The sequence below is a fragment of the Pleurodeles waltl genome, chromosome 5 (genome assembly GCF_031143425.1).
Source record: "Pleurodeles waltl isolate 20211129_DDA chromosome 5, aPleWal1.hap1.20221129, whole genome shotgun sequence".
Lineage (NCBI taxonomy): Eukaryota > Metazoa > Chordata > Amphibia > Caudata > Salamandridae > Pleurodeles > Pleurodeles waltl.
This window is the reverse complement of record NC_090444.1, coordinates 7681083-7753171: the sequence shown is the minus strand read 5'-3', so window position 1 is coordinate 7753171 and position 72089 is coordinate 7681083. Positions and strand designations below refer to the sequence as shown.

Sequence of the window (72089 nt, the reverse complement as noted above, 5' to 3'; positions counted from 1 at the left end):
GCACTGAAATGACGACTCCAGAAAAGAATCATGGAAACTCCATCTGAACCGGAAACACCTGCGAGCGAAGGAAGACTTGAAGCCAAGCACAGGAAACACCTTCGCAGTTCTATGTATAGACTAGAGATGAGCCATCAGACACATGCTGGTGATGAGTCATCAAACACTTCTGATGATTCATATGAAGGAATTCGATGTCTCCATAAACGACTTGGCACACAGTTCACAAATGGGACAACACTTGCTTTTATCAATATAAACAAACATGCAATGTAGTTTTCCTCACAAGTTACAGGGAAGTGCTGTGCTGTAAACACATTCATGACATGTTTCATCGTTCTTCATACATGCTAATTTATTTTGTGAGGGTGCAGCAAGAAGCGTGCGTGAGTGCGAGTCCTAATAGAAGAGCCAAGAAGGGTTTGCACACCAACAAGCGGCCGCTTCTCAATCCGCAATCAGCTGCGGCATTGGGAAGTGGTGGGGTCACTGCTGGTCCCCTCTGCCCCTGCCAGAGCAGCATGATGCTTGGAGGTTCCCTGCACTAGCCATGCTATAATTGAGTGCTGCCACAGCCTGACAGGACCCCGGAAGCCCCACTGTGACAGACACTGAGCTTGAGAGTGGGGCCACGGTGACACATTCAACTGGCTGCAATCTCTGGGGTTGCAGGCTGGCATTGCCGGCCCCCCAGTGCTGTATCTTTTTGCAGGCCACTTGCATCTGCTGCATCACAGCGGATGCAGTGGTTGTTGGGGCACCTGTCTTGGGCCGGCGCAATGGCGCTGTCTGCCCTCTGACTTTACCCAACGTGTTTGGTTGCCTCCTCTGCTCATTGGCACTTGGAGGGGGTTGCTGATTTGCCTTTGGCTTTGATTGCGGGGTCGCAGCCAAGGCAAGCTGACTACACTGACTGTCCCCGGGCCTGGGGAACAGCCTGGGCTGAACTATCCAACTGGCCATGAGGCACTTGTGGACCTCGAGTTGTGCCCTTCACACCAACACTATATGCATGAGTTTGCCTGCCCTACCGCTGGGACACATAGATGATCCATGGCCATGCCGTTGTTTCGCCTCCATTGGCCTACTGCTAGTCCACTGTGATATACAACAGGAGGCCCAGTGCACCTGAGTGTATGGAAGGACATCTCTAGCTCCCATCTTCTGTGGGTGCCACTAGTAGAGTGACCCTGCCACTCACTTGCTGCAGCTCTTCCTGAGCCTTCTGGGGGCTCCTGCCCTGGTGCCTTTCTGCCTCTGGGTCGTGGTCAAGACATATATACACTCCTCCCTTGCGGTTGGAACGACGTCAGTGCCTACAGCGCTATCCTGACTGTGTCCTCCTCCTCTCTGTCCCACTTTTGGGTATCCTGCTAAGTTTGCGTTTGACTCCATCCGGGCCCTGAGACAGCAGCACTGAAGCTCTGATGCTGAAGATCCATCTCCAACACCTTCTAACCCTAGGTCCATGGTCGGTGCCGCCACCATTTGGTAGAGCTTTGGGCTTGATTCCAGGTGATTGACACTCGCTTTAATACTGTTGATGTCCGTCTAAACTAAATGGGGAAAGAATACCTCGCCTTTCAACACACCTGGATGATTCAGAGCACCCACTGCCTGAAGTGGAAGATGGCTCGGCTGAGGTTCTGAAACATTCGGAAAGGGTGGAATGGTTGTTGAGGGGGCAGCGGATAAAAAAGAGGATCTTGAAGCTCAGTCACACAGGAATATTATCTGCATCACAGGAATTGCTGAAACCACCAACCTGGAGAGGCCGGATACATTGGTGGAGAAGGTTGTTACCAACTTTTTCGGATGCTCAACCTTCAAAGGCACCTTCACAGTGGAGCACACACATCGATCCTTGGGCCCCCGCCCTTGAGTGAGGGGGCTCCTGCGTCCAATTGTCATGCTCCTCCTCAGTTTCTGTGATAAGGACACTGACCTTCAACTGCCCAGAGAGCAGGCCAAACTGCAATACCAAAGATATGTGATTTCCATCTTCCTTTACTTCACGGTCACTGTACAAGATGCCAGGTGTAAATTTGCAGATGCTAATGCTGTCCTTCGTAAACATGACCTAAAGTACCCTATGTTGCACCCTGCTTGTCTCCAGGTAGCGGTGGATGGCCAGCACCAAATTTTCACTAATCCATCTGAAGTGGTCAAACTCTGTAAATGACGCAGAGGATGCGACTCCCCCTCCGGAACTCAATCTCCAGGATGCTCAGCCTCAACACAATCATCAGCATGTGAACCCCCTAATTGACTTAATTTCCACAAATGAGATTCCTGGTGGTTCAGGTGGCCTGACCCCCTAGCCTACTTGCGCCTCATTCACACTTCTGTTTCTCTTTGTCGATGCATGCCCTATTTGAACTCTACCACTTGTTGCCACAGGTATAACTGCTCTTTCAAAGGGCTTTCCTTTCTGGTAGTGTTGTCACCATCCCCAGGCGAATGCCTGATGTTTTATCTCTTTTTTTCTGTTTTTGTTTCCATGGATTTGCCAGTCCTGGGTTACTAGTGTGGGTGGGTCACGTTGTTCATTTGCTAATTTGTTCTAGTTTGTCATTGCTGCTCTACTTCCTTTTATGCCCAACCATCATATTGCACTGCACTTATGTAGGAGGCTGGCCTGGTTTGTTGTGGGTACCTTGGGCACTTACACCTTATACCAGGTCCAGTTATCCCTTGTTAGTGAATGTAGTAGTGTTCTAGCAGCTTAGGCTGATAGAAGTAGCTATAGCAGAGCAGCTTAGACTGAACTAGGAGACATGCAAAGATCATGCAATACCACTTATAGTTACACAGTACTTATCCACAAGTAAAGACAATACTCAGTGTTACCAAAAATAAAGGTATTTATTTGGGTGACACAGTACCAAAAATATCTTACTCCTTCTGGAGGTAAGTATTATACACAATATGTAAACTAGACACCAAAATTAGAAAAGTAAATAGTCATAGAACAATGCAAACAGTAGGAAATTCTATAGAATGCAATAGGAGAAAACAGGCCTAGGCGCAACACAAACCATATACTAAGAAAGTGGAATGCCAATCACAAATTCCCCCCTAGGCAAGTGTAGTGTGTGCAGAATCGCTGGGAGAGTAAGAATACAGTAAAGGTAAGTAAATTACCCCACCCCAGAGCCCAGAAAAGCAGGAGTAAAGTACTGCAAGTTTTAGGACACACACCTCTTAATTGGGATTTTGCAGCAGCCAACCAAGTCTGCAAAGAACAACTGCTGAATTATTGGACCTTAAGACCTGCAAAGGAAGGGGACCAAGTCCCGAAGTCAAAAGAAGTTCCAGGAAGGACAGGAGCCCCTACCAACCCAGAAGAGGGTACAATAGAAGAGTCCCCGGTTAGTCGAAGACTGCAGGAATGCACCCTAGGAAGATGCCAGAGATTCCTGTGTGATGCAAAAGATGTCCCACGGCATGAAGATTGTTGCAGATGAGATTTCGTATTTGAAGTCGCGAACAAGCCTTGGGTATGACAAAAGTGCATTTTGCATCAAAATGGCACTGGATGGATCCAGGAGGGAGGAGGAAGAGGGGGCTCTCAGCACTTTGGAGAGCCCTCAGGATGCCAGCCAGCACCCTCAGGAGTCACAGGATCAGGGTTCAAAGGAGGTGCAAAACGCGGTTGATGCAGCACAACAAAAGAAGGTCCCACGCCGACGGAGAACAATTCAGCGAGTTGAGCGTCGCATGATGGAGTGCTGGGGACCTGGGCCAGGCTGTGCATGAAGGAATTTTCCAAAGAGTGCACAGAGGCATCAGGAGGTGAAGAAGATGCAGTACACAGGGGTACCGTCGCTCTCGGGTAAGGCAAGGTCTTACCTCCTCCAAATTGCGTCAGAAGGACCTCAAGACAGTCTATGTCGATGATGCCCACCCTCAGTGTCCTTAGGAGCACGCTCGTGTCTGTGAGAGGAGTCCCAGGATACCAGTCGTCATCTTTGAAGGTGCCTGCCTGGAGCAGGGGAGTGACTTCGTCACTCCACTGGAGATTTTTTTCGGTCCTTCTGGTGCAGGGTGAAGACAGGGAGTCCCCAGAGCATGCACACTGTGGAAACGGTTGCATTTGCTGACTTGGAGCTGAGGTTGCTGAAGAAAAGTGTCTCTTGTAGACACTTTGTTGCAGTTACAGCGTTTCTTAGAGCAGGCTGTGGTTGATCCGAGGTCAGAAGAGTCTGAAGTTGTTTCCTGAAGGAAACTTGCAAGCATAATCTGAAGAGAACCCACAGAAGAGACCCTAAATATCCCTGAGAGGGGGATTGGCTACCTTATCAGGTATGAACCTATCAGGAGCGGTCACTGACGTCATCTGTTGGCACTGGCCACTCAGAGCCCTCCAGAGTGCCCCCACATCTTGCAAAGCAAGATGGCTGAAGTCTGGGACACACTGGAGGAGCTCTGGGCACCACCCCTGGGGTGGTGATGGACAGGAGAGTGGTACTCCCCTTTCTTTTGTCCAGTTTCACACCAGAACAGGGGAGAAGGGGTCCCTGAACCGGTGTAGACGGGTTTATGCAAGGAGTACACCATCTGTGCCCTTCAAAGGATTTCCAGAGACTGTGGGAGGCTACCCCCCCCAGCCTGTAACTCCTATTTCCCAAAGGGAGAGGGTGTAACACCCTGCTCTCAGAGGAAGTGCTTTGTTCTTCCTTCCTGGGACTGGGCTGCCCAGACCCCAGGAGGGAAGAACCCTGTCTGTGAGGTGGCAGCAGTAGCTGCAGTGCAAGCCTCAGATAGCTGGTTTGGCAGTACTGGGGGTCCATGGTGGAGCACCCAGGATGCATGGAATTGGCTCCCAAATACCAGTTTTGGAATGAGGGGACAATTCCATGATCTTAGACATGTTACATTGCCATATTCACAGTTACCATTGTGAAGCTACATATAGGTATTGACCGATATGTAGTGCACACATGTAATGGCGTCTCCGCACTCACAAAGTCTGGGGAAATGGCCCTGAACTATGTGGGGGCACCTTTGCTAGTGCAAGGGTGCCCTCACACTTAGTAACTTTGCACTTTACCTTCAGCAAGTGAAGGTTTGACATATAGGTGACTTATAAGTTACTTAGGTGCAGTGAAAATGGCTGTGAAATAGTGTGTGCACTATTTCACTCAGGCTGCAGTGGCAGACCTGTATAAGGGTTTGTCTGAGCTCCCTATGGGTGGCAAAAGAAATGCTGCAGCCCATATGGATCTCCTGGAACCCCAGTGCCCTGGGTACCTAGGTACCATATAATAGGGACTTATAAGGGGGGTCCAGTGTGCCAATTGAACTTGGAAAATGAAGTCCCTGGCTTACAGTGACAATTTTAAAAGCAGAGAGAGCATAGGCACTGAGGGCCTGATTAGCAGAGCCTCAGTGACACAGTTAGGCACTACACAGGCATACCCATTAGGCCATAAACTATGAGCACTGGGGTCCTGACCAGCAGGATCCCAGTGAGACAGGCAAAAACATACTGACATACATGTGAAAAATGGGGGTAACATGCCAAGGACGAGGGTATTTACCTACAATTTACATGCCTGTGGCGCATTATCGTAATGAAGGTCATCTCTACCTTCCATGTCCCCTAAGACCATACAGTTACAATGCCTTACATGGAACATTTGTTGTTTAAACAACCCCCGAAAAGGGAAACAGGTCATGGGGTATCTCACCAGACACTGGATTACACTAGCCTTTCAAACACAGCATATAAATCTCTCCTACCTTATTCACAATATAGAAGAATCAAAAATACTTATACCTTCATAGAAAAAATTACTTTATTCAACCTAATACATAGTTCAATGCATTGATTACCCTAGACTCACCAACACAGTCACAAACACTAGTGATACAAAAATATACCATCGAGAAACCAAACTACAACATAACTTTTTTTTAAGACACATACACACACACACACAAGACAATAATCAAAGAAAAATAAACATCACAAACATATCAAATATGACATTTTTAAATCGTGCTGTTTGATTCACTCTTATAGTGTGCAGATGATAGCACAAAAAGTTTCTAAACAATTTGTCTTTAGTTTGCACAATGTCAATGGTTAGGTGATTGTCTGTTTCAAACACTGTGGTTCTTTCTTTAGCCATTCATAAATCTTCAGGGTTCATATATTGGTTTCTGCCAGCCAATCAGTACACAAATGTAATTTGCCTTGACATTTGCCTTCTATTCCAAATAATAGGTGTTGAGTACTCCCTTGCCGACATTTGCCTTCTATTTCAAATAATAGGCGTTGAGTACTCTCCCGCCTCTCGCAGGGACTGCCAAGCATGCGTAGGGCTATAGTGTCAGATAATGTTATATATAACAACAAGTCAGTTGACCTGACTACTATGACTTATTGTAGATCTAAAAACGTTATCTACTTGATTCTATATCTGTGTAATTTAGGCTATGTAGGTGAGACATCTAGAGAATTTAGAATAATCTCTTATGAGCACAAGTCGGCTCTCAAGACATGCAAACCTACTCATAAACACAAGGAGCTTGAAATCAGATAGACAATTTTGGACAGACTCTGTAATCAGTCAGGAAAAAACGGGAAGTCTTCTGGATTTTCCATTTGGATACATGTGAGAATGAGTTAAATTAAGAAATACCTTGTCATAATGCCTTGTAGAGGAACTTTGGAATATTGTCATCTCTGGTATACTTTGTAGACTGTTTACATCCTAAACTAAGAGTTGATCATTGTTTTTCTGAATTGATCTACTACATAGTCTCAATTCTATACATTTTTTACACATTATTTACATATCACTAGGTTCTAATTTGTTTCTAGATGTGATATGTTATTTTATTACATGTTTTAGTGTTTTTTTATCATCTATTGAACCATTCAAAGATGGCCACCTTAGTTTGTGGCTTTAAGGCACAACTTTTCTTTTGTAGTCCTTTCTTGATTTGTTTCTAAATGTGCAGTCCTTCCGAGATAAGGGAGGAATCGAGCCTATAGAGACGAACATTACGTGTATTTCCGCATTTTCGTCAATATGGACGTAGAAGTTATCCCTACCTGCTTGCTTTCTGGTAAATAGAAAAATACTCTGGCGTTATTTTTTAACAAATGCCTTTGCTGGAGTAAGCTGTTGCCGCACTCTCTGCACTCTTCGTTTAGAAGCCCCGGACAATATGTTTTAGTTGGGCACGAAGATGAATGTGCAGTTTTGTGGTTTGGCTCGTTTTTGAACAAGCGGAGGCAATGCATGCACAATGTTTGTGTTTAGCTGTGTTTTTTCCTTGATAGATATTAAGAGTTTATCTGTCTTTTTTAGGTGATTATAATTCTGATGGAGAATTGGTTTAGAAATGATTGAATCGACCATGTCTCATTAGGTATGGTAAGGAATTCTTTAAACTTTTTTGGTTTTGCCAAGAAATAGACTATTTGCATTTTAATTTTCAGATGTTTTGTTAATTCATTTTTGGTGCCAGTATTTGGTGTATTATTTAGTGTATCACATTAGGAAGTGTTCGAATGGATGAGCTTGTATCACTCTTTCACTCTTGGTGTTATATTTTCATAAAGAAATATTCACATCCACTGGAACATTATTTTAGTGATTCCATATAGACGCAATGACTCCCTATGACTTTCAGTACATATCATTAAACAATGTATCCTTTTCATTTTTTTTGCTTAGATTCATGATGCACAATCTGGTACTCAAACTTTCTTTGCCCTGATGAAGGTGGCTTGAGAAATTGATATTTCATCTATATGCTGTGTCCACCGAAACACGCGTAGGTGGGAGGCAAGAGGTGAGAGAGAACTCAATGCCTATTATTTGAAATAGAAGGCAAATGTCGGCGAGGGAGTACTCAATACCTATTATTTGGAAAAGAAGGCAAATGTCAAGGTACATTTTTGTTCCAATTGGCCGTCAGAGACCAATATATGAACCCTGAAGATTTATGAATGGCTAAAGAGCCACGGTGTTTGAAACGGACAACCATCTAAACCATTAACATCGTGCTAACTTAGACAAATTGTTTAAAAAGTTTTTGTGCTATCATCTACATAATAAGAGTGAATCAAACTGCACAATTAAAGAATGTCATATTTGATATGTTTGTGATGTTTATTTTTCTTTGATTATTGTCTTGTGTGTGTGTGTATGTGTCTTAAAAAAAAGTTATGTTGTAGTTTGGTTTCTCAAAGGTAGATTTTTGTATCACTAGTGTTTGTGACTGTTGGTGAGTCTAGGGTAGTCAATGAATTGAATTATGTATTAGGTTGAATAAAGTAATTTTTTCTATGAAGGTATAAGTATTTTTGATTATTCTATATTCTGAATAAGATAGGAGAGATTTATATGCTGTGTTTGTGTGTTATTCCCAGGATTTCTCTCCTTATCTAGTCAGGGAACCCTTTTTAGTTTTGATTACAATAGCCTTTCTACAGGAAACTCATTTATCACCCTGAGACGACTGTCAGTTTGCTCACTCCTGGGGACAAAATAATTTATTTTCCTTCTATAGCTCCTACTGCCTAGTAGTCAGTATACTTGTCCACAAATCACTACCCTTTATTTATCAAACATGCATCACTGACAAGGACGGCAGATACTTCGTCTCCAGCTCCTCTGCAAGCAGGACAGTCCTGCTGATAAATGTTAATGTCCCTAACATACATTTCTGAGTTTTATCACAACCATACAGTCTTGATACTTCGCTTCCCAGCAGACCTCAAAATTCCTGGTGGTGATTCAAATATTACACATCACCCTCTACTAGACTTCTGCAGAACATCCATAACCACTAATACACGCTCACTGCATGCACTTCTAGAACTATTGGACACATACTATCTCTCTGACGTGTGGCGTACTCACTACCCATATACTAAAGGCTAAATCTTTTACACCGCTCTCCCAAGATTCATGGTCGCCCCTTGATTACTGGTTTGTCTCCCAGAACCTCATACTCTTCTGGTCAGGAGATGTGACGCACATGCCCTGTACCCTCTCAGATCATGCTCCTTTTAATCTCACTCTCATGATACCACACACTTGCTTTACTCCCAGATGCTGTGTTCCAATCGGACCTCCTTGCAGCTATTAACGAATAGTATTCATTGAACTCTGTCTCAGTTTCCAAACAGACTATCTTGTGGGAGGACTTTGAGGCCTACATTAGAGGAGTCTGCATCTCAACACACTCAGGCGTCTTAAAAAGCAGACGCAAAGACTTGGCTCAGGTAGAAAGGAAACTGCGGACTATTGATTCTATTTCTAAGGGAGTCTAAGAATCATCACTGAATAAGCGATCACGCCTACTGCAAAAAGTCCACGACTTGGCAGATCGAGAGGTGACATTTCTTTGCAAATATGCCCACACCCGATATTATGGTGAAGGAGACTGGTGGGATCATTCCCTGGCCCAAATTGTAGGACCTAATTACTAAGCCATGTACTTTACAAACCAACAATGGCACTACGATCACAGGTGATGAGAATATCGCCCCCCCACCTACTTGATTAGTACTGAACCTTATACATCTTACGTCATGTGGACACTGTGGGGGAGATTGATTCTTATCTGAGATTGCCATGGTCTGTGTTACAGATTACAGAAACCGTTTCTAGTGGCCCCCATCATGCAGGAAGAAATCTCACAAGACATTGATGCCGTAGGCGGATCTGAGGTCCCCAGGCTCGATGGCCTCACGGGTCACTTTTACAAGTCCTTTAAACCAACCTTAATCCCGCACGTCCCTGAGGTCTATGCAGAAGCCCTTGAGTACGGCATTCTTCCCCCCCACTTTACGAGAAGCTGTTGCTATTTGTCTCCTCAAACCTGGCAGACCCCCACACCTTTGTACCACATATAGGCCTCTGACACTCCTCAATTACAATAAAACAATTGTAGTGAAAGTCACAGCAACACGACTAGCACTTCTTAAGGAATGCATCATTTCCCCTCTTCAGACGGGCTTTGTACCACAGCGCTCCACCACCAATAACCTGCATACAATATTTGCAGTAATGAACCAAATTAACCCAACTCTCCCTGCGACTGTTGCCCTTCTCAGTGCGGAAAAGGCATTCAACTGCCTCGAATGGAAGCTACACTGCGAGTTACACTTGACAAAAAGGGCATTTCCCAGGGCTTCCGTGACCTGATCCTGCTCCTCTATGCCAACTCTGTGGCACGGCTACTAGTCAACAGTCATCTCACCAATGCTTTTCCCACATCCTGAGATACCCAACAGGGGTGCCCCCCCCCCTTCATTTTATCATCACCCTTGACCCACTAATTCAATACTTTAAGGAGCGATACCTACACAGAGGATTGCCCTTCAGAGGGGTCCTATCTTGGCTACTGTGTACACCGATAAAATACTGCTCTTTGTGAGAGATCCTGCCTTGCACCTTTCCCAGACATCTGGGAGGTTATCCAGTTCAGTGCACTTTCTGGCCTCCTGATAAATTGGCATAAATCTGAACTGAGTACCTCTAAAATTATGTGATGACTCCCCTAAATACTTGGGCATCTTTCTTCACCAACAAAAGAATGAAGTGGTTTGTTGTAACTATGGACCTTCCATCAACACCTTCTCCTCCCAAATTGACAGATGGCTCCATCTTCCATGCTCCATCGCGGGTCACATTGTGATTATTAAAATGGTAGTGCTTCCCCACTTCCATTACCTGTTCCTTAACATTCCAATTCTGCTGAACATTTCCTTCTTTTCCACAGGTGTACCCTTTTAACACGCTTAATATGGGCTGGACGCCACCCCGGAATTAAATAGGAAACACTCACTCTCCCTTATTCTAAAGGCAGTTTTGGGGAACCAGACTTTCATCACCTTTGCAAACTACTGGTATCACCCAGATGCCAGGCTTCCATACCTAAAACCAGAAATACACCAGGTGGATCATCTTCTCTTGTCATGCCTCCTCCTGAAGGGATTACCTGAGAACTCTGAAATAACCACACCCTTCCACGACCTGCTGCGCATGGTCTAAGCTTAAAAAATACCTAAGGCATAATGTTCCCTACTCGCCAGATATTCCTCTTGGTAATAACCCATGGCTTCCAATGACACGGGAAACATTGGTACATTCTCCACATATCAGATCCGTACCTTGGGTGATCTCTTCACCAGTGTTAAACTAGACCTCTGCTTCATTTTTGAGGTTGATGGGGCTACCTCCATGATGGACCACTTTGTCCATCTCCAACTGCACAGTGCACTAAGGAAAATATTGCCCACATTCACTGAAGAATCACCCCAACTCCCCCCCCACCCCACCATGGTTATTTCGTCATTGGAAAGCACTAGGCTTGTCTCCCGCCTTTATCACAGCAGCCTTGAGTTGCAACCATTGCGCCATACTGCAGCGCGAGTGGCTCAGGAGTGGGATTTGAACTCCCTTATTTCTGACAAGCTAAGGCAATTTTGTTGCATGCAAACTAAGCTGGTTTCAGTAAATATCCAACACAAACTCTTGCACCGTACGTATACAACCCCCCAAGACCTTTACCAAATTTGACCCATCACGTTCTCATAAATGTCCAAATGTGCAGCCAACTTTGCTCATCTAACTTGGAACTGCACCATTATACAGGATTACTGGCACGGTATATTCACACTTGTTTCCACTAGGTTAGAGCACGCTGTTGACCCTGACCCTCTCCTGGTACTCCTGGGGTATGTCAAGCCTCTGGCTCAGCAAAAAAAGATTTGCGGCAATGGCGCTTTTATTAGCTAAATGTGGCATTGCCGTATTCTGGCACAGTAGTAGTAGACCTAGCACTAAATCCTGGTCACGCGACTCATTTATTGTGATACCACGAGTGAACTCTACGCCTCACTTCTCCCTCTGCCGCCCAGTCCCAAGGATATCTGGGCCCTCTCTCTTCTTACTTATTGACTCTCAGTGTGAAAACCTCCTTCTGATGTTGTGTCTGATTCATTACCAAGGTTCAGTTTGTGACTACTGCCTAGCACTTATTCAGGTTTGTGCACTTTGGTTCGATTCAATTCATTTTTCTTTGTCACTACTATTCTGTATACTGCAGAATGTGGCTATGCATGTTATTCTTTGAAAAGCAATAAAAACTTTTTTTTTTTTTTAATTGCCCAGACTCATGTGATGCTCCGCAGTGCTAGATATAACAGTAGTATTAGAAGCATGTCCTTCTTCCGTATCAATGAGAGATGTAACTTATCTTGAGACTGTGGACAGTTATTTGTGGTTTAGTAACTGGTGAATAGTGGGCCGGGGAGACACACTGAATGCTTCCCTCTTTTACAATCTTTGAAGCACAAGATTAAGACTTGTAGACTGTGGATTTAACAACAGTTAGTCTTTCATAAATAAGTGAAGAGAGGCTTCCAGTTTTTTTATAGTCTCTAGCCACGAATAAAAGTCTTCAGGAAGGTGAAACAATGACCTGTCAATTGCCCCTTCTGTCTATTCATAGACTGAGAATTCATCTTCGTATTCTTCTCATTGTGGCACCTCAGTCACCAGATGGGCCCATTCAGTTCAGTAATATTTTGTTTTTATCATGGTTACTAGGTGGAAGCCCAGTCGGAGACCAGGTCGGACGGGAGTGTGGTCCAGCGCTGTCGCATTTGTCATGACAGTTTATTATAGTAGGCTCTGGAGCAGGAACCAGGAAAAGGGCTTTGTCAAGCTGCTTAGTGACCATTAGTCAACTTTAACAGGACACATCACTGGATGTGTTAGCCCATCACCACACCCAGCAGTGATATTGTAGACCACCTCAATCTAAGTATGTGGGCACAGAGTTCATACAATGTCTCTCTCGTGGTATGTTAATGGTTTAAAACTTGTATTGCATGTACATATGTAGGCAACACAATCATTTTCTATGTATAGTACTCCAATTCTTTTGGGTCGTGTTCTTGCTTTATAAAACCCTCTAAATAAAAACAATCATATATTTATAGAAAAGATCGAGACTGAAGTAATTTCTGCCACATCTGCATCATTGAAGGATGCCAAGGGGGGTACTAGACTATTTACTCACATTGGATTAAAGTAAGGGGGGGGGCAATCTGCAAGGTGCTCACAATTTATGAGGCTAGGGGTTGGGGTACACATTGCTGACACCCTGAGTCCCTGTCCATGGCATCTAAACATAAATCCTCTGTTTGAGTCTCCTCATTAACCCACTCCCATGTTTCCCCAATGCGGGCCACAGAGTTTATCTTTTTGGAACAAGGCTCATGCAGAGATGAAACCTTTGCTTAGTCTTTTCCTATTCAGGCAAACAGATTTATGTATTTTTTTCTAATGTGTGGGCACAGCTTGAATGGACATTTGAGCACTTTAGATAAGTAAATAACAATATATAATGTACGGTATAAGAAAGTTTACAGTGTTCAAACATCTAAGATTGCAGTCAGTACTTTCATCAAATGTTCATTTTATTACAGATCAGCAAGTTAAGAAAATACACTGTACGGAAGTAGAAAGAATACAATTGTTGTCTACATATGATATAGGAGATTGTAATCACTGCTCTAAGTAGAGGCCTCTTATTCACAGGTTGTCCAGCAAACTGTCCTGCAAAGTCTGTACAAATGGTGGCAGCTCCTGTCCCGCATGAAACCATAAACCTCATGCACACATACTTTGGGGACTACAATCCTCTAAGGCCATTGGCATCTGAGTTCCAAACAACCCCCAAAACTCAACTTGTCCTCTCCCAGGCAGAATAGTTAATGAAAGAAAGACACTGTCAACGATAAACAGCAAGAAGATAAGATCCTGGATAACAAACTCTCAATTTTACTATCATAAATGTCCCAAAACTGTGGATATGAGCCCTAGAAGACCTTGCAGGTCTCACGTAACTGAGTAAAGAGTCAGAGCCAGGTCTTAGCACGAGGTGGTCAAAATAGTTGTAATACCACAGTAAGCTGGGAACACTTGCATTCTGTCCAGGTTTGATGTTCTCTGGAGTTTGCATATTGTCACCTCTGTGGTAAGTTGGGACCTTTTCTTGACTAATTCTTACGCACCTACGATGACTGCCACTATTTCTGTTCCAGCTCTTGTTCAGGTATTTCACCTCCAGTATCTGTGAGCAGGTGTAGATCTTTTGACATAGCAACTGAGGACTGTTTCAAATGAAAGACCTAACAACCAGTACATCTTAAACCTGGTGGCCTTTTTGATGCCTAATCAGAAAACATTTGGTAGGAAATGCTCTTTCATGTTTATAATATTCAAATAGTTTCTCCCTGGTGTACAATTTCAGACCAAGAGTTAGCTATTCCTTTGTAATGAATGTCTTGTCACTCTGAAGACAGATACAGTTTCTCTCTGGAATGCATGATCACACATTAGGATCCTCCTGTGAAAAAAATGCTTTGCAAGAAATAGTTGTTTCTACCCATAATGACTATCTGATCAGCAACTGGTCACATTTATGGCTTCTGTACATGCATAGTGTGGGTTTTGGGATGCTGCATTAATAGTCCCTTTGTAATGATGGCTTGGCCACATTCAGTTATTCCAACGCAGGCCTCGATAAATCATAAAAATGTTAATAGACCTGCAAGCCTAATATTTTAGTTCATTGAGCCGTTGTTAACTATGAAACTACCTTCAGATACGCGAGTTCGGTATGCCTGCTATATAAAAAACAATTTTGTTTGATTTAATAAACTTTTGCTCCATATGCAATACAAATCTAGCCACATACAGGATATACCTGACCCCTGATGTGCCTCTTTGTTCGTTGACAGCAGGGCTGGCAGGAATGTTTCTCAAATCATATTTAAAAAATATCACTTTTAATCAGTGCTTTAAATGGAAAAATAGAAGTGCAGGTACTCTCTATCAGAGTACCTGCTTGTTTCTGAGAAGTGCCGGTACTCCCCAATTAAAAGTATTACGTTTTTCTTGAGATATGCCGGTACTCTCCCTCTGAAAATAAAAAAGTTCCGGTACTCAGTACCGGAGAGTACCGGCCCATTTAAAGCACTGCTTTTAATAAATACATAACTAAAGCAAGGAGTGGTAGCACACAGTTATTTGAGGTCAGCAGATTTTCCATTGTTACGGCCACAAAGTTTCTCTCTGACATGCAGTTTTAATGATAAAACTAAACAGTGTACAAACAATAATATTTGGAAATGGAGTTTTTGCAAATATTTGTCATTTACAAATCTCCAAGTAAAAGTGTTCTGATTTATTTTGCTCCTATTTAAATCTTTGTTTGCATCACACTTTTGATTTATTTATTTTTTAAACGTGCTTTCATAATTCCTAACATTTTGAATATTTTTACTTTCTATTTCCAAGCTATTTAAATGTTGTTAGAAAAAAAACTGACATCCCACAGCCTTTTGTTTCACAATGATTGTTCAACAACTCACTTAACAAAAAACTCTAAACGTAGTAAGAGAAAGAAAAGTGAACACCATTTTCCAAGACAAGCAACAATTAGTAAAAAGACAACCTGAAGTTTGCACTCGATCCTTGAACAGACACCAAATGCGTCAAGATAAAAACAAGATTTAAAGGCATCTTTATATCTCATTCAATTTCCGAATGGACAGAACACCAGTTCCTTTCCAGCTTGAGTTCACTCCCCAGAACGGACCAAGCCTTAAAACAGCACGACCTCATAAAATCTGACTCCCTATTTCGAGTGGGCGAGTAGATTTTGAAGCCTGCTATGGTGTCGTTCCTGTGTGAAGGTGAGTTGTCCCACAAGGGATGACTGTCTGATGTTGCATTAGTTTGGGTTTGGTATGGTTTCTCTCTTGTGTGGACTTTCTGATGTTGAATTATGTTTGCCTTGGTAATACATGCCTTGTCGCATTCAGTACATTTATAGGGTTTCTCACCAGAATGGATTTTTTTATGCTGTTTTAGAATCTTCTTTGTTCGGAACTCGTAATTACATTCTGTGCATATATAGGGTATCTCCCCGGTGTGGAGTTTCTGATGTTGCGTTAGATATGACTTTCTAATAAATGCCTTATCACATTCAGCACAAATGAATGGTGTTCCCGTTCCCCCAGTGTGGACTTTCTGATGCTGCCTCAGCTCTCCATTTGTTATAAATTCTTTGTCACATTCTGTGCATTTATACGATTTCTCCCCAGTGTGGATTTTCCGATGTTGTTTTAGCTGTCTATTAGTTTTAAATGCTTTGTCACAGTCATTGCATTTATACCGTTTCTCCCCAGTGTGGACATTTTGATGTTGTGTTAGGTGTCCATTAGTAATAAATGCTTTGTCACATTCTGTACATTTATACGGTTTCTCACCAGCGTGGATTTTTTGATGCTGCCTTAAACTTGTCGTCGTTCTGAACACTTTATCACATTCAGTACATTTATACGGTTTCTCCCCAGTATGGATTGTCTGATGTCGTTTTAGCTGTATATTAGTTTTAAGTGCTTTGTCACATTCATTGCATTTATACGGTTTCTTCTCAGTGTGGATTTGTTGATGCTGCTTTAGGTTTGTCTTGCTTCGGAATACTTTATTACATTCTGTACATTCATACAGGTTCTCCTCAGTGTGGACTTTGCGATGACGCTTTAGATTATATTTCCATCTGAACACTTTATTACATACAGTACATTTATATGGTTTCTCCTCAGTGTGGACATTTTGATGGTGCTTCAGCTCTCCATTTGTTATAAATGCCTTGTCACATTCTGTACATTGATATGGTTTCTCCCCAGTGTGGATTTTCTGATGTCGTTTTAGCAGTTTATTAGTTTTAAATGCTTTGTGACAGTCATTGCATTCATGTGGTTTCTCCCCAGTGTGGACGGTCTGATGTTGTGTTAGGTGTCCATTGGTAATAAATCCCTTGTCACATTCTGTAAATTCATACGGTTTCTCCCCAGTGTGGATCTTTTGATGCTGATTTAGATTAGTCTTCTGCCCACACACTTTATTACATTCTGTACTTTGATATGGTTTCTCCTCGACGTGGATACTCTGATGCTGCATTAGGTCGTTCATTGCAAAGAACACTTTGCCACAGTCAGTCCATCAATATGGTGTTTCTCCAGTATGAAGTTTCTGATGTCTCTCTTGCTCTTTCTCTGCCTAATAAATGTGTTGCCACATTCTAGATATTCATACGGTTTCTGTCCTGTGTGTTCTTTCTGATACCAGGTTAGCTCTTCCTTCGTAATGAGCACCTCATCAAACTTGCTTCAATATGTCAGTGTCATGCCTTCAATGTATATCATCTGATGTCTAAGAGCCAAGTACAGTCCTTATTTGGCAGTTTGGGTTTTCTGCTGTAGAAAAGGATTTTGGCGAGGCATTAGCCTTCAAGTGAACAGATTCTGAGGCATACTGTTTTTTACATCACTTTCTGCACAAGTGATGTTTAATTCCTTTGCCTTTTTCGTTCATCACTACATTTATGTCACCTGTTAAATTAAGAAAAAGAAACACTGAATACGTTTAAATACACAGTCTATAAAAAAAATATATTAGCAATTAATTGTCTATATAGACAAGTGCGCTGAAGAAATTCTCGATTGCACTTTCAATGTAAAGGTGCAGCAGGCAGAGTAAGAGCATACTATCCTTTCATGATCTCCTTCTAACGAGGAGTGTAGACTCAAGGAGTAACCAGGACACCAGAAAAGGTTTTTTGTTCAGTGAGTGAGACCCTCTCTCCATGACACACTACAATGTCCTCCCTGGCCCTCATAATATTTTGTCCACATAAGCTACCCACACCAAATTTGCATCCTTCCCAAATACCCCCGCCCCCCCCCCCCCAACACCCTAGGTGTTCTTGAGGTACCCAGAGTTTGTAGGTTCCCCAGGAAGAGACCAAGAAATTAGCCAAAATACAGCAAAAAAAATTCTTTTGTTAAATGGGTAAAAAAGGGCTGCAGAAGAAGGCTTGTGGTTTTCCCCCCTGGAAATGGCATCAACAAAGGGGTTGCGGTGCTAAAATCACCAACTTCCCAGCTTTCAGGAACAGGCAGACTTGAATCAGAAAACCCAATTTTTCAACACAAATTTGGCATTTTACTGGGACATACCCCATTTTTACGATGTTTTGTGCTTTCAGCCTCTTTACAGTCAGTGACTGAAATGGGTGTGAAACCAATGCTGGATCCCAGAAACCTAAACATTTCTGAAAAGTAGGCAATATTCTAAATTCAGCAAGGGGTAATTTGTGTAGATCCTACAAGGGTTTCCTACAGAAAATAACAACTGAAAAAAAAAATATTGAAATTGAGGTGACAAAAACAGCAATTTTTCTCTATGTTTTACTCTGTAACTTTTTCCTGCAATGTCAGATTTTTTTAAGCAATATACCGTTATGTCTGCTGAGCTCCTCTGGTTGCGGGGATATATAGAGCTTGTAGGTTCATCAAGAACCCTAGGTGCCCAGAGCCAATAAATGAGCTGCACCTTGCAATGGGTTTTCATTTTATACCGGGTATACAGCAATTCATCTGGTGAAATATAAATAGTGAAAATAGGTATCAAGAAAACCTTTGTATTTCCAAAATGGGCACAAGATAAGGTGTTGAGAAGCAGTGGATATTTGCACATCTCTGAATTCCGGGGAGCCCATACTAGCATGTGAATTACAGGGCATTTCTCAAATAGACGTATTTTGTACACTCTGTCTTACATTTGGAAGAAAAAAATGTAAAGAAAGACAAGGGACAATAACACTTGTTTTGCTATTCTGTGTTCCCCCAAGTCTCCCGATAAAAATGGTACCTCACTAGCGTGGGTAGGCCTAGTGCCCGCGACAGGAAATGCCCCAAAACACAATGTGGACACATCACACCTGCGTTTTTAGTCCTGGGCTCCCAGCCATCAAGGGAAACTGACCAAACACAAACATTTCTAAAAACTATAATGCAAGCATAAACACAAAATGGTAGCAATGGTATATACACAAGTTGCACCTTCCATAAGTGTCCAAACATACAGAGGTGTAAACCTCCTACTTCCGAGATCCACCCACGGTGCTAAATGATTGCCTACCCTACTATCAACAAGTAGATAAATAATAAATTCAAAGACAATACAACCATAGCACACTATAGGTTAAGAAACACGAAGAGAAAAATTAAAAAATTATGTCTCTTCGACTGATCCCAATGGTATTAGCAAGTCTTCTGTGTTTCAAAAAATACTATTTGTTCTTCAGTCCATGTATAATTATCTTCTTTTATTCAGAGGAAATAACAAATATATCTTCATTCCAGATGTTTATATGGACAGCCAACACATGTTTTGTCACCAATGTGACTTTGTCAAGGCTGTAAGATATACAAATCGTCAAATGTATAAGCAATAAATGTATAGAACATGACAAACTGGCTAAATGTGAAGAAAGTTGTTTATGATATTTAATAAGCCACCACCCAACGTGGAGGAGAAGAAAACAAACAAGCATTTGCAATGCAATAGGTCTCGCATTTGTGAGAGTTAGAGCTATTTGGATTGTAAATGGCAATGTCTTTTACCTACATGTTTTGGTTTGGAGTGTAGTGGATGAATGCCAGGTGCAACAGCAACCCTCCGAGGCCTGTCGCTGCACGAGAGAGGACACAACAAGGCCACCATCTTGGGAGTGTTTTTACCTCATTCCTACAGAGTGACTGTGATATTATACACAGTAGACCATTGGTTGATGGGGAAATGCTCTCCGCCTGTGACAGCGAATGTGGAGGGTATTTGAGGTGGGGCCTCTTCAAATAGGAATCAGTGCTATTTGAGCGCTCTTTTAGACAGCGCGGAAATGACATCTGCAAGGTTGCAGTAGCTTTGAGGGGACTGTCAAAAGCCATGACACCAATGAATGAAAAGAGGAGGAAGTCATGGCCTTTGCTCCACTTTTGTGACCTATGATACGCTGCTTCTCTCACTGTGGTACCCTTGTGTTAGCTTCTTTGCTCTACAGGGTCAGGAAAATGGCTGCCCCTACTAACTGAACTCTATTTGAAGAGGCCCAATTTACATCCAAAGGCTAGATACATTTTGCTATCTAGCTTGAGGCCGTGAAGTGCTTGGGTCTGGAGTCACAACTTCTTTTCCACCATTTTGGAGTTATTCCCAGACTGCCCCAATATGCACTAGACAAAGAAACCTACGGTAGAGAAAGTGGCTTAATGGCCAAAGCTCCTGACTTTGGAGCTGGGGAACACAGTTCGTGTCTCAGTGGTGCCTCAACATCGTGTGATTCTGGGCAAATCACTTAGGCCCTTATTACAACTCTGGTGGTCGGGGGAGAAGTGGCGGTAATACCGCCAACAGGCTGGCGGGAAAAAAAATGGAATTATGACCATGGCGGTTACCGCCATGGTCATCCGCCGCTTCTCCACTCTGACCGCTGTGCTGGATTCTTCGGTCTCCAACCCGGCGGCCGTCACCAGACCACCGGCGGTATCACGACCATGCATACCGCCATGGATTTCGGGTGGTTTGGAACCACCATGAAATCCATGGCGGTAGGCACTATCAGTGCCAGGGAATTCCTTCCCTGGCACTGATAGGGGTCTCAACCATCCCCCTCCCCGAGTCCCCCCCTCATACCCCCTGCCCCCAAAGGTGGCAGGAACCCCCTCCCCCAACATGCACAGACACACACCCCCTCCCCACCCTCACCCCAACATGCACAGACACACACCCCCTTGCCACCCCCACCATGCACAGACACACACCCCAACACACACACATACACTGCAACAATACATACTTACACACATACAACAGACATGCACGCTGACCGACCGCACACATTTCCCGTACACACAACCCCCCGCATGCATACACGCACTCACACACCCCCTCTACATACTTACACGCAGACCCCCATGCACGCACACAACACACAAACTCCCCCACCCCCTCCCCTAACGGGCGATCAACTTACCTTGTCCGTTGATCCTCCGGGAGGGGACGGGATACATGGGGACTGCTCTGCCGCCAGCTCCCCGTCACCAGAACACCGCCACACCGAATCATGGAATGTGATTCGGTGGGCGGTGTTCTGATGACGGGCAGTGGAGGTGGATCAGCCTCCACTTCCCCGCCGACCGCCAGTATGGCTGCTGGCGGCTCTCTGTCCGAAAAAGGATGGAGGGCTGCCAGCAGTCATAATACGCTGTGCAGCAAACCGCCTGCAATGGCGGTCTTCAGCACGGCGGTTCCTCAGCAGTCTTTGAAAAAGACCGCCGAGGTCGTAATGAGGCCCTCTATCTCTCCTAGCTACCAAAAATGAATGTGTTCTTGTGTAATGTAACCGGTGTGCACGTAAACTGCTGTTATACCTTTGTATCGAGTTCGCGCTATATAAAACTGCAAAAAATACAAAATAAATAAAGCACTCTAATACCTTTGTATCAAGTTTGCGCAACATAAAACTGCAAAAAAGTAATAATAATAAAAAAGATCCCATAGACATTGCAAAGAAACAGCAAGATGTCCGAAAAGTAGAGAGAGGAAAAAAGCAACATAAGGCCATGCAGTGCACAGCTGCAAAGCAAAAGAGAAAAATAGTGCGTCACACTAAGTTACATGGCCGATTGTGCAATAATCTATGTAACATGGTCAGTCTCCAAGGCGGTAACAAAGCAGCCTCAAACCGGGGCACATGTAAAACATTTACCAACAACATCAAGAGATTTTTGAAAAGTAGGCCCAGGAACCAATAAAAGTGATGGGCGGGAGATGGGCGCAGTTAAGGCCCACAGAAAAGGTTGCAACATGCTGAAGAGCAGTGCTTGTGCTCTGCTCTGCTCAACCTAAAAGTGGTACGTTTGTGTTATGCATGTAATGGTGCCACACATTGTGAAAAGTATGTCCTGTGCCACAAGTGCATATGACACATTCTCTCAGTCACTCATAAACTTGTATCCGTTCGTTCACAAACGTTTATACATCTCCACAGACCACACTTTAATTAACACACGACAGCCCTGTCATAGTGCCCCTAATCTAAGTATTTTGTTCAAATCATTATCTAGCTCTAGGGACATTAGGTTTAATGTCAATGAAGCTGCAGAAAATGTTGATGACCCCTGTTCTGAGACAGCAGTGTGACAACCAAGAGGTGCACCATGCCTAGTGTGAGACATCAACATTTAGGCACACAAAGTGAAAGGAAAAGCAACATGAAAAATCTATATGACTTAAAAGCTGAAGCCCACGAAGTCTTAGAACATACTAAAAATACACTGTAGCATGTCTAACTAAAAAATAAGCTGTTAAATAAAGTAAAACATCACTTTTCCTACTAACGCTTCCTGCTTAAAATCACTTTCTTTCTTTCCCACTCATATGCCTTTCCCCTCCTCCTAGTTGATTACCTGCCTCTCCCTTTGCGTCCCTTTTGTACTTCCTGTCTAGAACCTTTTCACACCTAATCCAATCGCTCGGTTCTCGGCCATTGGCCTCCACCCTCCCATTAATGTTTGCAGTTTAGTTTATGGTTTACGACTGTTCTTTGCAAGCTGAAGCTTCGACTTCACTGTAGTATACTATTTAGAGCGCAATGACTTCAGGTCAAAAGCGGCTTCTAAGAATGTAAAAAGTAATCAAATAAATCATGACGTGGATGTGGCTTCAACAGCCTATTGAACTACAAGAGAGGACCGCCTGCACTCCGTTTACGAGGCTTTGTTACTTCACAACAATTCAGCTCTTGAAATACGTTTTTTTTTAATAGTTATTGTAGCTTGCAGTTGCATGAAAATAAAGCTCTCACACAGCATTGAACGAAGCGCACAGAGCCGCACGATCCATGCTACTGCAGAAGTAAACATACTCACAAACTTGAAAATTATTAAAGCCAATAGTCTCATCTGTGAGGCTTGGGAAATTAGTTCCGACAATCGACATGAGTGATCACGTCTTCGAAACGAGTTAGAGCTATTAGCGTTGTGAACTCCTAACCAGACTTTTGTTGCTACAATATTGTAAAGAAAAAAAATGCACGTGATCCCACAATGTAAAACTCAGCGTGATCACGCTGAAATTGAAAACCCAAAAAACAAGCGCTTTAACAGTTAAAAAAAAAAAAAAAGAGGTCGCCGCCAACAACAGATGAGGAATGGAAGCACAAGGAAACTGCAGTTGAGCGGTGCGCCACTGCAAACAGCGTGAGTGATGTATCGCTGTCTGAACCACCTGGGAGGCTGCACAGAAGAGCGACACTGGACTGGACCAATGGTAAGCAGCAGGTGGGAGCAAAGTCCGTTATACAATACAACAGGTTCTCCAACCAGCGCATGCGCGCTGCCTAGGCTCAACCTAAACACAATTTAAAATAATATAAGAAGAAAAAAAACAAGAAGAGATGATAAAGAGAGGATCACTCTATCAATCTTTTTTACTTCTATCTATCTTTGCAAATCTATAATTCTATCAATGTATCTATCTTTTCTAGTGCATCTATCTGCAGGGTTATCGCTATCAATCTATCTATCCAACCCTGTCCACCTGTCTTTGTAAACTGCTCTGTTTATTTTGCACGCCTCACCATCTATCTTTTTTTTCAGCCTTCTCTTTTTGTAATAAAGATTTACAAAAAACATTACAAAAAACCATTAGCAGGCAAGAGGCTGCCAGCCAACACCAGATCACTTGGCTTTTTAGGTTGAGTGTTAGTTTGACCTTTTGATTTTACAAAATGTATGAGTAAAATATAGTTACTTCTAGTGGTTTTCTGTCAGACTTCATCCATAAGTCTGTTGGGACATTCACATTTTAGTATTTTTTCCTTTATTCAATGATTTTTAGATTGATGAGGGCTCGGCTGCTTCCCCAATTGTTGCAGAAACCATGGCAGAATGAATCAAGAATTGCCAAAGTCAAAAGGCTGGTGGCCGACACCAGATCTATTGGCTTGGACTACAGCATTTATAATGCCATCCACTAGAGTGACAATAAAACATGGTCTCAGGCCGGGACTGCGGCATTTATCGTGAAATCCGCCAGAGTGAAAACGAAACACGGATTCAGGCCTGGAGGTCAGCACTTATAGTGAAATCCACTAGAGTGACAACGAAACATGGCCTCTAGCATTTATAATGAAATCTTCTAGAGTGACAACAGAACAGCCTCCAGTTCTGGACTTCAGCATTTACAGTAAAATCTGCTATATTGACAACAAAACATGGCCTCCAGGTCTGGACGTCAGCATTTATAGTGAAATTCGCTAGAGTGAAAACGAAACATGGCCTCTAGCATTTATAATGAAATCTTCTAGAGTGATAACGGAACGTGGCCTCAGGCCTGGACTTCAGCATTTATAGTGAAATCCCCTAGAGTGACAACAAAACGTGGCCTCTGGCTTAGACTTCAGCATTTACAGTGCCATCCACTGCAGTAGCAACAAATCATGGCCTCAGGCCTGGACTGCAGCATTTATAGTGAAATCCGCTAGAGTGACAACGAAATGTGGCCTCAGGCCTGCACGCATTTATAGTGAAATCCAATGGAGTGGTAACAATAAATGGCCTCAGGACTTCCTGTGTAGCTTGATTGGGAGGGACAATGGAAAAGAAAAAGAAAGAAAAAAACACATAATTCCAGGGTGATTGGGGGTGGGGAACACGTGGTCATTCCGTTTTTTCAATAACTACATCAAAACCAATGACAGCTGGCTAAGAAACTTTTTGTATAGTGAAGGGAACCGCTATGATGGTGGTTCCTTCACACATACAGAGCTGACCGCTGGTCAGCTGTCATCTTTATATACCATGAATTACTGTCTGTCACGGTGGTGGACATTAAGTCCTCCACCACTTTGACGAAAGGTAGCCTGTCCTCCATAGTCTACCAGTAAACTATTTTTTTAAACATATATATTAAGATTTTAAATTCAAATCATGATTCACTTTAAACTTGCTGGAGCTCTTTCAAAATGCTTCTGAGGCTTGTGGACTCTAGTTAAGCATTTGCTAACTCTTGCAGGGTCCTGGTCCGTGGGTTTTTGCAAAACTGCAGCCGGTCCAGCAAAGGACCATGACCTCTTGTTGCATAGTTCTATACCTCAGAAGTCGTGCTGAAGCGTGCTATTCCTGCAGTGGGGTCTGCAAATTCCAAAACAAAACATACCTTTTAAAAAGTTTGTTCTTTGAAGGGGAAACCTTCAGGGCTCCCAACATGGCCTGGGTTCACGTGCTCTCCGTTAGTGTGCCATTTCTTTTTTTTTCCAGGACATGGGCAGTGAGTGGCTGATTCCTATAATGTCAGCCACAACATTTTTCTCATGTTGCAGCAGTTAATCAGATTCATAGAAGATTTCTGGAACTAGATATGGAGGAGACAAAAAAAAAGCTCCTTCATCCAATAGGACTGAGATATTCTTTAAACTGTGGGCGACTGAAGTCCACTAACATCAATTACATAAAAGTTACTGAATCGATTTAAACTAATCCAAGAAAAGAGAGAGTTATGCCTTTCTTCTGTGTGTTGTGCAAGTCCTTCAGGTCTGTTTCTGTATAGAGAGCATAGGTTCCTGTTGGAATTTGTTAGAACTGACAGCCAGAGTGCCATTGAAAGAAAAGCATTTGCTGTGGTCTGGGCACTGATGAAGCTGAGACCATACCTGTTTGGAACTCACTTCCGGGTTTAGACAGACCACAGGCCCCTCAAATGGCTCATGCAGATAAGGAGTGAAAATCCTAAACTCTTGAGGTGGTCCATCAGCCCACAGGCAATTGACTTTACAGTGGAGCATCGCCCTGAGAGAGTGACCACGCCAATGCTGACAGTCTCTCCAGATTCTTCCGCCTTAGTGATGAGAGCTCCCAGGGGGTTGGGTAGCTCTCCCCACTTTCAGCTGGGGGGGGGACACATGTTAGATCTGACAGGCTTATGGTGGTCATCCCCCAACTTTTTGCCTGCCTCCCTCCACTTTTCTGACATTGTTTTTGCTGGCTTTAGGGCTCTGTGCACTGCTGTTGAATGCTAAAGCACATATGCTCTCTCCCCTTAACATGGCAATATTGGTTCTTACCCAGTTGGCATATTTAACTTACCTGTAAGTCCCTAGTAAAGTGCGCTACCTGTGCCCAGGGCCTGTAAATTAAATGCAACTACTGGGCCAGCACCAGTGATTGTGCCACCCACATATGCAGCCCCTCAACCATGTCTCAGGCCTGCAGTTGCAAAGCCTGTGTGTGCAGCTTCACTGCCACTTCGACTTGGCATTTCAAACTACTTGCCAAGCCTTAAACTCCCCTTTTTCCTATCTAAAAGCCACCCCTAAGGTAGGCCCTAGGTAAGCCATAGGGCAGGGTGCTATGCAGTGTAGGAGGCTGGACTGGCTTGTAGTGAGTACCAAGGGGTACTTGCACCTTGCACCAGGCCCAGTTACCCCTTATTAGTGTATAGGGTGTCTAGCAGCTTAGGCTGATAGATAATGGTAGCTTAGCAGAGCAGCTTAGGCTGAACTAGGAGACGTGTGAAGCTACTACAGTACCACTTAGTGTCATATGCACAATATCATAAGAAAACACAATACACAGTTATACTAAAAATAAAGGTACTTTATTTTTATGACAATATGCCAAAGTATCTTAGAGTGTACCCTCAGTGAGAGGATAGGAAATATACACAAGATATATATACACAATAGCAAAAATATGCAGTATAGTCTTAGAAAACAGTGCAAACAATGTATAGTTACAATAGGATGCAATGGGGAAACATAGGGACAGGGGCAACACAAACCATATACTCCAAAAGTGGAATGCGAACCACGAATGGACCCCAAACCTATGTGACCTTGTAGAGGGTCGCTGGGACTATTAGAAAATAGTGAGAGTTAGAAAAATAACCCTCCCCAAGACCCTGAAAAGTGAGTGCAAAGTGCACTAAAGTTCCCCTAAGGACAAAACAGTCGTGTTAGAGGAATAATGCAGGAAAGACACAAACCAGCAATGCAACAACTGTGGATTTCCAATCTAGGGTACCTGTGGAACAAGGGGACCAAGTCCAAAAGTCACAAGCAAGTCGGAGATGGGCAGATGCCCAGGAAATGCCAGCTGCGGGTGCAAAGAAGCTTCGACTGGACAGAAGAAGCTGAGGTTTCTGCAGGAACGAAAAGGGCTAGAGACTTCCCCTTTGGTGGACGGATCCCTCTCGCCGTGGAGAGTCGTGCAGAAGTGTTTTCCCGCCGAAAGGACGCCAACAAGCCTTGCTAGGCGCAAATCGTGCGTTTGGCGTTTTTGGACGCTGCTGGGGCCCAGGAGGGACCAGGAGGACGCAAATTGGACCTGAAGAGAGAGGGGACGTCGAGCAAGACAAAGAGCCCTCACTGAAGCAGGTAGCACCCGGAGAAGTGCCAGAAACAGGCACTACGAGGATGCGTGAAACGGTGCTCGCCGAAGTTGCACAAAGGAGTCCCACGTCGCCGGAGACCAACTTAGAAAGTCGTGCAATGCAGGTTAGAGTGCCGTGGACCCAGGCTTGGCTGTGCACAAAGGATTTCCGCCGGAAGTGCACAGGGGCCGGAGTAGCTTGCAAAGTCGCGGTTCCCAGCAATGCAGCCCAGCGAGGTGAGGCAAGGACTTACCTCCACCAAACTTGGACTGAAGAGTCACTGGACTGTGGGGGTCACTTGGACAGAGTCGCTGGATTCGAGGGACCTCGCTCGTCGTGCTGAGAGGAGACCCAAGGGACCGGTAATGCAGCTTTTTGGTGCCTGCGGTTGCAGGGGGAAGATTCCGTCGACCCACGGGAGATTTCTTCGGAGCTTCTGGTGCAGAGAGGAGGCAGACTACCCCCACAGCATGCACAAGCAGGAAAACAGTCGAGAAGGCGGCAGGATCAGCGTTACAGAGTTGCAGTAGTCGTCTTTGCTACTATGTTGCAGGTTTGCAGGCTTCCAGCGCGGTCAGCGGTCGTTTCCTTACCAGAAGGTGAAGAGAGAGATGCAGAGGAACTCGGCTGAGCTCATGCATTCGTTATCTAAAGTTTCCCCAGAGACAGAGACCCTAAATAGCCAGAAAAGAGGGTTTGGCTACCTAGGAGAGAGGATAGGCTACTAACACCTGAAGGAGCCTATCAGCAGGAGTCTCTGACGTCACCTGGTGGCACTGGCCACTCAGAGCAGTCCAGTGTGCCAGCAGCACCTCTGTTTCCAAGATGGCAGAGGTCTGGAGCACACTGGAGGAGCTCTGGACACCTCCCAGGGGAGGTGCAGGTCAGGGGAGTGGTCACTCCCCTTTCCTTTGTCCAGTTTCGTGCCAGAGCAGGGGCTAAGGGGTCCCTGAACCGGTGTAGGCTGGCTTATGCAGAATTGGGCACATCTGTGCCCAAGAAAGCATTTCCAGAGGCTGGGGGAGGCTACTCCTCCCCTGCCTTCACACCATTTTCCAAAGGGAGAGGGTGTCACACCCTCTCTCAGAGAAAGTTCTTTGTTCTGCCATCCTGGGCCAGGCCTGGCTGGACTCCAGGAGGGCAGATGCCTGTCTGAGGGGTTGGCAGCAGCAGCAGCTGCAGTGAAACCCCAGAAAGGGCAGTTTGGCAGTACCAGGGTCTGTGCTACAGACCACTGGGATCATGGGATTGTGCCAACTATGCTAGGATGGCATAGAGGGGGCAATTCCATGATCATAGACATGTTACATGGCCATATTCGGAGTTACCATTGTGAAGCTACATATAGGTAGTGACCTATATGTAGTGCACGCGTGTAATGGTGTCCCCGCACTCACAAATTTCAGGGAATTGGCTCTGAACAATGTGGGGGCACCTTGGCTAGTGCCAGGGTGCCCTCACACTAAGTAACTTTGCACCTAACCTTTACCAGGTAAAGGTTAGACATATAGGTGACTTATAAGTTACTTAAGTGCAGTGTAAAATGGCTGTGAAATAACATGGACGTTATTTCACTCAGGCTGCAGTGGCAGGCCCGTGTAAGAATTGTCAGAGCTCCCTATGGGTGGCAAAAGAAATGCTGCAGCCCATAGGGATCTCCTGGAACCCCAATACCCTGGGTACCTCAGTACCATATACTAGGGAATTATAAGGGTGTTCCAGTAAGCCAATGTAAATTGGTAAAATTGGTCACTAGCCTGTTAGTGACAATTTGAAAGTAATGAGAGAGCATAACCACTGAGGTTCTGGTTAGCAGAGCCTCAGTGAGACAGTTAGGCACCACACAGGGAACATATACATGCACACCTATGAGCACTGGGGCCCTGTGTGACAGGGTCCCAGTGACACATACATATAGGCCACAAACCTATGAGCACTGGGGTCCTGACTAGCAGGATCCCAGTGACACATAACAACCATACTGAAAACATAGTGTTTTCACTATGAGCACTGAGGCCTGGCCATCAGGATCCCAGTGAGACAGTGAAAACAGTGACAAACACCCTGACATACACTCACAAACAGGCCAAAAGTGGGGGTAACAAGGCTAGAAAGAGGCTACCTTCTCACATGCAGGTAAAAGGCAGGAAATGTACTTATGTGTTTTACATGTCCTGGTAGTGAAAACTCCTACATTTGGTTTCCACTACTGTGAGGCCTGCTCCTCCTTAGAACTGCCCTCATATACTCTTAAGTGGTAAATTCTGATCTGAAAGCAGTAGCCATGTCTTGTTTGGTATCGCCAGACTGGTAATAGAAAATCCTGCTTACTGCTGAAGCTGGATTTAATATCAATATTTTAGAAATGCCACTTTTAGACAATGGGCATTTCTCTTCACTTATTGTCGTTTGTGCCTTCCAGCCTTTCTCCAGTCTACGTCTGGTCTGTGCTGGTTGACAGCTTTCCTTGTGCATTCCACCCAGACAACCATAAACACAGAGCAATCAGTCACATCTGCATCCTGAATGGGTCTTCCTGGGCAGGAAGGATGGAGAGCCTCACACTTACATTTCAAAGGCCTATGGCCTGCCCTCACACAATGGACTGATAACCACCACAGGGATCCCTGCAGACAGGACTGGGCTGAAAAGGAAACATGTACACTTCAAAACCACCCTTTGAAGTTTCCCCCACTTCAAAGGCATTTTTGGGTATATAAACTGGGTCTCAGACCCCACCAACTCAGACACTTCTGGACCTGCACCCTGTCAGAGGAGCTGCCTGGCTGCCCAAAGCGCTCATCTGGACTGCTTTGCTGAAAAGGACTGTGCTGCCCTGCTTGTTGCCCGGCTGACCTCTGACTGTTGGAAGGACAGTGCCTTCCTCCTTAAGTCCTCTCCAAGGGCTTGGATTGAGCTTGCCTCCTGTTTCTGAAGTCTCAGGGCCACTTTAAGAAACTCCTTGTGCGTCAAACATCGACGCAAGGCCTGCAGAAATTGACGCAAAGCCTGCATTGTGGCTGGGAAATCGCTGCTTGCTGACTGAAACGATGCAGCACCAACTTCTCGGCAGTGCCTGCCTTTGAATGGAAAATTTGACACATCGCCTACCGGATCGACAAAGTGCCTGCTCCTTCTACCAGCAAGTCAAGCATTTTCAATGTTTCGTCCTGGCCTCAAAACACCCCCGCATCGCAATAAGCAACCAAGACTACGCGCCGGAAAAACAACGCAAACACTTGCAGCGTGGAAAGAAAAGACGCATCATCTGTGCCCCGCTGGAAAATCTGACACAACACCCTATTTTTCCACGTAATCTCCTCCTCTGTGGTCCCTGTGCATCGTTATTTTTTATGCATCCCAGATACTGTGTGTTACAAAGAAGTAGCTATTGATTTTCAAGAACTGAGACTCTTTTAAACCTTTTAAGTCATATTTGTGCTTATTGGATCTTTGTCGTTTTGACCTTATTTTATTCGGATACAAATTACCTATTCTTCTAAACCTGTGTGGTGTATTGTTGTGGTGTCTTCACTGAGCTACTGTAAAATGTATTGGACAAATACTTTACACATTGCCTTCTAAGTTAAGCCTGACTGCTCAGTGCCAAGCTACCAGAGGGTGGGCACAGGATCATCTGGATTGTGTGCGACTTACCCTGGCTAGGATTGTGGCCCTCACTTGGACCAGGGTGTATATCTCTGCCAACTAGAGACCCTATTTCTAACAGAATTAAAATGGGAAAGACCACTTGTGGTCCCAGTTTGGAGGGTCTACTCAAAACTTGCAATGCAGAATTCAAACTAGATTAACTTTTATAGGAATGTTTTGGGCAGATTCGTTGAAGGAACTACCCCGACCCATTTGGGGCTCTACACTGAAATCCAGTAGGAAGATGTATGCGATTCAGAGCCTTTTGTGGGATGGACCAACCATCTCACAATCTAAGCTGAACCTCTGCACTCTAAGAAGGACCCTCATCTCAAGAATGGCTCCGCTCCTGGTAATTCCCTCTTTTCAAAAACATTGCATTGGTAGGAGGTCTTTCTCTGTAAACACACTACCCATGGAGCAAACTTCCAAAGAGAAAACAGACCATCAATACGGAGCTAGTATTCAGACAAGCAATAAAACCTCACTGTACCCAAAATCATGGCAAGAAATCACAAGTATCTCTCAGGGGTGCATCATCAGTAGAGATGTGTGTGTTGTCCTGTCCTCTAATAACAGCATCCTGTGGTTAAAAGTGGGGTTTGTGAGTCCTAGTCAGATATGTCAGTGTCTTTGTAAGGTTTTAGCAGAAAAACACCACACAGCAGGCCTCAGGGGAAACAAAAAACAAATGTGGCATTTTTTTTTTAAAGTTTGGCTTTAGATGGGTATTAGATTTGTATTATAAGTGTGCTCCTGCAATCAGGGCTGGATTGGAGATCCAATGCAGCCCTGGCAACTTTGTCATACCAACCCCCGAAGGATGGAAACAAGAGTATGTGGATTATCCTTCTTTTCTTACTGGGGCAGATATTGCAGCACCATTGCAAAACAGCCCGAGTAACAAACCCAGCCTGACCCTACTAGCCTCCTGGGGAAACACACGATGTCTGAAATGGCCAGTCTGGCCCTGCCTACAGCTTTGAATGGCCTAAAACGCTGTTTAAATTGCCACTACAGTTTTACAATGAGGCTACTACCTCAAAGAGTAAAAGGTGCAGAGCAAATGTGACCCCAGTACTAGTGGGACCGTTAATCTACGATCTTTCTAAAGTCACCCATCTCAACACCCTGCCTCCCCCCAACAGTGGTCAAGTGTAGGCGCTACGCACAGCGGGTCTAGGCACTATCTACAGCAGAGCGGATATACAAATATGGGCACAATAAGGTCTGACCCTGAACAGAATAGATGTAGATGCTATATAGAGCAGCGGCTCTAGGTGCTACCTGCAGCAGAGCAAGTGCAGGGACTATGAAGAACACAGTGGGTCTAGGCGCTACCTACAGCAGAGTGTCGTAGTTAGGACTCTTGCTCTAGGCAAGACAGCTGGTTAAAGGATGACAGTACTTTTGTTTGTAGGCGACTATACCTATCCTACAACAAGTCGCAACTGTTGTCCCAACCTTACCGGCTCACTAGCAGCAGCTCACCAGAAACACAATAGTAAAAGGTGATTTGTGGCAGCCTTTACGCATGGACTAGAGAATAAGACATCTCAGGGAGTGTCGTCGTTAAACGGAGATTACCCCTTTCTCACAGATATATCATGTCTCATACAAACACAGGCAATGACAAAGATGCAGTAAAGTTTCAATAGTGTTTATGTAACACAACTGCAGTTTGTGATATGTTGCATGGGCTGCAATGATTAGGATAATGAATAATGCAAGAAACAGAATTGTGAAGACGAGAGTCATTATTACGAAGACCCCCACCATCTTGCAATGCAAAAAAAAAAAAAGACATATGAGATGTAATATGCCCCAATACCCTGATGTGAGAGGCCTAACCTTCTACCTGAAGGAGAGCTGGGTTTGCTAAACCTAATCTGCCAATGCCATGTCCATGAGAAGAGCCCCCAACCCTCATTACCTTGTAATGAGGTCTCTATCTCAAACTCCGTAGGCACACGAAGACGGGGTCTGTGTCAAGACGACGTGCGGCATCAATATCAGCGATGGTGGTGATGCCCTCTGGTCGGAATCCCTCTGATTATCGGTCTAAAAGTGCGATGTATTTATACAGATCTACCGGGACCCCTGACGTAGGTGTGTTCCCAAACAATAGATAACAGACATGCTTGGGACGGCAATTAATATAAACAATCCCTCGAAAGTATAGAGAGGGAAAATCCCAAAGTGTGAACACCTACTGTTTGTTTGTCTTAGTTGCTTGATTTTGACGCCTTAGCGCGGTGGCACTGATAATGCAAATCATAACAAGTGGCCTAACTATAAACAAGGCAGCCATCTTAGAAGAGTTAAATAATTAAATGGGCTAAGACAGAGCAAGCTAAGTAGGTTAAAAATCACTAGGTGACAGGGCACGAGTCTGCAAGCCAAAGGCTAAGCTAACTCCTGTTATCCCATTAAAATAAACTAGGATTCACTACACCCTCCCCATTGCAGTAACAGGTATGACAAAGGTACAGGAACCCAAATGCTAAAATTGCTCTGAACTAAAAAGCTAAAAGCATAAAAACTAGCTAAAAAAAAAAACATTAAAATGTGTTAAAAAGGAATAAAAACAGTTAAAATACATACAGAGATGTTAATGTCAACCATGACAAGCACAGCGTGCCAAAGCATGTCAAATTAAATGCATACTCTTTAATCGGGAATGGCAAGTCAATTCATTAAATTATTTGCTGTACGCATGATCTTGAAGAGTGTCATCGAAGTCACCAACCAAGGATCTAAAAAATGAGTCAACATCATCTGATGTTAAATCGAGTTCTGAACGGACAAACGGATCCACAGAGCAGTAGTAAGCAGTACTTTCTGGTGTAATGTCATTCGTTGCAGTGCCCTCGTCCATGGTAGATCTCAAAACGGAAGGCTCATAGGTGGCCTCGCGGAGCAACCTCAGTCTCAAGGGGTATGACTGTATATGAACCCTCATCAGGGACATCAGCAGTTTGTGGTCCACAGGAGATGTCGATGCAACAGCAAGACAGACCATAGGCAGATGTTCAAGAAGGCACCATATGCAGTGGAAAACTGGCTGTACGCACCAGAGAAGGGGCCGAAATGACAACGACCAGTCATGCTCCAGTTTCACCAGTAAGGGTGTACCGAAGATCCGAACCATGCGTTCACGGCACAGTGGAGTTGGTGGGAGCGGCTCCATTGCTCTGTGTTGCTGGAAAGAAACAACTGCTGCGAATCAGAAGAAATAGCAGTAGTAGTCCGTCAATCAAAGCAAAAATAATTGGAAAGCCACCAAACACAGTTGAAAAGAGCGAGTGGATGGCTGACGGGATGACTCCGAAGACAGTCTGGAAGATGGACACGAAACCAGACCCGACAGCTTAAAGAAATGAACAGTCCCAGTGGTGCTTGAAGCACTGAATATTCTGGATACCAGTTTTCCAAAATGCTTGGGGAAGTTGGTATTTAATAGGGATTGTATCTCAGCTGATGATCTCGCAATCTGGAGAGCATACGTCTCCTTTGCGGATGTCAAGGCGACCTGTTTTTGATACAATAGCGCCTTTAGCCTGCTCAGCTTGTCATAGTTCACATTAATAGTATCTATGTGGGGCCATATGTCAGATACGTTTATCTCTCGTGTGGGGGGGGGGGACAAAACATGTCCACAACACGTAACGACCTTCGAGACCGAGATTGTGTAGGCAATTCCTGGTCGCATGCCGCAACAACTTTGATCGTTCAGTACCTCATAACTTCCATTGGAAAGTACATGAAATACCGGGTGAATAAAAGGGACGGAAGAACCCTTCAGCAAACAGGCCAAATTCGAGACCCCCGCATTGCAAAGACCGTGAAGGGACACCTGCTTACATGTCATGGAATGACTAACAGCAGTCTCACATTCGCTTCCGCTAAGAAAGACCTCTGTTTCGCCGTTCAGACATTTATAATCAATCAAAGGGCCATTTCCACTCTTCCTTAATATAGCTATCTCCTAGTCGCTCGTACCTTCCCACTGCAAGATGTTTCAGGCAGCTTGAGAAACGAAAGGTCGAAATGGGTAAATTAATTATGCCATGTAAGAGCCAGATAGTTGAAGGACTCTTGGCTACCGTGAAGGGCAACTTATCTAATTTTTCTACGTGAAGCATGGTGAAATTTTAGCCTCCCTTTTAGCCATTGTCTGTTGTTCTCTGGAAAAATTAAAAGCAGTGAAGAATTCACTCCCGTTAATATACTTCCATGGAATACAGCCATTTTTCAGTGTCTGTAAAGTCCAACCCAGCTGCAAAATGGAACGTACCTGCGTTTGACCATGATATAACCCGGACAAGTCTGTCTGAGTGATATCAATAGCAGACAACACTATGGCCCTCATTCTGACCTTGGCGGAGGCCGCCCGCCAAAGTCCCGCCGTCAGGTTACCGTTCCGCGGTCGAAAGACCGCGGCGGTAATTCTGACTTTCCCGCTGGGCTGGCGGGCGGTCGCCTTCAGACCGCCCGCCAGCCCAGCGGGAAAGAGGCTTCCACGATGAAGCCGGCTCGGAATCGAGCCGGCGGAGTGGAAGCTGTGCGACAGGTGCAGTTGCACCCGTTGCGTATTTCACTGTCTGCGCAGCAGACAGTGAAATACATGTAGGGGCCCTCTTACGGGGGCCCCTGCAATGCCCATGCCAGTGGCATGGGCACTGCAGGGGCCCCCAGGGGCCCCGCGACCCCCCCTACCGCCATCCGGATCTCGGCGGTCCGACCGCCGGGATCTGGATGGCGGTAGTGGGGGTCGGAATCCCCGCGGCGGTGCAGCAAGCTGCGCCGCCGCGGAGGATTCAATGGGGCCGCGGTACACTGGCGAGACCCCGCCAGTGGTGCCGGTCCGACCGCGGCTTTACCGCCGCGGTCGGAATCCCCATTGGAGCACCGCCGGCCTGTCGGCGGTGCTCCCGCGGTCCTCCGCCCTGGCGGTCAAAGACCGCCAGGGTCAGAATGAGGGCCTATATTTGATAGTGAATAAATTCTGTTGGACAGAGTACTCATGCCGTTGTCCACAACCGCTAAAGTCTTTTCTAAATTTTCCTTATCCAATTGCCTTAAACGCGCAGCAGCCTCAATCTGTGAAAGTTTCCAAATTTAATTGAACATAGCATATAAAAACCTTTTCGAGCGCTGTTTTCTAGGACCCAGCAGAAAATCCTGCAAGTCTACATCTTCAGAAAGAGTGTTCAGGTGTTTCTTAACTGCGGCTAACGTGTTGGTCTGTACCCATTGCTGGCACAGCTTACCCACACTGTATGTCGTAACTATACCTGTATGCTGACCCGATACAAAGCGAGGGTCTGGCCTTTTAATTGAAAAAAACCCTGAAGAGTTAAAAAGAAACGCACTTGACACTCATTAGTGTTTGTGGGCCATATTAACCACCCGCCAGGATTGGAAAGTGAAGAATTATAGGCACCAGCCTTAACCATTGCATCTAGCTTTTCCCCAGTGATACTTAAGCAAATATTGCCAATCTTTAAACCTTGCCGGAGTGGTGATAATGGGCGTGTTCAAGTCTTAAATTTTTGCTAACGCCAGACAGGATGTCTGCTGAATAGTCTCATTTAAGAAAATAATTTACACATGAATCAGGCATGCTCAAAGTAAAGCATCCCTACCCTGTATCTGCCAATCTTGTGTGCCCCATACACGTTTTAAGTCAATAGTGCTCTTCCAGTATTCGTAACCTTCAACTGCGAGCCGGGAAACAAAGGGATCTGAATAAATCAATTTTGTGTCAGTTAGCAAAATTTTCCTAATTTGTGCTAGAGGTATTTTAAAATAATATGACTCTGCTTTTTTGGTGTCATGCCCAGAAAAATATGTAAATTTATCACTATAGTATTTTGGGCTCCCCACCAGTGGTGTAGAACAGTGTTCCCACTGTGTGTAGTTTAATACTGGTCTGTATCTAGTGGCACGGTGTAGGTGCATGTTCATATACATCATCACTTTCAAAAGCGGAATAGTCCTTCATTTTAGTTAGCATGGAATCAACTGTTTGGACATCCCAATCATCAGAGACAACATCAGGTGTAATTACGTCTGTCATAGAAATTTTGAACACGTATGGTATTTGAATAATTTCTGTAGGCCCGTATATAACAAATGGAACTTTGTCCCACACAATCCCATCAGAAATCGGTATTGCTGTAATATTTACAGAGGACAAGTCTCTTTGGACCTTATGTAAGAAATGATATGGAGTTAAAACTTCATCAACAAGCTCAACAGAGGAGCGATCAGGAATATAGTGACCATTTATGAGCAAAAAGAAAACAGTCATAAAACCAATCCATAAAAATAATGCAAAACATGTCAAACAGAACCATAAATAGTTCCATGAGTATATCAAATAGTTCTTTTTAAGCCATTGATACAGCTTACTTCTTGTTAAAACATTGTCAATCACAGTAGTGGATGAGTCTGAAGAAAAGTCATCAATGTCAATGAAATAGCCAGAGACAGCCTCTGCAAACACGGGAGCTGGAGCACTATCCGTACTTTGGACCACTTCACGTGGAGGCTCTTGTTAAATGGTGTCATTAGTCTGTGATGTGCTTGTGTAAAAAACAGCCAAATCTTGGACAGGAGTGGTCACTGAAGTGGTGACAGGAACTAGCAAGAGTTCATTTTCCACCCTCCCCATGGTCGAGGAGGTTTCTGGAACAGCATTGGACATTATTGCATAGTCCGTAGTAGTGTTGTTCATCCTACTATGTAGATGTATGTCCTGTTGGGTAGTGAGAGGGGATCGGGAACCACCCAAGGGACCTCTTTGTCTACTGTGAAGGATCGGCCACATGGTGTAATTTGATGTCATCGATTGAGATAAATCTGTTAGTTTGAGAGCCAGACAGCGGTGGTAAGATGACAGTCCTGGTACCTTGAATTCCCAAGACCGGTACAGGCGCTCAGTGGGATGGACCGAATTCCTTCTTTACAGCGATCTTCTCACGAACCAGATCCCTAACTTTAGGAATCCAGCCAGTCGAAGTTTTCGCTAAATCCCTTATTCCTAAGGTGGCAGCACTTGCAGATGATTTATCATCACAAAACTGCTGAAGTTCCTGTAAAACAGTGAGACGTTCATTTATGTCAAATGGTATTTCTGCTGCCACCATACCAGAGGCATTAAGATCTGGGACATCTATAGGTATCCCAAAGAGAACCTCATATGGAGTGCGTCCCCCCAAGGACCATCTTGGCAGATTATTCAGTGCTCTCTGGACCCCATATAAGTGATGTAACCAACTGCGGCCTGAATCTAATACTCGAGCTGTTAAGAACTGCTTTAGATCACGATACCACCTCTCCACGACCGAATTTCCCTCGGGATGGTATGGTGGGGAGTAATGGAGTTCAACACCCATCGTCCCATGGTATCCCTGAATGCCTTAGAGGCAAATGCAGGGCCCTGGTCCGAATGAAATGCTGCAACCACATTTGTACCGATAAAGATCAGCAAGTCTTTTATAACAGTCTTGAGCGTCAGCCGACCGCTGTGGCCATACCCACAGGAATCTAGAAAAGGAATCTATAGCGACTAGTATATATTTGTATGCACCATCAGGCTGTAAGGGACCACAATGGTGTAGGTACACACACTGTAGTGGCCTGCTGGACACTAAGAGGGATGTCTGCGGTGGGCGTTTGATATTAGAGCCCTTTATCTGTTGGCAAATGTCACAGCAAAGGATATATTTTTTTGTTCGCCTGCATAGACCAGGCCACCAGAAGCGTTTCTGTAAGTGTTATCGTGGCCGATATACCAGCATGTGCAGAAGCGACACCCTTATGCGCTGCTTTAACTATCTCTGTTTTTTGTTGGGGATCACTCGATCTCCAAACCCAGGAATTTATACGTAGGCAACATTCTGTGCACTGACATGGTAAGTATAATTTGTAGGGTATCCTTTCGGAAGGGGCTTGCCTGCAGCCAAAGCTTTCACGGCAGTCAATATCTCATTATCCAATCTCATCTGTGAACGAGTCACTGCAGCCACAGAAGCCGTAGCCACTGCTGCCTTGGCCGCTTCATCAGCCAGCGTATTACCGGTAATGTGTACTCCTACACGTTGGTGGCACAATGTATGTACTACATCGACACACAGTAGCTTATCCTTAAGATCAGCCACCCTCCCCCACAATATTTTGTGTTTTATGGTGTTCCCTTTAGAATCTCTAAACCCGTTCAGTTTTCAATGATTGAGATAGTCATTGTATGACTGGACGCAGTAATATGAGTCATAGACTATTAAAGTCTGGCATCCTGGCTCTGTATGTTCGAGCGCTAGTATAAGAGCTTTAAGTTCAACCAACTGGGCTGTGCAGTCCCCTAAGGCCTGCGTGTAGGTGTTGTGTGGGTGGAAGACTCCATCTTCCATCACTCCGCTCACGGCTGAGCAAGCTGCGGAGTATTGATGTTTAAGTATCTACAGCTGGTTGCACTGAACCGTCAGTGTATGTGACAGTATGGTATCTGTCCAGTGGCAAGATATTTACAGGAGCGGGGTACTCTTGTTCGTACTGGAGAAATTCCTGTGTCTGAAGTTTTGGATCAAAAATATAATCGACATCAGTGATGGTCATAGACGTTGCCATTTGAGTCCAACGTGGATGTAATGCTTTAGCGTTGGGAACGCTTGCTTTGGTGACAGCCTCTAAGGCCGGCACCAGGGAGACAACAATAATACGTTTCCCCTAGGCAAGTGGCCTCTCTTTTATGACAGCCATCTGAACTGCCGTCAGAATCTTTTCTGTAGGAGCAAAACTGTTCTGCTTTGGAGTATAAATGTGATTTATATGCTATGGGTACTGTGTCACCCTCATTGAAGGTGACATAAGTAAATCCAATGGCCCCAGCAATTATTCTGATGACCAAATTTGTTTTATTATAACATGTGTGCAAGTGTTTAGCTTCTAGCATGTCCCGTTGCATTTCCCTAAGGGTGCATGTGTGTTCAATTGTCCAGTGTCTGCTAGAAAAATTGGGCTGAACCAAGTCATAAAGTGGCTAAAGATACGTTGTGCATAATCTGGAATGTATGGTCTGCCAAAGTTAAAGAAACTCAGTAATGACTAATTTCTTAAGTGTGTTAGGTGGGTGCAGTTGAGCAAATGTTTCTAGAAAGTGCGGGGCCAGGCTCTTTCCCTCGTTTGATAGCTCATATCCCAGGAATAATACGCTGAGAAAGGCGATCTAGCTTTTCTTAAAGTTCAATCTGTAACCAAGGTCTGCAAATCCCAAAATGATCCAATCGACATTTGCAAGATGAATGTCGAGGTCGTCTGTGAGATATAGGTCATCCACGTAGGATAACGACTCGGAATCAATATCATGCAATATTGCTGTTACACGGGCTGAAAATAGCCCCGGGCTATTTTTATAGCCTTGAGGTAAACAACAAAAGCGTTTCTGAGAGCCAAATGAGAATGCACTCAGGTCCCGACTTTCGTGTGCTAAGTTCTGGCAGAAAAAGTCATTAGATATGTCTAATGTTGTTTTATATTTTTTACGCACTATATTATTAGTGCTGTGCTATGTGAATTTTGTATAGCATATGTGCGTGTATGACTATTTAAATGTCTATAATCAATGACTATTCTGTATGAATGGTCTGGCTTTGCAACGGGGATTCATTGGAGATGTACAGGGCTCAATTACTCCCTGGTACTCAAGTTGGGTGAGGATCTCCCTCACTAGAGCTTTTGCTTCATGTTTTACAGGATATTGTGGCTGCTGTTGGGGTGTAGACCTAACGGGAATGACGTGACAAGGAGACTCCTTGTCCCAACCTACATGATTGCGATATAACGCAGGTGCCTGCGCTAAAGCCCATTCAGCAGCATAGGCTTCTTTTTCTGCTTCCGGAACAAGATCGGAGAAAGAAGGCAAAATGACATTTTCCCCATGCCGGAGCTTATAGACGTGTTCAGGTGGCCAGTCTCTTTCGACAAGTAGGATATCACTAGTAAGTTCATCCCAAAATATCACACTTATGGTGCGCTCCACGTCTCCCTCTATCAGAATTTTTAAATCATAAACCCTGTCAGGGGGAGAACGCGGCCGTCCGCTGTTTCAACTGCGATATAAATCGCTAGTTGCTGTCACATCCAGATGATCTTTCAGACTCTGGTGACATATTGTGACCTCTGCTGCGCTGTCTAACAGAGTCACTGCCCACGTCTCGTTCCTCAGTGTTCTCAAGCATACTGGCATTTTTAGCTGTCAGTGCTGCCACCTTTTTCTTGTTAAACTGTGGCTTTTGCTGAGGAGTCTTTTCTTCCTTTTTAATGGTAGACTGCAGCGAGTCTTTCTTTTCTTTCATGTATTCAGGACGTCGCTCTGGACGGCCCCCTCTCTCGCTACATCTATCCGGTGTGTCCTGAAAGGAACGAGAGAGACGTGAATCAGTATATCTGTCTGGAGTTTTAATGTTCTCCCCATTTCTGAGATTGTATCTCCTTTCGGAGTTCTGCGGGTGTGAAGAATCAGCTCTCTTATTTCTTCTATCTTTGAAGTCCTTTTCTTTGTCCCAGCGCTTCTTAGGGCCCTCTTGAGCCTGCTTTGTACCGTCCTTATGGGTGGTACCTTGTAACTCCAATTTCTTTGGTTTGGCTCCCAAACTATCCCGCCCTATACTAGTATAGGTATCGGAATCGGAAATAATTTTCGGTAGCTGTCTCTCTTGTTCCTGGTGTGGAATTTCCTGGAGACGCTGGCGTATTGCCAGTGCTACCGCTTCCCCTTTAATGTTACTGAGTATTACTGAGGAAACCGCGTCAAAGTTACCCATTAATTTCATCCCCAAATCCAAGGCTGGTGCAGCCCCATGCTCATTTTGTATTTGTTTTAACACTTCCAGTAAATTAGCAAGTGTCGGGGTACCATGTGTGGTAGTATATATGGCCACGAAGATTGTACCCCCATGTGGCACAGTCATCCACCAAGGGAACCATCCCAAAAGGCAACCACATAGTGAGCAGTCTATGTTTTTCCTGTGGCCCCGTATGGGGAAACAGCTTCCAACTGATTAGTTTTCTGGGCAGTCCAAAACGATATTTTTTCCCGTTCTGCGGGTACTTTACCCATGATAGTATGCACTGTTTACAGATTAATCCCAGTAGCCAATTGGTAACCACCAGGTGCTGGCGGTGCTGGACGCGCTGGTGTTGTGTTCAATGTTCGCATTACGAACTGAACTAATAGTCTATATAATGTCACCAATTCATTATATAAATCTCGCAGATCTGCTATTGGCATATTTTGTATGCCTGGGTGAGGTGTGTATGTGGCAAAATAGGCCATGTTGGTCCGTCATTACTTAAGGGACCTAGCCTCACTCTTTGTAATACATGTGGTAGGGCGCCTTCAAACCAGTTCTGGCGCCCTTGGTATGTGAGCGATATTTCATGATACTGGTATGCTCGGTACCGTAAAGGTACGTTTGCAATTTCATATGTATGGAATGTATGTGTTCTTTGGTCTACCTCAGGAAAGGTGACCCAACAGTAAAATGTTTGTTTGGTATGCTTCATTAGCTTCTATTATAAGAGTAACATCCCCGCCCTCATCTGTAAGGCCATGCGTTAATAAATGTTGTGTTAGTGCATGTCTAGCATTTTCAGGAATGTCTATGGCAGCAGCCATTTTTGTTTAGAAAAAACGGAACACCAAAATGAGAAGTATAAATCCTTTTAGGAGTTCGAGCTTGAACAACCTACAGCTCAATCAGGTGTTACCTTTTCAGCTGAGGAGGATTTTCCCAAAGACCACGGACGTCTCCGTATAATGGTACTTAGGGTACCTGTTGTCTGTGAGACAGTGATAGACGGGGTATCTGTAAATTAGAGCCTAAACACCATCGTTGGTGGCGCCATGTCGTAGTTTGGACTGCTGGTTAAACGATGGCAGTACTTTTGTTTGTAGGCGACTATGCCTATCCTACAACAAGTCACAACTGTTGTCCCAACCTTACTGGCTCACTAGCAGCACCTCAGCAGAAACACAATAGTAAAAGGTGATTTGTGGCAGCCTTGACGCATGGACTCGAGAATAAGACAGCTCAGGGAGCGTCGTGGTTAAACGGAGATTACCCCTTTCTCACAGATATATCATGTCTCATACAAACACAGGCAATGACAAAGATGCAGTAAAGTTTCAATAGTTTTTATGTAACACAACTGCAGTTTGTGATATGTTGCATGGGCTGCAATGATTAGGATAATGAATAATGCAAGAAACAGAATTGTGAAGACGAGAGTCATTATTACAAAGACCCCCACCATCTTGCAATGCAAAAAAAAAAAAAAAAAAAAAAAGACATATGAGATGTAATATGCCCTAATACCCTAATGTGAAAGGCCTAACCTCCTACCTAAAGGAGAGCTGGGTTTGTTAAACCTAATCTGCCAATGCCATGTCCACGAGAGGAGCCCCCAACCCTCATTACCTTGGAATGAGGTCTCTATCTCAGACTCCGTAGGGACACGAAGACTGGGTCAGCGTCAAGACGACGTGCGGCATCGATATCAGCGATGATGGCAATGCCCTCTGGTCGGAATCCCTCTGATTATCTGTCTAAAAGTGTGATGTATTTATACAGATCTACCAGGACCCCTGACGTAGGTGTGTTCCCAAACAACCGATAACAGACATGCTTGGGACGGCAATTAATATAAACAATCCCTCGAAAGTATAGAGAGGGAAAATCCATAAGTGTGAACACCTACTGTTTGTTTGTCTTAGTTGCTTGATTTTGACGCCTTTGCGTGGTGGCATTGATAATGCAAAGCATAACAAGTGGCCTAACTATAAACAAGGCAGCCATCTTAGAAGAGTTAAATAATTAAATGGGCTAAGACAGAGCAAGCTAAGTAGGTTAAAAGTCACTAGGTGACATGGGCACAAGTCTGCAAGCCAGAGGCTAAGCTAACTCCTGTTATCCCATTAAAAAAACTAGGATTCACCACAAGAGTGAGTCTCGGAAGAATTCAGAACAGAGATAGTGTCAATGATATCAATGAGGCGGTGTGTGGACTGTACGGTTGCAATAGGGTGGCTGTTATCAGAAGAAGAGCCGTAGCAGTGTTGAGGCACTATCAATAATATATTGACTGGGTGTTCCCATGAACTGATCGACTTCAAATTTCATCAGCAGTGAGATTAATCAAGACACTGATTATCAATAACGCCAAGTTGTCTCAGCATTATTAGTAATGCATGAGTAAAGAGGGCCTGATCAGTAAACTGATCGGCGTTACGCTGGGGTGCTGTGTCCAAAATTCTGAGACACCAAGCAAAATTAACTACTCTAACTGTAAATTACAGGCCTTATTTTCTCATTTAAGGGATGATATTAGATTCAGGGGCTGTGTTGTTTTTTCATTTAATAACACTATGGGTGAGATGCCATGTAATATAATTTGTTATGATGCCACCCTGTGTGATATTTTTCTACTAAGAATTTGACACAATGAAGCGTGAAAACTGGACTCTTTATAGCTGTGACCTCACAGCAGAGCTTCTTCTTAAATGCAGTATATAATATGTATGTCCAATATTCTTCGGGGGACGGAGTGACCGCATGTCTGTTAGTTATGAGTCACAGCAGGGTACAAGGGGGCCTCAGAGGTGCCCGTGACTGATATCTAATGCCTCCCTTGTGTGCTCATCTCTTGCAACCACCCCTCTCTTGTGTCTGTATCTCACACACCCACACCTTTCTTGGGCCTGCGTCTCACACACCCACACCTCTCTCATGTCCCCATCTCTTACACCCACACTTCTCGTGTCCCGATCTCACACTCACACCCCTCTCATGCTCCAATCTCTTGCACCCACACCTCTATCATGTCCCCCTCCCACACCCACACCTCTCTCATGTCCCCCTCTCTCGCACCCACACCTCTCTCGTGTCCCCATCTCTCGCACCCACACCTCTCTCGTGTCCCCCATCTCTTGAACCCACACCTCTCTCGTGTCCCCCTTCTCTTGCACCCACACCCCTCTCGTGTCCCCATCTCTTGAACCCACACCTCTCTCGTGTCCCCCATCTCTTGAACCCACACCTCTCTCGTGTCCCCCATCTCTTGAACCCACACCTCTCTAGTGTCCCCATCTCTTGCACCCACATCCCTCTTGTGTCCCCCATCTCTTGAACCCACACCTCTCTCGTGTCCCCCATCTCTTGAACCCACACCTCTCTCGTGTCCCCATCTCTTGCACCCACCCCTCTCTAGTGTCCCCATCTCTTGCACCCACATCTCTCTCGTATCCTCATCTCTTGCACCCACACTTCTCTCATATCCCCATCTCTTGCACCCCGGGGCCTATTCACACTGCATGTCACTTACATTCAGAGTCTACGTCCCTGTGTTGATTACTTGGGATAAGTGTCTCTTTCACTTTCAGATACATATTAATGCTCAGGTTGAAAGTACTGCATTTGGAACAAGCATTAGCAAAGTCAATAGGTCTCGCCTATAACAATAACAATTGTCTTTGGCAATGTGTTTTGCCATGCGTACATCAGTGTAGTTGTTGTTCAGCATGGCTAAAAATTAGTGGCATGAAGTGTCAGGATAGAGTGTCATAGAGGGGAGTAGAGTTCAGTTTTTCAGTGGCAGACAGCATCAAAGACTACAGTGTTGTAGAGTGGAGTGGCGTATAGTGAAGTAAGGTGGAGTGGGTTGGGGTGGATTGAGGTGGTGGGGTGGATTGGAGTGGGTTGACTGCATGGATTGGATTGGATTCAAGTGGGGTGGATTGAAATGGACTGGAGAGGGGTGTATTAGACTGGATTGGGGTGCGTGGATTGAATTGGGTGCAGTGGGGTGGTTTGGAGTCGGGTGAATTGAACTGGAGAGGGTGGCTTAAATTAGTGTGGAGTGGATTGGATTGGAGTGGGTGTTAAGGAGAACTGGTTTGGAAGTGGGGTGGATCAATGTGAATTGTTTTGGAGTGGGATGGATTGGATTGACGTGGGGTGGGTTGCAGTGGACTGGATTGGAGTTGTGTGGTTTGGAGTAGGATTGAATGGATTTGAGTGGGTGGATTGGGTCAGGTTAGTGTGAGGTGTCTTGGACTGGAGTTGGGTGGGTGGATTGGATTAGAAAGGGATGGACAACATGGGGTGGGCTGGATAGGCTGAACTGGGTTGTAGTGGGTGTATTGAAATGTGGTGGGGGATTGGATTGGGATGGGGTGCGTTGGAGTGGGGTGAAATTGATTGAGCGATGTGGACTGGAGTGGAGTAGGGTTGAATGGAGTGGATTGGGATGGATCGGATTGAACTGAGGTGAATTGTAGTGTGGTTGATTTTTTTTTTTTTAAATCACTTTTTTTTATTATATCTTACAAGATCATGATTCGTCATCTAATTTCATACCAAGAGTATCATAAAATTCAAACACTATTCATAATACAATACATATTAGTATCAAGTCAATTAAATCAAGAGAGGTTCCCAACAATGCATTCTTTTCGTGAACATTATATGTATATGCTACACATAAATCAGAAAAATATATATAAAATTCCACAACCAGGAACTGAGACAATTCATTCTAGAATTGATGTATTACTGCGTAGGCCGATTCAGAAGCTAACCAATCACAATACCCCAATCGATTAGAAAAACAGTTAATCAGTGCAGACCAATCCATTTTACCAGGTCTCCTGGCTTGTTCCCCCTTGCAGTTATATAGTGATTCAGTGATTGCTCTAAGTTATAAATACCCAGCAGACAGCTAAACTACAGATGTATAGTCGGTGGTCCTGCACTCTTGTGATGAGAAGACGCCAGAGCCAAGGAGATGACAATAAAATATATATCTGATCCGCTCTCCCTCACAACGATAATCAAGTCCGGAGAGCATCATGACAAGAGTAATATAATTTATTTCCCCCAAAGAGCTGCTGCCAAGATACCCCTCCCTCCCTGGAGTGTGTGCAGTTCCTCACAGCTATAAGACATGCAGCATGCCTGCCGGGCCTTCCCCGCATCCAGGCCACTTGTCGTCATCCCCTTTACCCCACGCAAACGAACTCAGAAGGGGCAAAAAAAAGTCTAAACAATGTTTTATAGTGCTGGCCTCTCAAACCGGAAGACAGAAGAATGTTCAGCCTATCCCAGTCGTATTTTGAAGATCTGTGGCCTAACTTCCATCTGCGGCTTGCCTCCTGCTGCTCTAAGTAATCCGGGACTGTGCTAATTAAAACTTTATAGATCTGGAGTGTGTTGCAACCCCCCCCCCCCAATGAGTAACATTGAAGAGGCGGACTCTTTCCAGCAAAAATAAGGTCTGGCCAATTTTACCCATGAAATCTCTTATTCGCAAATATTTGAAAAGGGTCCCTACCCCATAATTCTGCTGTAGTTCTGTAAATAAAAAAAGCAGTCTGCCATCTATAGATCACATAATTTATTAAGATCTAATTGCTCCCATTGCCGACCAATCACATCATAGGATGAGGGGGAAAAGCAGAGACCACCACAGGGGAGTGTAAGGATTATGCTGTTTAACGCTCGGTATCCTACAGGTATTGCCCCACACCCTCCAGGCCATGATCAGAATCTTAAACCTCACTTTTTTGTAGTAGCCGGGCTCAATCTGTCGAAGGAGACAGCCCTGTGCTGAGATACCAAGTGCTAACTCATAGATAAAGGGCCCCCGTATCATCTTCCAACCCAGCTCCTCTGCCCCTGACAGCTGAAAACAGAACCTCCGGAGGTTGAAAGGATTGGAGTGGGGTGGGGTGGAATATTTGGTGTAGGGTGGATTTGGAGTAGGGTGGAATGGACTGGGGTGTGGCAGATTGGAGCAGGACAGATACTTTTGAATCAGAGCGGGGGGTGTTTTGCACAGGAGCGGGCAGATCATTTTGGGGTGGAGCGGAACATATTATTTTGGACGAGAGTGGGGCAGATTGGAGTGTGGCAGATTGTTTTAGATTGGAGTGGGACAGATTGTTTTGGACTGAAGTGTGGCAAATTGTTTTAGAATGGAGTTTTCTGGAGAAAATTATTTTAGATGGGGTGAGGCAGACTGGAGTGAGGTGTGACGGCTGGAGCGAATTTCACTGAGGTAAGTGGTTTGGATTAGTCTGGTTGTGGATTGAGTGGGGTGAGCTGGTATGGGGTGAAGTGCGGTGGATAGGCGTAGACAAGAGTGGGGTGGGGTGGATTGGAGTGGGGTGGACTGGAGTGTACTGCACAATGTGTTAAAGCATAGTTTTGGAAATTACACATAAAGTAATAATGTCTCTTTGAAACATTTAGAATACGATAATCCTCATCATTTGAGAACAGTGCCCAAGAGCAAGAACAAAACATGAGTGCAAAGTGATTAAAGAAGGAAACTTGGCAAAATAAAGGTAAGCTAACTATTAAAAAATAAAAAACTTTGCAAATTGGTTTGTTGTGTTGGGCATATTTTTGCCAGTCATGCACCTTCTGTTTTCAGGGCACTAGAAGTTAAAAGAAGAAAATAGTACCTCAGTCACATCAGGAGTAGCAGAAGGGCACTGATTAATTTGAATCAATCAGTGCTTGGTCCCTGCTCCACAGACAGGAACGGAAATGACGTCAGGCCTGCAGTGGACCAATTACGAGGCTGTGAAAAAGAGAGAGTGCCACGCAAGGAAACAAATGGTAGGCAAACGGCAGGCTCCAAGACATTTTTTGTTAACATAAGTGTATTGCAAGTCAGACGCATGCACTAGCTCATGCTATTGTAGGCTGGATCCCAAGAATTATTTTTTTTAAGTGATTCCTTGCACCCTGGTGTTTTGAATAATGAAATAGAAGGTGCTGTGAATGTTGCCTTGTTCACTACAGCTGTTCTGTCGGCAGTGATTCAGGGGTCTCTCAGAAAACCTAGGCGTGTAGTGCGTTGGCACCATCAGGCACCACCCTTACTCTAAGAACTGATGCCCAAGCAGCAATTGAGACCTGATGGGTCTGTAACCCACTGATGCCCAGAACCTTTCACATTTTAAAGGTTTGCTTCTCTCACTCCCTGTGCTGAAAATAATGGAGGTGACCTCACGTCATCATGAGATTGTGAGTGAGATGACGTATTTGCATGTACCTACAATTCTATACTTTTGTAAGGTAACGCAATTTTCAGTGTGATTTCAACAAGACTCCCTCTTACACATGTTCAGCAGGTGCATAAACCAACCAAGCTATCTTACTGGATTTAGGTGGTCATGCCCCAACTTTTTGCCTGCCTCCCTCCACTTTTCTGACACGGTTTTTGCTGGTTTTAGGACTTTACTGTAAGTACCAAATAAAGTACACTACATGTGCCCAGGGCCACTAAATTGAATGCTACTAGTGGGCATGCAGCACTGGTTGTGCCACCCACATAAGTAGCCCCTTAACCATGTCTCAGGCCTGCCATTGCAAGGCCTGTGTGTGCAGTTTCACTGCCACTTTGACTTGGCATTTTAAACTACTTGCCAAGCCTTAAACTCCTCTTTTTCTACATATAAGTCACCCTTAGGGTAGGCCCTAGGTAACCCAGAGGGCAGGGTGCTATGAAGGTAAAAGGCAGGACATATCCAGGTGTGTTTTATAAGTCCTGGTAGTGGAAAACTTCTAAAGTTGTTTTCCACTACTGGGAGGCCTGCTCCTTCCATAGACTAACATTAGGGCTACCCTCATATACTATTTAAGTGGTAGATTCTGATCAGAAAGGGGTAACCAGGTCATATTTAGTATGGCCAGAATGGTAATACAAAATCCTGCTTATTGGTGAAGTTGTTGGATTTAATATTACTATTTAAGAAATGCCACTTTTAGAAAGTGAGCATTTCTCTGCACTTAAAATCCATATGTGCCTTACAGCCTATCTCCAATCCATGTCTGGGTTCAGCTGGTTGACAGCTCCCTTGTACATTTCACCCAGAGAACCACAAACACAGGACACTCAGGCACACCTGCACTCATCGGCGTACTGAATGGGTCTTCCTGGGCTGGAAGGGTGGAGGGCCTGACACATTTCAAAGGCTAGTGGCCTGCCCCCACACAATGGACTGCCAAACCCCCTACTGGGACCCTGAAAGACAGGCCTGTACTGAAAGTGGACCTTGTACACTTCAAAAACACTCTTTGAAGGCTCCCCCACATCAAAGGCATTTTGGGGTCCATAATCTGGGTCTCTGATCCCACCAAATTAGACACTTCTGGACCTGATCCTGCAACCAATCAAGAGGAACTGCCTGGCTGCCCAAAGGACTCACCTGGACTGCTTTGCTATGAAGCACTGCTGCCCTGCTGCTGCCCTGCTGCCTTGCTGGCCTCTGACTTTGTTGAGAAGCGCTCTTCAAGGGCTTGGATTGAGGTTGCCTCCAGTGTTTTCTGAAGTCTCAGTGCGAAATTACTTCATCTCTAAGGAAACTCATTGTGCGCCGAACATCGACACACAGCCTGCCGGAAATGATGCACAGCTTGCCCTGCAACGAGAAAAATTGCTGCACAGCCGAACCGGAACAATGCAGCCCGGCTTCCTTTGTGAAGATCAATGCAGTGCCTGCCTTGCGACCGGAAATTCGACGCACAGCCCTACCGGATCGACGCACAACCGAGCCGGAACAACGCAGCTCGACTTCCCGAGTGAAGAATCGACACAGCGCCTGCCGTGCGACGCAAAACTCAACACACACCTTATTTTTACAAGCATCTCCTCCTCTGCGGTCTCTGTGCATGGAAATTTGGACGCAAACCATGTACTTTGTGCAAACAAGAGACAACTGTTGATTTCTAAGCTTTAGGACTCTTTTTAAACTTGCAAAAGTGGTATCTTAACTTGTGCCTATTGAATCTTGATAATTTTGCCCTTAATTTAACCAGATAAATATCTTATATTTTTCTAAACCTGTGTGGTGTATTTTAGTGCCAAGTTATCAGAGGGTGGGCACAGGATAATATGGATTGTGTGCGACTTACCCTAACTAGGATTGTAGTCCCCGCTTGGACAAAGGTGAATACCTCTGCCAACGAGAGACCCCATTTCTAAATTATCTACAGACCACCCCAGCAGGCACTGGACTTCCTGACCTCTCAGGGGCACTGGACTGTGGAGCCCGCAGGTGACAGTTTGTGGCAAGGGCTCCACTCACCTGTTCATTGACAGGTTCTCAGGCTCTTTGTGTACAACTCACAGACCTCAGCACTGGGAGAGGTTTGAAGAATTATTATATCTTTTCCACTACAGTCCACCCTGACACTTGTCTGATCCCCCACAACTCACCCTCAGCTCCACCTCCTTTTGTTTCTCCCATTCTTGTGTGTTTAGTGTTGCACATGCAATGAAAACATGCAAAGTAAACACTGAAATACAGTGTTGGGCGTCTTGTTACACACGCAGCTATTTAAATAATGAGAAAAAACAGATATTAAAAAGTTACATAACTCTGGATACTCGCCGCCTCAATCACAAACAATAAACACTGACAACTGGATCCCTACCCACCCATCAATGCCTGGATCCCACCCACAGGGACACATTACACTTACACCAGATTTACTCACCAGACGAGAGCACATGCAGTGACCCCCACCCACAAGACCCCTGTCACGTGGGAGAACCCACAACCGCAGACAAGCTAACACCAGAGCACGAACACAACACATAACTGGTAAACAGCCTTCACATTCCAATGCGCCGTAAGAAGACATCACACCCACACGGGGGCGGCACAGGGGAGAGGAGAGAGAGGGGAAGTGTGAGGGAGAGGGGAGAGAGTGGGGGGCAGAGGAAAGAGTAGACAGAGGGGAGAGTCGTTGTTTGTAGTTTTACATGATACCGGAGCGCTTCACACGAGCAGCAGTTCCATTACACAAAGATACATTCATTTTTTGTAGATTAAGTGATTTGCCCAGAATCACAGGGTGTGGAACAGGCGCCGAGACTCGAGCCTGGCTCCCCCGCTCCAAGGTCGGCAGCTCAGGCCCTTACAGCACAATTACATCCAAACAGGAGGAAACAAACTCCCTCACTCACCCTCCCACCCCGACAACTCACCCGCAGCAGATCACACAGCGACAACTCAACTGCAGCAGATCACACGGCGACAACTCACCTGCAGCAGATCACACGGTGACAACTCACTCACCTGCCACAGATCACACGGCGACAACTCACTCACCTGCCACAGATCACACGGCCACAACTCACTCACCTGCCACAGATCACACGGCCACAACTCACCTGCAGCAGGTCACACGGCCACAACTCACCTGCAGCAGGTCACACGGCCACAACTCACTCACCTGCAGCAGATCACACGACGACAACTCACCTGCAGGTCACACGGCGACAACTCACCTGCAGATCACACGGCGACAACTCACCTGTTGCAGATCACACGGCCACAACTCACCTGCAGGAGATCACACGGCCACAGCTCACTCACCTGCAGCAGATCACACGGCAACTCACCTGCAGCAGATCACACGGCGCGCTCCCTTCACACAGCACTTCTGGGTGATAATAATTCACTGACTGTGTCCATTCGGGGCTTGTGTGGTCGCCCCCACCTCTGCCATTACCAGTGACCTCGGAAGTGCTTCATCCAGTGGGGGTGGTCAGCACCCCACAATCACGCCCACCCGAGGGATGGTGAAAGGAGGGAGGGAGGGCTAAGGGGCGGGACGGGGCGGAGCCTGCACAAATAATCTAGGAGTAAGCAGTGACGTCATTATAGACACATTTTCTACATTAAGGGAGATCTTTTAACATGCTGACCCCAGACTCTTCCACAAACACTGACTGACAGGACTGAGCGCCGTTCATTTCTAAAAGAGAAAACACAGATGTGTTCGGCTGCAGTTCCGCGGGAACAGAAACAAGAAAAGCTGAAAATAGACAATAAAGACGGGTTTTCGTCGCCAGTTATTTTACCATCTCAGAGCTGCAGCGGTGCAATACTCCTGGCTGTGAGAAAAGAGTAAAAAACGAGTCTTTCAAGCCCTGGTGCTGTGATTAAAAAGGCGCTGTACAAACAGGACTGAGCCCCGCAGGACTGTGCATTCATTCATTGCCAGACAATAAATCTGCATTAGATTATAGTCAGTTTATTCCATGGATCTCCTGCTGAGTTGGAATACATAGTGACCTCAGTTACATGAGTGACTGCCCAGCACTCCAAGGGGGACCGAAGGAATCAAGTTACATCAGTTACAATCTGCAAATACGGAGCTTTCACATTAAAGACCTGTGCAAATATAAACTGTAATTGGAGTCTGAAGGGGTGGCTCACCCACAATTAATGCAGAGTCTGAACAAGCAGGACTTCTGTGATTACAGTTACCGACATATCTACGTCAGACACCTGCAGTGCTTTCCATAGGAGTCTGATGTACTGATATATCTACGTCAGACACCTGCAGTGCTGTCCATAGGGTTCTGATATACTTACACATCTACGTCAGACACCTACAGTGCTTTCCATATGGTTCTTGTATACTTACGTATCTATGTCAGACACCTGCAGTACTTTCCATAGGTTTCTGATACACTGACATATCTATGCCAGACATCTGCAGTGCTTTCCATAGAATGCTGATACACCAACATAGCGACATCATACACCTCCAGTGCCTTCCATATGGTTCTGATATACTTGCATGTCTATATCAGAGTCCTACAGTGCTTTCCATGGTGTTCTGATATGCTTACATGTCTATGTCAGATATCTGCAGTACTTTCCATAGGGTTCTGATATACTGGCATATCTACCTCAGACATCTGCAGTGCTTTCCATAGGGTTCTCATATGCGTACACATCTATATCAGACACCTGCAGTGCTTTCCATAGGGTTCTGATATACTGGCATATCTACGTCAGACACCTGCAGTGCTTTTCATAGGGTTCTGATATACGTAAATATCTACGTAAGACACCTGCAGTGCTGTCCATAGGTTTCTGATATACTTACATATCTACGTGACACCGTCAGTACTTTCCATAGTGTTCTGATATACTTACATATCTATGTCAGATGTCTGCAGTGCTTCCCATAGTCTTCTGATACACTGACATATCTATGCCAGACATCTGCAGTGCTTTCCATAGAATGCTGATACACCAACATAGTGACATCATACACCTCCAGTGCCTTCCATATGGTTCTGATATACTTGCATGTCTATATCAGAGTCCTACAGTGCTTTCCATGGTGTTCTGATATGCTTACATGTCTATGCCAGATATCTGCAGTACTTTCCATAGGGTTCTGATATACTGGCATATCTACCTCAGACATCTGCAGTGCTTTCCATAGGGTTCTCATATGCGTACACATCTATATCAGACACCTGCAGTGCTTTCCATAGGGTTCTGATATACTGGCATATCTACGTCAGACACCTGCAGTGCTTTTCATAGGGTTCTGATATACGTAAATATCTACGTAAGACACCTGCAGTGCTGTCCATAGGTTTCTGATATACTTACATATCTACGTGACACCGTCAGTACTTTCCATAGTGTTCTGATATACTTACATATCTATGTCAGATGTCTGCAGTGCTTCCCATAGTCTTCTGATATACTGACCTATCTATGTCAGACACCTGCAGTGCTCTCCATAGGGTTCTGATATACTGACATATCTACATCAGACAGCTGCAGTGCTTTCCATAAAGTTCTGATATACTGACATATCTACGTCAAACACCTGCAGTGCTTCCCGTACAGTTTTGAAATACTTACATATCTACGCCAGACGCCTGCATTGCTTTCATTAGGGTTCTGATATACTTACATATCTATGTCAGACACCTGCAATGTTTCCACAGGGTTTTGATATACTGACATATCTATGTCAGATACCTGCAGTGCTTGCCATAGGATTCTTATATACTTAGTTATCTACATCAGACACCTGCAGTGCTTTCTATAGGGTTCTGATATACTTACATATATATGTCAGACACCTGCAGTGCTTTCCATGGGGTTCTGATATACCTGCATATCTATGTCAGATCTGCAGTGATTTCTATAGGGTGTTGATATACTTACATATTTACTTCAGACACCTGTAGTTCTGTCCATAGGCTTCTGATATACTGACATATCTACGTGAGACACCTGAAGTGCTAACCACAGGGTTGTCACACACTTACATATCTAGGTCAGATACCTGCAGTGCTTTCCATTGGGTTCTGATATACTTACATATGTACGTCGGACACCTGCAGTGTTTTCCACAGGGTTCTGATATACTGACATAGCTTCATCAAACACTTGCACTGTTTTTCATAGGGTTCTGATATACTTACATATATATGTCAGACACCTGCAGTGCTTTCCATAGGGTTCTGATAAGCTTACACATCTAAGTCAGAAAATCGCAGGGCTTTCCAAAGGGTTCTGATATACTGACATATCTACATCAGACACCTGCAGTGCTGTCCATAGAGTTCTAATATACTTATATATCTATGTCAGACACGTGCAGTGCTTTCTATAGGGTTCTGATATGCTTACATATCCTTGGCAGACACCTGCAGTACTATCTATAGCGTTCTGCTATACTTGCATATCCTTATCAGACACCTGCAGTGCTGTCCATACGGTTCTGATATACTGATATATGTATGCCAGACACCTGCAGTGCTTTCCAATGGTTCTGATTTATTGACATATCTACTTCAGACACTGCATTGCTTTCCATAGAGTTCTGATTACCTTACATATCATCACCAGACACCTGCAGTGCCTTCCATAGGGTATTGATATACTTACATATGTATTTCAGACACCTGTAGTTCTGTCCATAGGGTTCTGATATACTGACATATCCATGTGAGACACCTGCAGTGCTGTCCAAAGGATTGTCACATACTTACATTTCTAGGTCAGACACCGGCAGTGCTTTCCATTGGGTTCTGACATATCTACATCAGATATCTGCAGTGCTTTCCATAGGTTTCTGATTACCTTTCATATCCTCATCATACACCTGCAGTGCTTTCCATAGGGTACTGATATACTTGCATCTCTACATCAGACACCTGTATTGTGTCCATAGGGTTCTGATATACTTACATATCTATATGACACCTTCAGTGCTTTCCATTGGTTTCTGATATACTTACATCTGTACGTCAGATGTCTGCAGTGCTTCCCATAGGGTTCTGATATACTGACATATCTACGTCAGAGATGTCCACTGCTTTATATAGGGTTCTGATATACTGACATATCTACGCCAGACACCTGCAGAGCTCCCTAGGCTTTTGATATACTTACATATCTATGTCACACACCTGCAGTGCTTTCCACAGGGTTAGGGTTCTAATATACTTACATATCAACCTCAGCCATCTGCAGTGCTTTCCATAAAGTTCTGCTATACTTACATATCTACGTCAAACACCTGCAGGGCTTTCCATAGGGTTTTGATATACTTACATATCTATGTCAGGCACCTGGAGTGCTTTTCATAGGATTCTGATATACTTACATGTCCTTGTTAGACACCTGCAGTGCTGGCCATAGGGTTCTGATATACTGACATATGTATGCCCACACCTGCAGTGCTTTCCATAGGGTCCTGATTACCTTACATATCCTCGTCAGACACCTGCAGTGCTTTCCCTAGGGTACTGATATACTTACATATCGACTTCCTACACCTTCAGTGCTGTCCATAGGGTTGTCACAATCTTACATATTTAGGTCAGACACCTGCAGTGCTTTCTATTGGGTTCTGATATACTTAAATATCTACATCAAACACCTGCATTGCTGATATACTGACTTATCCATGTCAGACACCTGCAGTGGTTTCCATAGGGTTCTGATATACTTACATATCTATGCCAGACACCACATGCACTGCTTTCCATAGAGTTCTCATATATCTACATCAGACATCTGCAGTGCTTTCCATAGGTTTCTGATATATTTATATCGCTATGTCAGACGTTTTCAGTGCTTTCCATAGGGTGCTTATATACTGACATATCTACGTCAGAGACATGCAGTGCTTTCTATAGGGTTCTGATATACTGACATCTACACCAGACACCTGCAGTGCTTTCCCTAGGGTACTGATATACTTACATATCGACTTCCTACACCTTCAGTGCTGTCCATAGGGTTGTCACAATCTTACATATCTACGTCCTACACCTGCAGTGCTTTCCATAGGAATATGATATACTGACATATCTACGCCAGACATTCACAGTGCTTTCCATAGGTTTCTGATATATTTATATCGCTATGTCAGACGTTTTCAGTGCTTTCCATAGGGTGCTTATATACTGACATATCTACGTCAGAGACATGCAGTGCTTTCTATAGGGTTCTGATATACTGACATCTACACCAGACACCTGCAGTGCTTTCCATAGGGTTCTGATATAGTGACATATGAACCTCAGACATCAGCAGGGTTTCCCATAAAGTTCTGATATACTGACATATCTAAGTCAAACACCTGCAGAGCTTTCCCTAGGCTTTTGATATTCTTACATATCTACATCAGACACCTGCAGTTCTTTCATTAGGGTTCTGATATACTTGCATATCTATGTCAGACGCCTCCAGTGCTTTCCATAGGGTTCTGATATACTTACATATCAACCGCAGACATCTGCAGTGCTTTCCATAAAGTTCTGATATACTTACATATCTACATCAGACACCTGCAGTGCTTTCTATATGGTTTTGATATACTTACATATCCTTCTCAGACACCTGCAGTGCTGTCCATAAGGTTCTGATATACTGACATGTATATGCCAGACACCTGCAGTGCTTTCCATAGGGTTCTGATTTACTTACATATCTACTTCAGACACTGTAGTGCTTTCCATAGGGTTTTGATTACCTTACATATCTTCGTCAGACACCTGCAGTGCTTTCCATAGAGTACTGATATACTTACATATCTAGTTCAAAGAAAGGGAGCACACTGTCTACACTCCAACAACAAAGTATGACCCCACAGCATCATGGTAAATGCAGTCAAATTTGTAGTCCATTAAAAAAGTAATAAAGTCTTTCACCTTCGTAGGTGCAGCAAGTGTTGTATATCCCTGTATACGTGTTTCTGGGTTTAGCCCGTCATCAGCACGGAGCAGCATGGTATAAGGGCTTGCTTGAAATGCCGCCAAATGTCTTCTCGACATGGTTCATGAAGTTCATAAACGGTAACATGTTACACAGGAGTACCCCGCTGTTCGTCCTTACCTGTGGGATGGCATTTTTGGATCTATTCATTTAGGTATGGTGCCGCCATCTTTCTCCCGTATTTATATAGAAAAGATACAGTCAGAAGCATCAAGGCAGGGGAAGAGGACAAGGGGGTTTTAATTTCAGAAAAGGAGCCAGAAAGAATGGGAGTCATAAGCAAGAGAGCACCCGTTATTAACCTGTCCAAAAAGGAATTGAGTGAAGTGGAAAGACAGGGTTTGGAAAAAGGTTTGGCTTTTCCTCCCTCTGCCTGTGTAGATAAATATAGAATAGAGAGTTGTAGGAAAGTACCATCTTGACTGGCATGTTACCCCCATATTTCACTGTATGTATGTTGTTTTAGTCCTTGTGTCACTGGGACCCTGCCAGGCAGGGCCCCAGTGCTCATAGTATGTGCCCTGTATGTGTTCCCTGTGTGGTGCCTAACTGTATCACTGAGGCTCTGCTAACCAGAACCTCAGTGTTCATGCTCTCTCTGCTTTCCAAATTTGTCACTACAGGCTAGTGACCAAATTTACCAATTCACATTGGCATACTGGTACACCCATATAATTCCCTTGTATATGGTACTGAGGTACCCAGGGTATTGGGGTTCCAGGAGATCCCTATGGGCTGCAGCATTTCTTTTGCCACCCATAGGGAGCTCTGACAATTCTTACACAGGCCTGCCACTGCAGCCTGCGTGAAATAACGTCCACGTTATTTCACAGCCATTTACCACTGCACATAAGTAACTTATAAGTCACCTATATGCCTAACCTTCACCTGGTGAAGGTTGGGTGCAAAGTTACTTAGTGTGTGGGCACCCTGGTACTAGCCAAGGTGCCCCCACATCGTTCAGGGCAAATTCCCCGGACTTTGTGAGTGCAGGGACACCATTACACGCGTGCACTATACATAGGTCACTACCTATGTATAGCGTCACAATGGTAACTCCGAACATGGCCATGTAACAAGTCTAAGTTCATGGAATTGTCACCCCAATACCATTCTGGTATTCGGGGGACAATTCCATGATCCCCCGGGTCTCTAGCACAGACCCGGGTACTGCCAAACTGCCTTTCCGGGGTCTCCACTGCAGCTGCCAACCCCTCAGACAGGTTTCTGCCCTCCTGGGGTCCAGGCAGCCCTGGCCCAGGAAGGCAGAACAAAGGATTTCCTCTGAGAGAGGTTGTTACACCCTCTTCCTTTGGAAATAGGTGTGAAGGGCTGGGGAGGAGTAGCCTCCCCCAGCCTCTGGAAATGCTTTGATGGGCACAAATGGTGCCCATCTCTGCATAAGCCAGTCTACACCGGTTTAAGGGATCCCCCAGCCCTGCTCTGGCACGAAACTGGACAAAGGAAAGGGGAGTGACCACTTCCCTGACCAGTACCTCCCAGGGGAGGTGCCCAGAGCTCCTCCAGTGTGTCCCAGACCTCTGGCATCTTGGAAACAGAGGTGTTGGGGGCACACTGGACTGCTCGGAGTGGCCAGTGACAGCAGGTGACGTCAGAGGCTCCTCCTGATAGGCTCTTACCTCTCTTGGTAGTCAATCCTCCTACCTTGGTAGCCAAACCTCCTTTTCTGGCTATTTAGGGTCTCTGCTTTGGGGAATTCTTCAGATAACGAATGTAAGAGCTCACCAGAGTTCCTCTGCATCTCCCTCTTCGTCTTCTACCAAGGACCGACCGCTGAGTGTTCCAGGACGCCTGCAAAACTGCAACAAAGTAGCAAGACGACTACCAGAAACATTGCAGTGCCTAATCCTGCCGGCTTTCCGACTGTTTCCAGGTGGTGCATGCTCTGGGGGTAGCCTGCCTTCATCCTGCACCAGAAGCTCCGAAGAAATCTCCCGGGGGTCAACGGAATCTTCCCCCTGCTAACGCAGGCACCAAAAGACTGCATCACTGGTCCTCTGGGTCCCCCCTCATCCTGACGAGCATGGTCCCTGGAACACAGCAACGCTGTCCAAGGGACTCCCATAGTCCAGTGACTCTTTAGTCCAAGTTTGGTGGAGGTAAGGCCTTGCCTCCTAACGCTAGACTGCAAAGCTGGATACTGCGTGATTTACAGCTGCTCCGGCTCCTGTGCACTCTTCCAGGATTTCCTTCATGCACAGCCTAGCCTGGGTCCCCAGCACTCCGTCCTGCAGTGCACAATCCTCCGAGTTGGCCTCCGACGTCGTGGGACTCTCTATTGTAACTTTGCATGGACTCCGGTTCACTAATCTTCTAAGTGCCTGTTGGGGTACTTCTGCGGGTGCTGCCTGCTTCTGTGAGGGCTCTCTGAGTTGCTGAGCGCCCCCTTTGTCTCCTCCTCCAAAAGGCGACATCCTGGTCCTTCCTGGTCCTCAGCAGCACCCAGAAACCTCTACTGTGACCCTTGCAGCTAGCAAGGCTTGTTTGCGGTATTTCTGCGTGGGAACACATCTGCAAGTTTCATCGCGATGTGGGACATCTTTCCTCCAAAGGAGAAGTTCCTAGTCCTCTTCTTTCTTGCAGAAATCCAAGCTTCTTCCATCCGGAGGCAGCTTCCTTGCACCTTCATCTGGGGTTTCCTGGGCTCCTGCCCCCCCTGGACACTGTCGCGACTATTGGTCTTGGTCCCCTTGCCTTGCAGGTCCTCAGGTCTGGAAATCCGTTGTCAGTGCACTGCTGGTGTTTGTTGTTCTTGCAGAATCCCCCTACCATGACTATTGTGCTCTCTTGGGGTAGTAGGTGTACTTTACTCCTACTTTTCAGGGTCTTGGGGTGGGGTATCTTGGACACCCTGACTGTTGTCTTACAGTCCCAGCGACCCTCTACAAGATCCCATAGGTTTGGGGTCATTCGTAATTCGCATTCCACTTTTGGAGTATATGGTTTGTGTTGCCCCTATACCTATGCTTACCTATTGCCACCTATTGTAATTCTATACTGTTTGCATTACTTTTCTAGCTCTTACTTACCTATTTGTGGTTTGTGTACATATAACTTGTATATATTACTTACCTTCTTACTGAGGGTACTCACTGAGATACTTGTGGCATATTGTCATAAAAATAAAGTACCTTTATTTTTAGTAACTCTGTGTATTGTGTTTTCTTATGATATTGTGCATATGATATGAGTGGCTTTGTATGTCTCCTAGTTCAGCCTAAGCTGCTTTGCCATAGCTACCTTCTATCAGCCTAAGCTGCTAGAAACACCTCTATTCTACTAATAAGGGATAACTGGACCTGGCACAAGGTGTAAGGACCTTTGGTACCCACTAAAAGCCAGGCCAGCCTCCTACATTGGTGGTGCAGCAGTGGGATAAGTACTTGCAACTGCTTTACCACTTTGTCATTTTGTACTTTTCATAAGAGAATCATATACCAAACAGTTCAGTGTATGTACACATAACCCAAAACGTTTGCTTTTCTATCCTAAACCTTTTTACAAAGTTCTGAAAAGTTTCTTAAAACTTCTAAAAGTTTTCTAAAAGTTAGAAAAAGTTTTTTCCCTGTGCTTTCAAAAGATCTAAAACTTTTTCTTTCTTCTCCCTATCTCTAAACCTTTTACTATCATGTCTGTGGTAGATTCCACTCTCAAAACTGTCAATGCTACTTATGACATTTTGAACTACAAGAGCTTAAGGAGTCTCTGCTTAGATAGAGGTTTAGTTATAGGAAAGAACCCTACAAAAGAGTTTCTGTTTAACATGCTTATGGTGGATGACCAGAACCAGTCTGGCCCATCCAATGAGAGGTTAGTAGAAGCTTCCCAGTCTGATTCAGAGGAACCCCCTGAGGAAGCTGGGGAGGGTTCTGACAAGGGTCTGCCCCATAGCAGGACACCCAGTAATGCTGGTAGTGAAAGGGGTTCCCATCACAGTAGGGTATCCTTTATTCCTAGAGGCCAGGTTACCAGGGTCCAAACAGTTAGGGACAGGCCCCCCTCTGAAGTTTCGAATTTGTCATCTGTGTCAACGCATTCCCAACCCACCCACCCTGAGGATAACTTGTTAGAAAGGGAACTCAAAAAGTTGAGGATTGAAGAGACCAGACTGAAGCTTAAACAGCAACAGCTGGCCTTAGATAGGGAATCCCTAGACATTGAGAAGGAAAGACAGAGGTTGGGGTTAGGACCCCATGGTGGCAGCAGCAGTATTCCTGATAGTAATCCTGTTAGAGAGCATGATTCCAGGAATCTGCACAAGATAGTCCCCCCCTTACAAGGAGGGGGATGACATCAACAAGTGGTTTGCTGCACTTGAGAGGGCCTGTATGGTACAGTTGGTCCCTCAAAGACAGTGGGCTGCTATTTGGTGGCTATCTTTCACTGGAAAGGGCAGGGATAGGCAATTTACTGTTAGAGAAAGTGAAGCTAACAACTACACAGTATTGAAGGATGCACTCTTGGATGGATTTGGCTTAACCACTGAACAATACAGGATTAAGTTCAGAGACACCAGAAAAGAGTCCTTTCAAGACTGGACAGATTTTGTGGACTGTTCAGTGAAGGCCTCGGAAGGGTGGTTACATGGCAGTAAGGTATCTGACTATGAAAGCCTGCATAATCTTATTCTGCCAGAGCATATTCTGAACAACTGTGTGTGTGACTTGTTGCACCAATACCTAGTGGACTCGGATCTGACCTCTCCTCAAGAATTGGGAAAGAAGGCAGACAAGTGGGTCAGAACAAGTTTGAACAGAAAGGTTCATACAGGGGTGACAAGGATGGCAAGAAGAAGGATGGTAAGTCTCCTGACAAAGATGGGGACAAAAGTAAACATACTGAGTCTTCATCAGGCCCACAAAAATCCTCTGGGGGTGGTGGGTCCAAATCCTCTTCCAATATTCAACCTAAAAACCCTTGGTGTTATTTGTGTAAAGTCAAAGGCCATTGGGCAACTGATTCCAGTTGTCCAAAGAAAAACACCAAACCTCCCACCACCACAACCCCTGCTGCAAATTCTAGTGTCCCTAGTAATAGCAGTGGTGGTGGGAAGCCTACTCATAGCCAATCCAAGGGTGTAGCTGGGCTCACTATTGGCAATGTAGTTGGGGTTGGTCTTGTTAGGGAGACCACAGAGGCTGTTTTAGTCTCTGAAGGTGCCATTGATTTGGCCACCTTGGTTGCTTGTCCCCTTAATATGGATAAGTACAAGCAATTTCCCCTAATAAATGGTGTTGAGGTTCAGGCCTACAGGGACACAGGAGACAGTGTAACTATGGTGATAGAAAAACTGGTCCACCCTGAACAACACCTACTTGGTCAGCAGTACCAAGTGACAGACGCTCATAACAACACTCTTAGCCACCCCATGGCTGTTGTGAATCTCAACTGGGGGGGTTACTGGCCCAAAGAAAGTTGTGGTTGCCTCAGATTTACCTGTAGACTGTCTACTAGGGAATGATTTAGAGACATCAGCTTGGGCAGAAGTGGAGTTTGAGGCTCATGTAGCAATGCTGGGCATTCCTGGGCATATCTTTTCTTTAACCAGGGCTCAGGCCAAAAAGCAAAAAGGACAGGGTAACTTGGATCCTGGAACAATGGACCAAGTGCTCCCTAAAGCTAGAGGTAGCAAGGGTAAATCCCTACCCACTATCCCTCCCTCTACAGATGATTCCCCTTCTGAGGAAGAGGAATTTCCTCCCTGTGCATAACCTTCACTAGATGAGCTGGCAGCAGACACTGCTCAGTGTTTGGGTGGAGGGGGGCCTGCCAGGGAAGAGCTGAGTGTGGCACAGCAAACCTGTCCCACATTAGAGGGTCTCAGACAGCAAGCTTCCAAACAGCAAAATGGGGATGTCAGTGACGGTCATAGAGTATACTGGGAAGACAACCTCTTGCACACAGAGGCAAGGGACCCAAAACCTGGAGTAGCCAGGAGATTGGTCATTCCCCAGCAGTACAGAGAGTTTCTTCTCACTCTTGCACATGACATTCCTTTGGCTGGGCATTTGGGACGGATAAAAACTTGGGAAAGACTTGTCCCCTTGTTTCACTGGCCTAGGATGTCAGAGGATACCAAAGATTTTGCAAGTCTTGTGTGACCTGCCAAGCCAGTGGCAAGACTGGTGGCACTCCAAAGGCCCCTTTAATCCCACTTTCAGTGGTTGGAGTGCCCTTTGAAAGGGTAGGGGTTGACATAGTTGGCCCCCTTGACCCTCCTACTGCTTCAGGCAATAGGTTTATCTTGGTGGTTGTGGAGCATGCCACAAGATATCCTGAAGCTATTCCTCTAACGACCACTACAGCTCCTGCAGTGGCAAAGGCCCTCCTGGGAATCTTTTCCAGGGTGGGTTATCCTAAAGAGATAGAATCAGACAGGGGTAGCAACTTCATGTCTGCATACTTGAAAGCAATGTGGAAGGAGTGTGGTGTTACCTTCAAGTTGACCACTCCTTACCATCCACAGACTAATGGACTGGTAGAGAGGTTTAATAAAACTCTCAAAGGTATGTTAATGGGACTCCCTGAAAAACTCAGGAGGAGATGGGATGTCCTGTTACCTTGCCTCCTTTTTGCTTACAGAAAAGAGTGGGCTTCAGCCCCTTTGAACTCCTCTTTGGACACCCTGTAAGAGGTCCACTCACTCTTGTGAAGGAGGGTTGGGAACAACCTTTAAAAGCTCCTAAACAGGACATAGTGGATTATGTACTTGGCCTACGATCCAGAATGGCTGAGTACATGAAAAAGGCCAGTACAAACCTTCAGGCCAGCCAGGAGCTGCAAAAGCAATGCCATGACCAGAAGGCTGGCCTGATCCAGTACCAACCAGGACAGAAGGTGTGGGTATTGGAGCCTGTGGCCCCAAGAGCACTCCAAGACAAATGGAGTGGACCCCATCTAATTGTTGAGAAGAAAATGAGGTTACCTATCTGGTAGACCTTTGCACTGCCAGGAGTCCCCTTAGGGTGATTCATGTCAACCGCTTGAAACCCTACTATGACAGGGCTGATCTCACCCTGCTCATGGCAACAGATGAGGGACAGGAAGAAGAGAGTGACCCTCTCCCTGATCTCTTTTCCACCACTGAAGCAGATGCCTTGTTGGAGGGAGTAGTTTTAGCAGATTGTCTGACTGCAGAACAGAAATACAACTGCATCAATCTCCTAGGACAATTTTCGGATCTCTTTTCAATTGTGCCAAGTACAACATCCTGGTGTGAACACACAATTGATACTGGAGACAGCCTGTCTCTCAAAAGTAAGATTTATAGGCAGCCTGACCATGTCAGAGACTGCATTAAACAAGAGGTGCAGAAAATGTTGGATCTGGGAGTGATTGAACCTTCTGAAAGCCCATGGGCTAGCCCAGTGGTGCTTGTACCAAAGCCTCACACCAAAGATGGAAAGAGGGAGATGAGGTTTCGTGTAGACTACAGAGGTCTCAATCAGGTAACAAAACTGATGCTCACCCTATACCCAGGGCAGATGAGCTCATTGATACACTGGCATCTGCCAAGTGTCTTAGCACTTTTGATCTGACTGCAGGGTATTGGCAGATCAGATTGGCAGAAGATGCTAAACCAAAGACTGCATTTTCAACTATAGGACGGCACTACCAATTTACAGTGATACCCTTTGGTTTGAAAAATGCACCTGCCACTTTTCAGAGGTTGGTGAACACAGTCCTGCAAGGGTTGGAGGCTTTCAGTGCAGCATATCTTGATGATATTGCTGTCTTTAGCTCAACCTGGGACAGGCACCTGGTCCACCTTTGGAAAGTTTTGGAGGCCCTGCAAAAGGCAGGCCTCACTATCAAGGCCTCAAAGTGCCAGATAGGGCAGGGAAAGGTGGTTTATCTGGGCCACCTGGTAGGTGGAGAACAGATTGCACCACTACAGGGGAAAATCCAGACAATCATGGATTGGGTTCCCCCTACAACTCAGACCCAGGTGAGAGCCTTTTTAGACCTCACAGGGTATTACAGGAGATTCATTAAAAATTATGGCTCCATAGCAGCCCCTCTTAATGATCTCACAAGTAAGAAAATGCCTAAGAAGGTTTTATGGACAGCTAGCTGTCAGAAAGCTTTTGAGGAGCTCAAACAGGCCATATGCTCTGCACCAGTCCTAAAAAGCCCATGTTACTCCAAGAAATTAATTGTTCAAACTGATGCATCTGAATTAGGGGTAGGGGCAGTCTTATCACAACTGAATTCTGAGGGCCAGGATCAACCAGTTGCATTTATCAGCAGAAGGTTGACCCCTAGAGAAAAGCTTTGGTCTGCCATAGAGAGGGAGGCCTTTGTTATGGTCTGGGCACTGCAAAAGTTGAGGCCATACCTGTTTGGCACTCACTTTATTGTTCAGACAGACCACAAACCTCTAGTTTAGCTAAAACAAATGAAAGGTGTAGGAAGTTGTCTCTGTATGTACTATTTCAAAGTAAGAAATAGCATGCACAGAGTCCAAGGGTTCCCCTTAGAGGTAAGATAGTGGCAAAAAGAGATAATCTAATGCTCTATTTTGTGGTAGTGTGGTCGAGCAGTAGGCTTATCAGAGGGTAGTGTTAAGCATTTGTTGTACATACACACAGGCAATAAATGAGGAACACACACTCAAAGACAATTCCAGGCCAATAGGTTTTTGCATAGAAAAATATGTTTTCTTAGTTTATTTTAAGAACCACTGGTTCAAGATTTACAATCAATACTTCAAATGAAAGGTACTTCACTTAGGTATCCTAAGAACTTTGAATCAGCAAAATAGCATGTACAGTTATGGCAAAAATGGCAATAAGCTATTTTAAAACGAGACAGTGCAAATTTCAACAGTTCCTGGGGGAGGTAAGTATTTGTTAGTTTTGCAGGTAAGTAAACCACCTACAGGGTTCAAAGTTGGGTCCAAGGTAGCCCACCGTTGGGGGTTCAGAGCAACCCCAAAGTTACCACACCAGCAGCTCAGGACCGGTCAGGTGCAGAGTTCAAAGTGGTGCCCCAAACGCATAGGCTTCAATAGAGAAGGGGGTGCCCCGGTTCCAGTCTACCAGCAGGTAAGTACCCACGACTTCGGACGGCAGACCAGGGGGGTTTTGTAGGGCACCGGGAGGGACACAAGTCAGCACAAAAAGTACACCCTCAGCAGCACGGGGGCGGCCGGGTGCAGAGTGCAAACAGGCGTCAGGTTTGCAATGGAGTTCAATGGGAGACCCAGGGGTTTCTTCAGCGCAGCAGGTAGGCAAGGGGTGGGCTCTTCGGGGTAGTCACCACCTGGGCAAGGGAGGGAGCCACCTGGGGGTCGCTTCTGCACTGGAGGTCGGATCTTTCAGGTCCTGGGGGCTGCGGGTGCAGTGTCTTTACTAGGCGTCGGGTTCTTAGAAGCAGGCAGTCGCAGTCAGGGGGAGCCTCTGGATTCCCTCTGCAGGCATCGCTGGGGGGGTTCAGGGGGGTCAACTCTGGCTACTCACAGGGTCGCAGTCGCCGGGGAGTCCTCCCTGTAGTGTTGTTTCTCCGCAGGTCGAGCCGGGTGCAGAGTGGAAAGTCTCACGCTTCCGGCAGGAAACGTGCAGTCCTTTAAAGTTTGTTTCTTTGTTGCAAAGTTGTTTCTTCTTTGGAGCAGAGCCGCTGTCCTCGGGAGTTCTTGGTCCTTTTAGATGCAGGGTAGTCCACTGAGGCTTCAGAGGTCGCTGGACCCTGTGGAACGCGTCGCTGTTGCAGTTTTTCTTGAAGTGGGGAGACAGGCCGGTAGGGCTGGGGCCAAAGCAGTTGGTGTCTCCGTCTTCTCTGCAGGGCTTTCAGGTCAGCAGTCCTTCTTCGTCTTCAGGTTGCAGGAATCTAGTTTTTTAGGTTCTGGGGAGCCCCTAAATACTGAATTTACAGGTGTGTTTAGGTCTGGGAGGGCAGTAGCCAATGGCTACTGTCCTTGAGGGTGGCTACACCCTCTTTGTGCCTCCTCTCTGAGGGGAGGGGGGCACATCCCTATTCCTATTGGGGGAATCCTCCAAAACCAAGATGGAGGATTTCTAAAGGCAGGAGTCACCTCAGCTCAGGGCACCTTAGGGGCTGTCCTGAATGGTGGGTGACTCCTCCTTGTTTTTCTCATTATCTCCCCTGGACTTGCTGCCAAAAGTGGGGGCTGTGTCTAGGGGGCAGGCATCTCCAATAGCTCGAGTGCCCTGGGGCATTGTAACACGAAGCCTGAGCCTTTGAAGCTCACTGCTAGGTGTTACAGTTCCTGCAGGGGGGAGGTGTGAAGCACCTCCACCCAGAGCAGGCTTTTGTTTCTGTCCTCAGAGAGCACAAAGGCCCTCACCACATGGGGTCAGAAACTCGTCTCTCAGCAACAGGCTTGCACAGACCAGTCAGTCCTGCACTGAACAATTGGGTAAAATACAGGGGGCATCTCTAAGATGCCCTCTGTGTGCATTTTTTAATAAATCCAACACTGGCATCAGTGTAGGTTTATTATTCTGAGAAGTTTCATACCAAACTTCCCAGTATTCAGTGTAGCCATTATGGAGCTGTGGAATTCGTTTTTGACAAACTCCCAGACCATATACTTAATATGGCCACACTGTACTTACAGTGTCTAAGAATAGACTTAGACACTGTAGGGGCATATTGCTCATGCAGCTATGCCCTCACCTGTGGTATAGTGCACCCTGCCTTAGGGCTGTAAGGCCTGCTAGAGGGGTGACTTACCTATGCCACAGGTAGTATTTTGTGTGCATGGCATCCTGAGGGGGATGCCATGTCGACTTTGCCTTTATCTCCCCACCAACACACACAATCTGCAACGGCAGTGTGCATGTGTTAGGTGAGGGGTCCCTTAGGGTGGCACAACATATGCTGCAGCCCTTAGGGACCTTCCCTGGTCACAGGGCCCTTGGTACCACTGGTACCTTTTACAAGGGACTTTGTGTGCCAGGGGTGTGTCAATTGTGGAAACAATGGTACATTTTAGGTGAAAGAACACTGGTACTGGGGCCTGGTTAGCAGGGTCCCAGCACACTTCTCAGTCAAGTCAGCATCAGTATCACGCAAAAAGTGGGGGGTAACTGCAACAAGGAGCCATTTCCTTACACAAGCCCCCCCCCAGCCCACAGGCCAGGAGACTCAGCCAAAGCTGGGAGAGTTTTCCTAGTCTGTCAGGCGAGGAAGAGTAGAGGAAATAGGCTGGTTTGTTGCAGGGCCTACTCTGCCTTTCATCCTCCTGTTCAGGTCATTCCCTCTGGGGAACTGACCCACTTCCACAGTGATAGGACCTAGTATGAATTGCCTCTTGTCTGTGCTTTTACTGTCTTCACCCATTCTCTCTATTTAGGGGTTAGAGGTATCCACCTCTGCTAATCTCATTTTAGCCAGGGTCACCCCTAGCTTACCCAAAGAGGTTACCCAGAGCTGGAGTAACCCCACCATGACCAACAGGGTCAGGGGGCCTAACTTGCTATTTGGCATGGGGTCAGACCACCATGCCAAGGATAGTGCAGCCATAAAGGCTAACACCCAGCAGACGCCACTGGAAGCTGTCAGTGCCCAGAACCACACCTTTAGCTCTTCACCTGCAAGGGAAGGAGCTAAGTTACAGGCTTCTTTGGGTTCAGGGTGCCTGTCTGCTGTGTAAGAGTGGGGGGTTACTACATCTTGTAGTAAACACCCTTCTTCCACTCTTTCTTCTGTTAACTGAGGAGCCACCCACTCAGGTTTAACAGTTGCCTGATTAGCCAGGACTTCTTGTGGGTCAGGTTGGACTTTACCAGTGCCATTTTTGGAGTTCTCCCCTACTGGAGCAGAATCTCCTTGGCTTGCTGGAACCTTGGCTAAAGTTTGTCCACCTTTCCTACTCTGTTTTCCTTTCTTTTTCTTTTGGGGCCTACCTGCAGTTACTGCAGGCGTAGCACCTCCAGAATCCCTGTGAGAGGACTGGCACTGGACCAGTTCCTCTCTTGGGCTCTGACTAACCTCTGGGTAGTCATTTCCAAGGAGACAATCAAGGGGGAGGTCTGTACTGACTACCACCCTTCTCCAGCTAAAAGTCCCACCCACTTCTATGGGCACAAAAGCCACAGGCCTATCAGTGATCCTGTCTGGGCTAACTCTTACTCTGGCAGTCTCACCTGGGATGTACTGGTTTGAGAACACCAGCCTGTCATGCACAATAGTGGGACTGGCACAAGTGTCTCTCAGGGCAGTGGCTGGGATTCCATTCACCAGTAGGTGGTGGAAGTGTCTACTTCCCTCTGGAATCTCCAACTCACCTGTTGGGCCCTTTTTCCAGCTGAAGGCTATGAAGACCTCCTCATCTGAGGAGTCATCTCCAATGGCTACACTGGTCACCCCTGGGATTTCGCTAGGGGGTTTGTTTTTGGGACAAGAAGTGTCCTTGGTATGGTGCCCTGTCTGTCTACAGTTTTGGCACCATGCCTTAGTGGCATCCCAGTTCTTACCCTGGTACCCACCTTTGTTTTGGGTTGTGTCTTGGGGCCTACCCACCTTCTCTGGTTTTTGGGGGCCTACAGAGTACTCTTTTTCTTTATTTCTAGTGCCACCCACTTTCTCCTGGGAGGCTTTGTAACCCCTTTCTTTTGGTCACCCCCAGTAGAAGTTTTGGTTACCCTAGTCTTGACCCAGTGGTCTGCATTCTTGAGGACCAATTGGACACATTGGCCTACCAGATACTGATGCAACTTTTCATTGAAGCAGTTACTTAAAATGTATTCTTTCATAAACAAATTATAAAGCCCAACATAGTCATGCACTTCATTTCCTGTTACCCAACCATCCAGTGTTTTCACTGAGTAGTCTACAAAATCAACCCAGGTCTGGCTTGAGGATTTTTGAGCCCCCCCTGAACCTAATCCTGTACTCCTCAGTGGAGAATCCAAAGCCCTCAATTAGGGTAGCCTTCATGAGGTCATAGGATTCCGCATCTTTTCCAGAGAGTGTGAGGAGTCTATCCCTACACTTTCCAGTGAACATTTCCCAAAGGAGAGCACCCCAGTGAGATTTGTTTACTTTTCTGGTTGCACAAGCCCTCTCAAAAGCTGTGAACCATTTGGTGATGTCATCACCATCTTCATATTTTGTTACAATCCCTTTAGGGATTATCAACATGTCAGGAGAATCTCTGACCCTATTTATGTTGCTGCCACCATTGATGGGACCTAAGCCCATCTCTTGTCTTTCCCTTTCTATGGCTAGGATCTGTCTTTCCAAAGCAAATCTGTTGGCCATTCTGGCTAGCAGGAGGTCATCTTCATTGAGGCTGTCCTCAATGCTTCCAGAGTTGCTGGACTCTTCTGTGAGAGAAGCAGCATCTCTGACTATTACATGTGGAGTCAGGGTTGGAGAAACCCTGGTCTCCCTATCTAAGACTGGAGGTGGGAGTTCCTCCAAGTCACTAGGGTCCTCCTCTGTGATGCCATCATCAGAGGGGTTGTTTTTAACAAACTCTGCCAAGAGCTCCTGGAGCTGTACTTTGGTAGGGTTTGAACCAGTTTTTATCTTTTTGATTTTACAGAGAGACCTTAACTCTGACATCCTAAGATGCAGGTAAGGGGTGAGGTTGAGTTCCATCACTGTCTCTTCTGTAGTAGACATTTTGTTTCTAAAAGTTGGAATACTTTTTAAGAATCTAAAACTATCTCTAGAACTTAATTCAAACTTTTACCAAACTTTTAAACTCAAAAAGAAATGCTACCAGGGACTAACACAAGGCCCTAGCAGGACTTTTAAAAATTTAGAAAATAGCTCAAATTTCAAAAATCAGTTTCTAATGACAATTTTTGGAATTTAGTCGTGTGATCAGGTATTGGCTGAGCAGTCCAGCAAATGCAAAGTCTTGTACCCCACCGCTGATCCACCAATGTAGGAAGTTGGCTCTGTATATACTATTTCAAAGTAAGAAATAGCATGCACAGAGTCCAAGGTAAGATAGTGGCAAAAAGAGATAATCTAATGCTCTA

The 72089-nt window shown here is 45.3% G+C and overlaps 1 protein-coding gene across 7 annotated transcripts; it reads right to left on the bottom strand.

Moving 5' to 3' along the window:
* Window positions 1-13441: 13441 nt before the first annotated feature.
* On the bottom strand, window positions 13442-52610 carry LOC138295236 (zinc finger protein 665-like). 7 transcript variants are annotated; one of them, XM_069233424.1, is made up of 3 exons: window positions 52464-52605; window positions 48511-48629; window positions 13442-17446 (listed from the first exon to the last, which is right to left on the bottom strand). In XM_069233424.1, the coding sequence occupies exon 3, from the start codon at window positions 17025-17027 to the stop codon at window positions 15579-15581; it is 1449 nt and encodes a 482-aa protein (XP_069089525.1). In that variant the 5' UTR covers window positions 17028-17446; window positions 48511-48629; window positions 52464-52605; the 3' UTR covers window positions 13442-15578. The 7 variants fall into 7 exon arrangements, 6 of the variants coding, with proteins under 6 accessions (XP_069089525.1, XP_069089527.1, XP_069089526.1 ...); XM_069233426.1 differs by having other exon boundaries at window positions 48511-48607; XM_069233425.1 differs by lacking the exon at window positions 48511-48629 and having other exon boundaries at window positions 52464-52610.
* Between the last annotated feature and the right edge of the window lie 19479 nt (window positions 52611-72089).

Coding starts and splice junctions, on each gene's coding strand:
- LOC138295236 (XM_069233425.1), bottom strand. CDS start 17,027: ATGAACGACCTAATGCAGCATCAGAGTATCCACGTCGAGGAGAAACCA.